This window comes from Ricinus communis, chromosome 5, assembly GCF_019578655.1.
Source record: "Ricinus communis isolate WT05 ecotype wild-type chromosome 5, ASM1957865v1, whole genome shotgun sequence".
Lineage (NCBI taxonomy): Eukaryota > Viridiplantae > Streptophyta > Magnoliopsida > Malpighiales > Euphorbiaceae > Ricinus > Ricinus communis.
The window spans coordinates 4139400-4209537 of record NC_063260.1 but is presented as its reverse complement, the minus strand read 5'-3'; the positions used below and the strand labels follow the sequence as shown (position 1 = coordinate 4209537).

Here is a 70138-nt window from a genome sequence, read left to right as displayed (position 1 = left end):
TGTTGAGTTTCTTATTGGTTTAAGTTATATAAGTTTTTTTCTTATTTATGTTTGGTTTCTATTTTGTTTCAATTGAGTTTCTATTTGGTTTCTGTTAAGTCTATAGTTAGGTTCTATTGAGTTTTGAGTTTGTCTTTAGTTTCATTTTGCTTTCACCTAAGTTTCTAATTGGTTTCTTATTTTTCTACATTTAAAATATTCTAATATATCATATAGTTTTTTTTTCTTCTAAAATATGGATAAAAAACTAGTTTTGGTTCCTTACAGTAGAGAATGGAATAAAGTTCAAATTATATCTACTATGAAATAGTTGATATAGTGTTTCAAAAGGATTGCAACTTTTTTAACTATATTTGATATATTGTCTAAACAACTCAAAATGGACGAAGAAGAAAGTATAATAAACAGTAAATATCAAGTCAAAAACAGATTATCTAGCATTAAAAGTTGAAGATGATACAAGTCTTTTATTTTATTTGGAGCTGAAGAATAATGATAAAGGTTTCGCAAAGTATCCAGCTTGCATAGCATAATAGTTCAAATAAAACATTAATCTAGCTCATTCTTTGCACTTTCATGGACAACAAGAATTCAAGGCAATATACATTAAGTGCAATGCCTGAATGATATACAATAACAATATATAAACATAATGAAGATCCAAATATACTGCAATACTCAAATATAATAAGCAAAATTATAATGAAAGGAACAAATAAAGAAAAGTAAGAAGAAGAAAGTGAATATAATACAATATAAGACATTTAGAAATTCAAGGACATATATAAAAAGACAATAAAATCTTGATAACAGCATTGAGATATTAAAATTTATTTTTAGTATAAGATATTAAATCATGCACAAAGCAGTATGCGCTGAAATGTTTAATAAAAAATGTGAATGGAATTTGTGTACACTAAGAAAGAAAATAAAAATCTTCAGCATTGGAAGATTAAATAAAACTCACACATGCCCTTTTGAGAATAAAAATGAGTGATGAACGAAAAGTAACTAGAAAATAATTAAAAATTTTATAAAGTCTAAATATTTAGACAACAAGACAATATACCCAATAGCATATACAATAAGGGATATAAAAAATGATTATGATATCAACAAGTAAACTATTCAAAAGTATACAAATGTAAGGATAAAGCATTACAGCTCATAATGGAGAAACTAGACGAATCGTATACACTGTCGCCCAGTTAATTTTATATGCTAAAAATAACAAATCCAAGTTTGATTGGAAACTTGAAAACAAATGAAGACTCAACATTCCTTTTTTTATGTATTTATGGCGCTTGATGTATTAATAAACTTTTTGTATTTATGGTGCTTAATGCATCAATAAAAAGCTGGAACCACTATACCAGTTATGATAGTTGATAAGACTTTTTATAAAATAAACATATGGAGAGATATTGCTTAGCAACAAAATAATATGCAACTCTTAAGATTTCTCTCCTTATATTTATTGTTATTGATTCTAAAGATGATGCTTGTCACGACCCATTCCGTGGATCCGTTACCGGCACTAGGGAATGGGTAGGCGTAAGGCCACCGAATCCAGTAGCAAGCCTAACACTCACAACTCAAACAAATCTCAACTCAAATTTTACTATTATTAATATCACAATTTACAGTTACATTAAATTTTACACAATTAAATCGGTCTGCCCGAAGAATTAGGCGAGACCCGAAACTATAGAAAATTACCACTGATATTCCTACTATTACTACTACGGAGAATCTAAGATTTTTACAATTTGACATACCAAATCAAACACCACCCGATAATGAAGAAGTCGGGTTACTGAGTAAGAGTCGCGGGAAGACTAACAGTTACGAATATGAAAAACAGTAAATGGAGACTGTCAGTCTCGAGAGTGAGCTAAAATCATATATCTAAAACAGTTTCAAACATCTTAATAATTAATTTTTAAAATAATTAATAAATCATACTAACCATACGTGTCATGCCATGCTTACCCAAAAATAATTCCACATGCAACAGGACGGAGTACTTCAGTAGAACCCTAATCCCAACTCTAACATCTCGATTTATTTCAACATTTATGTCTCGACTAACCTCAACTCTAACATCTCAATCTCTCATTCCAACAGGACTGGCCCCAGAGAGCAAGCTCGATCAAGGACCTTACCTCCAGTCCGGTCACTTAACTCTCAGCCTTAGCCTTTCGGCTCTCTTATCCAATAAGACTGGCTCCCAGAGAGCAAGCTCGATCAGGGACCTTACCTCCAGTCTAATCACTTAAATTTCCAAATAAGCCGACGCCCAGAGAGCATTGCTCGATCAAGGACCTTTACTCCGGCAACCACACTCAACTAAGCCCGGAGAGCGATGCTCGACCAGGGCAGGTCTTAATTTTTCTTTCTTAAAATTTTACCTATTTGTATCTTATCTCTCTCATATTTATACTGGAACACTCATCCAACTCCTATGTTCTACTGTCGTCCCATCCCGAGTCATCATGCGTTATTAAAATTGGTAATAAAGGAAAAACATATTTAAATGGTAATTAAAAACATCATGCAAATAATAATAATAATAATTAAATGAATAATTGAAATTGCAAATGAACAGTCACAGTAGCAAATCAAATTTTATGCATGACACGTGCATAAGCGATATATGACTTTAACTCACATGTTTGGCGACCTCCCAACTCTGCTCCGGTGCCTCGGTTGGAGCGAGCCGAACAAACAGACTATCTAGTCACGGAAAACAATTTATCAAAACGCTGAAACAATCGATCATTAATCCTAGGTCTAGACTCCTAGGACTGATTGTCTAAGAATCTCGACTCGGGAGAATTTTACGAAAATCCGGCAGAACCTCCCCTACAACACGAACATTACCCCCCGTAAAAACGGGTCTAGGACTTGCCAGAAAAACACTTCAAATATTCAACAATTCAAACAATGGGAGTCGGGTCCCCAAACTTCACTATTTCCCGACTCCGCCACACAACACAAAATACAAGGCAGACAAACTAACCGACAATCATTTTGACTCACAAATATCATCCAATACTCAACATAAACCAATAGACACAATTTAAAATCAAAGGATTTCCAAGATTACAAGCCAAAGAAAATTACCGAGACGCTCGGTCGACTCGCCTCCGGCCGCCGGAGTCCGATCGACAATCCGAACACACCATCGGACTCACAACGAAGCGCTGATGACGATCCCCGCTTTCGATTTTCCGATCTGACACCCGATCATCCGGAGAGATTTGCGGACGATCTCAGCCGTCGATTTGCAAACGAAGTCCGATCGCCACGAAACCGGTGCCATTTCGAAGCTTGAGCTGAGGAGAGTCAGGATATGTCCTCCGATCATCCATAGCTCGCCGGAGCTCGCCGAAAATGCCCAAAAACCTCGGCTGCCTCTATTTTCTCTCTCCACCGTGAACCTCCGTTTCTGGCCACCATTGTCGACACCGCCGCCGCCAAAACAAAGCTGAGGCCGAGAGGAGTCGATCGGCACCAAGATCGTACGACCACCGATTCGGAGAAGCTTGCCATCTTCCTCCTCGCACGAGTCGCCCATTGGCTTGTCATTGGTTTATGTATATATATACATTTGGGAAAAATTTGAATAACTAAAAATATAATTTATTTCTCAAATAATTTACTTGAATAATTTCTTAAAATTTCAAACTAATTGGGTATAGAAAAATAATTCATTTAATTGACTAATATTAAAATTTCCATTAAATCATTTCAAAATAAACCAAATAAAAATAAAATAAAATTAATTTAAATAAAAACTCATTTATTAATCATTATTAATATTATCTTTATTAAAAAAAAAATTCGGGTATTACAATGCTTCTTGGGGGTAGTTTGTAAAAAATATGAAGAAAACATATGGTATTAGAAAAAAGACACGCATAATATCAAATATACATAAAAGCATCCAAAATTGAATACAAGAAGTTTTTCAAGAGGAGGTTAAATATGGTTTATGCATATTTCATTTGTTGAAAACAAACTTCAACAAAGATATAAAGAAGATTAGAAAGTCATTTTTAGTAGCTATTAAAGCCTAGATATTAAATATTTTAATTATCACGTGGCAAAGCTAAATAAAATGAATGAACTATTGCACCATATCTTGAAAATATAGGTAATAGAAAATGGGAAAAATCACAAACTCAGACAACAATAAGTACAAAACTATGACATCTAAAATGGTTGAATCATTGAATTTGAAGAATAAAGTAACTAGACATCTTACAGTTATGATTTTATCGGAATACTTGCATGTTTTGGTATAAGAATGAAACTGTGCAAACAAAAACTTGGTAATTGCAACTTTCACAAAACTAATAAAAACAACTAAGATATGCTCAATGAGAAGGACTATATTGACTGCTTATACAAAAGGTTTGTTTTCAAAATTAATTTCATATTTTTGATATATATTGTAACAATCTTTTTTTATTTATTTTGTTGTGTTTCTTTTTGGTTTATGTTTGGTTTATACTGAGTTTTTGTTTGATTTATATTAAATTTTAGTTTAGTTTCAGTTGGGTGTATGTTTTGTTTATATTGAATTTCTGTTTGTTTATGTTAAGTTATTGTTTTTGCAGGTAAAACAATCAAATGATGATTTATTTACTATATTGAAAAATAACAAACTATATACAATAATATCAAAAAAAGAACATGTACATGCTACAAACTTTAAATGGATCAGCTACTATACCCGCACGCTTTGGCAATATTTAAAGAAAAGCATCAATAACCATATGAATATTGCTCTGAATATTATACTAAAGAAACAATAGTAGCTATTTTCCCATTCTCAAGGAAAGAATTCAAAAAAGAAGACTAAACTATGAGAAAGGCCTACCACCCTGTACAAGGCAGTCGAAGTTCTCACCACCCCCGCAGCATAGATTTCAATGACGCAATGGCTTAGAGAATAGAATTAGAAATTAATTTTGCATCTTCTTGCAATTAGGCATTAATTGATACCAACTCCTCAAACTTTGGTAACTTTAACTCCATTAACAATCACTTATGAATCTATTTTTGGATTACATCCATTATGTCAAGTTTTGGATCCAACTAATCCAATGATACAAATAGTTCATGGGAAAAAATTAAGTTATTTGGAGAATAACTTTCATCGTTCTATCCAAGGATGGAGCTAATAGTTGAATTTGATCTGTGTGTGGGAGTCTCAATTCATTCCCTATATATTAAATTGCCAAATTAAGTACATGATATGTTCTAACTAAATAAAGTCAAAGATATACTTGTATTACCGCCATAAGGTATAATATATTCTAGAAAACTATAAAAAAAAAAAGAAAAAAAAAGAAAATCAAGACAAGATGTAGATTAAATATAAAAATAAGTGTGAAAATGATGGACTACATATACATAATCAAAAGATATGCAAAAATTTATTAGAAAAGATGATAATAACTCTTTTTAGAATAAGAACTCAATAATGCAACTCTTTCATTTTTTTTTTTTCATTGTTTTAGACTCAAATTTTAATTTATGAAAATATTGTATGATAATATATTGGTTTTTAATAGGTTTTTGTTAAGCAACATATTGGTTTTCACTAAGTTAATATATGGCTTCTGTTAAATTTATACTTAATTTGTATTAGAGTTTATTTTATGTTAAAAATAGCATATATTATTTAAAAAGCATAAAATGTAAAAATAAGAAAAATAACACATAAATAAAAAATTAGATAAATGAAAAACACTAAGGTAAAATGAAAAGAAAAAGATAATATATTTTATAAGAAAAGAACCGCGTATATTGAATAATTATTTTAGATAAATATAAATATATTCTTACACGTAAATATCATATAAAAATAAAATAAAATATTTTTATATATTTATATATTTAATTTTTATAAAATAAAATTAAAAAATATATAACTAAACTTTAGTAAATCTAGACTCGACTTTTAGCACATTATAGTCTCGATATAGTCCTAGATATTTACTACTTATTTAATATTTGAATTCTTAAGTAGATATTGAATATTTTTATTCATAACTTATTTAATATTTAAATTTTATATATAATTTAAATTTAATTATTATTTCCATTATTATAATTTCTTAATAATTTATTTTATATTTATTATAAAACAGTGTTGGTAAATGATACTGATTCTCTTTATATAAATCCATTCAGATAAATATAAATGTTTAATCGCTATTGCCGTGTACAGGGGAAGGAAAAATATATTTTGGACGAATTTAAATATAAATATCTCTTAATGGATAAATACCCTAGCAAACCGTTATCACCGCTCAGCAGGGCCATCTCAAGACCCGACCCTACCCGTCCTCAATTCTATTTGTATTTAAAAAAATGGTCTGAATTCTGCGGGTCGGTTTGTACCAGATCTCTAAAAAATCTACCCGTTTCTAAAAAAACCCTAATTGTGCAGCTATAAAGGTTTCGCCAGCCTCCAGTCTAAATCTTGCCCATTTAACTTTCCATCCTCTTCTCCATCATCATCTCTCTGCTTTTGCGTTTAATCTTCTTATTTAATTGTCCTGATTTAATTATTCATGAATTTGGTTATTTTCTTAATTAATATTTTTTAATCGAGAAAATCAGTGAGCATCTGCCTATGATTCTTTGTAGCTGTTGTTGCCATAGCTCAAAGAATACGAAGCGATGCAAAATCAGAAAAGGGTACTTCTGGACAAGCAGATTTCAATAATGAATTCTTGCTTTTTCTCGTAAGTTCCACAATTTCTTTCTTTTATTTGATTATATTATATGATTTTAATTGGGGTAATTGCTCAGTGATGATTGAATTTGCTTTAACCACACTGAAAATAGAGACTTTGAAGGTAACAGTGCCTCTGTTCAATCCAAAGAGTATTATTATTATTATTGCTTGCCTGTTCTTGATGAATGCTTGATGACTCTTCTGTCTAATGGAGTGAGTGTTAAGGTTGATCAGATCTTTCCTTTCGCTCTTTTAGAGATTAGAAGAAAGCTTTTTTCAAGCACTTGCAAAGCTTAATTCTTTGGCTTGAACAGAGAGCTCTTCTTTCAAGGTTCTCTCATGTGGACAAATTTTGGCCTTTCAACTGAGAGCAATCAATCAATCAACTCTTGTTCTACATTTAATTAGATTTGACTGATTTGGATTATAAGAGGACTTCAATCTCACTATATAATTTGATTGATTTATTTATTAATAAGCATTGATCATGTTCTTTATTACAATCATGGTTCTATAGATGTTAGGGTTCCAACTTTTTAGCTCTATAGATTTATATGATAATATTAAACTGATTCTTGAGACAAAGTGTATAATTCAGTTAGAAGGGTTTGGTGCAATAGAAGGAGGAGGAGAGTTGTTTGGGGCAGAGGCATTCGAGAATAGGAGTTTGAAGAATTTTTGAGCAAGCACTTGATTTGCTGCATCAGATGGGTGAAATGCATCCCAGAAAACATATTCTTTACGATTCTTGCATAGTTTTGAATTGGGCAAGCATAATCCTCCTATTGATGTGTCCACATTGCAACATGATGTGTTTGACACCTTGAAACCTGGCAGAATTAAAAATAATCCTTAAAAGTCAGTTTTTTTTTTTTGTTCCACTAGAACTTGACTTTGAGGTTTAATTGTCATCAAATTCCTGGAGCATGAATTTACCATAAGCGGTAGGGTTGTCTATCAGATCCAGAACATCTCCATAAGTGTCTGCAAATAAGAATCTGGCATTACGAAGTTGGTGGTTTAGAGTGGCAAGTTGGTTTTGTACTCTGGAGTTGAATTCCAACACCCATTCGTTCACTCTTTTCAAGCACTCCCCCTTCTTTGATTTCACTCTCTGAGAAGGGATGCAGCCTAGAGGACCTAATCCGTGGAATACTATCTTTCTTGCACCCAGTTGGTATAGTCTCTGCAATAAGCAAAATTAATGAATGTTGTGCTGGCAAAAAGATTAAAAAAAAAAAAAAGTGTTTTGACGGAGAACTTTTAACTGTAAGTTGTTGTTTTAGTGTGGATATTAAGAGCTCCACAAATTCATCGTGTGTGTATTGTTGGCCATCTGCTAAAAAGGGCTGCAAGTAGTTGTTTACATAGTCATTGCTGCCTGTAAATAGAAGACACCCAAAAATAAAATGGTTATGGAGCTGAATATGATAAAAATACTTGAGAAGAGTAATTTCATGGTAGCCCACCAATTCCAATGAAGTACATGGCCTCATTGCTATGCCTGTTTGCAGCTTCTTCTCCTATTCTAGCCTTGATTGCTTCTTTGGTCTTCTTAAAGCAATCTATCTGATCATCAAAAGATAACCTCTGAATCTGCAAGAACTCACGAGGGGAAGAAAAAAAATCACATTCTAGTAAAGTATGCAATTTGAGCAAGTTCTTAACAATGTAATGCCAAAAAGAATGTTCTGCAAAGAAAAAAACATTACAAAATAAAGTCCAGTGTCATTAAGAATCCCAGCTCCACCAGACGCATAATTAACCCCATTTAGCAATGCATCATCATTGCTTGACAAGGAAAGGTAAGGCGGTGGTGATGAAATTCCAAGCTTTGCAGCTTCAAGTTCCATACAAATAAGAAATTCAGAAGGCAAAAAAATAGGTTAGCCAAAGTAAAAGTTAACTAAGCATATTCATGACAAACTAAAGAAATAAAGATCAATTAAATGTTTAGCATACATATTATATCACCAATAGTTCTGCCGTTAGTGAATCTTCCAGTCGCTTGGCCGCCGGAAAAATCAATCCCATACCAAGGATAATCAGACCTTGCAAGGGAATATTGAAGGAACTTATTGTTTCCAACTTCTGTCAAAGAATCACCAAACACAAACGTCACAACTGATGCAGCATAAGCTAAAGTTGTTGCTTTTCCTGCTACAAAAACTAATGCAGAAGCTAAAGCTACAAGCCTTTGAAGTACTACAGCCATGTTCTAACTTCCCTGATAAAATTATGGTTTTGTTTTAATGGGAAGCAATTAGTGGAATTGAATTTTATAGCATGATTAGAGGTCCTGTATGGCAATTTTAGTCATGCCCAGTTGCTCAAGTTTGTATATATTAGGTGATTAATTTCTAAACCATAGATGGTAGTAACTCTATAGAGGACTCTTAACTTTGGTTAGCTTAAATTAATAAGTTTTGGTGGTTTAGGCTTTATAGCTACTGACTCTCCAGCAGTTGGCCAACTCACCTTATTAGGTCAGCATAGTTAGTCACTCTACACTTGACTATAACACTTCAAGAAACATTATGGAATGATTCTGTCTTAATTCTTCTGCTTTAAATTAATTTCAGTTGGCTGTTAATATCAATATTTTTTTTATGCAATCCAATAAAGAAAATTATTTTCTAAAAAAAAGACTGAGCTTAAGCACTCTAGAAATATTAGTTCATATTTTTTTCATTAGTACATATGAACAAATGAAATTGTCTAAGAAAATCTAAAATTAAGCCATTTTATGGCATTTATAAGAGAGCCAGTAAAGAAACTTTAGCTTTAGACATTTGAGAGAGGTGATAAATCTTTTCTTTTCTTTTCTTTTTTTTTTTTTTTTGCCTTTTTTCCTGCTTTTAAACATTAGAAGGGAGAGGACTTAAAGTTGAATTTCACAGCCAACAATTCCAATTGAGTGATCTATTTCTAATAGATTATAAGTTTTAATTGCATGAATGTAGCATATACATTCAGTCAGTTCAACCACCTTAATTTTCATAAGCAGAATCTTTAACCTTAATTAACCTTGGTGTCATATAAGCTTGCCTTTCTCATCCATAGGTACCATTCTTTCATTTTAACTCTCTCTTATCCTGCACATAAAATGAAATATGTGAATTAAACATGTCCTCACACTTTCAGAATCTTGACAATTTCCAGCTTCATACCCCATATATACTAACAGAGATTGTTCAGTTTAAATGAGCATTATTCAGTTTAATAAATAAAACAAACAAATATTAATTCAAAATTTCATACCAATATTGATATTATATTAAGGTTATGCTAAAGTGAGAGATACCCATTAGTATTAAACATATATATATATATTTCAATCATCACATCAATTATAAAACACTTAAAAATAAGTGCAAAATCAACTTTTACTAAAATATATACGTCCGATTTAGATAAGTATTTCTATACATCTCTAATTCTCGACTTCAGGAAATCATACCTGCTATCAAATTGTTTCACTTTTGCTGGCTAATAATTGAATTTAGATGCAATTTTTACTCTTCCATGTGAAGTATGCTTAGTTTGGTGCGTATAGTTGTATTTTTGCTTATTAAGGAGATGGAAGAACAGTGTTTCCAATTTTGGACTTTAAATGTTAACAATGATACCATCCTGTGTTGTATTATTATTCTTGTGGACAATACATTGTTAGTTGTAAATTAAGCAACATTAACTCATTCTAACTTTTGGGTCTGGAGAATATATAGAATTGCTTCTGATTTGCATCTGTATGCTTAAAGGATTTATTGCTTCTCTGCAATGATATTGGATTTTTTCAATGCCATTCCATTTGTTAGGTTCAGTATCTAAAAACACAAGGGGGCTAAAGAGGTAAATCAACGAATTTAAGGCAGACAAGAAATTTTCCTTTGAAAGAAAAACAAGGAGTTGGTGAGATGAGAGGCAGCTTTGAGGGGTGATCATATATATGAAATTGAGGACCTACTCCACTTTTTATTATTCTTTTTACGACGAAAAGATTATGCATCGCTAAATTTAGCTAGGGATTAGCTATGATAGAAATCCGTAGCTAAATTTAGCAACAGATGTCAATCCGTCATTAATTAGCAAAATCTTATTAATTTTATTTTCTAAAATCTATTAATAATCCATCAGTAAAATTTAATTTATTCTTAAGAAAATATTTTTAATTTATTTTTATTGTATAAATTTTATTTTAATGTCTCGTTCTTTTTATAAATTAATTGTTTATATTTTTTAAAATTTTAATGTCTAATTAATTTTCAATAATAACACTAGTAATAATAAGAAAGAATAAGAAAAAAAGAGAAAAATAAATAATTAAATAAGAGGAGAAGAAATAATTAAATTAGAGTAAGATAAAAAATGGTGAAAGAAAAATAAAATATAGAAATAAATGGAGAGAGAAATGTAATACAAAGAATAGAGAAAAATAATAAACAGAGATAAAGATAGTAAAATAAAAATTGATTAAAAAAACAAAGAAGAAAAGAAAATAAAAGAAATTGAAGGAGAAATACGAGAAAAAAAATTAGAAGAAAAATCGAACACAAATAATAATGGAAAAATCTATCGCTAAATTTCATAAAATTAGTAGAGACTAAAAAAATGTTAAAAATTCTTTATTAATATGTCATTAAAATTAAGAAACTTGGACAAAAAACGATAAAAGTGCAGAAAATTAAAAAAAAAAAAATCCATTACTAAATCTGTCATAAAAAAAATGAGCAAATAAAAGTAGATTCGAAAATTTGTCGCTAGTCCATGCTAAATGGTTGCAAAATCTTTGTTAAATCTATTATTAAATTCGTTTTTGAATAGCAAAAAATGGACAACATATTCTCTCCTCAACACCATCGACCTAGCTTATCTGTTCTTCAACCATTCTCAATTTTGATATGCTACTATCAAGTGTGTGTGGACTATGGATTTAACTTCTCTTGAGCAAAAGAAAATCTCAATGGCTCTAAATTGTCAATTTAGAACATGATTTTTCTTCTTTTCTTAATTAATTTTAATGATTTAGTGTTGGTTTCATTATTATTTGCAGGGGTTTAAAGATTTCAATTGATGGGTACTTGAACATAATCAATTAATGAAGAATTGTGAATGAAGAAAATTAAAATATAAATTATATTATCATTCTTACAATCTAAAATTAAGATAATAATTTTTAAAGAATAAATGTCGATAAAATAAAATTATAGGGGTCTAATGTTATGCAAATAAAAGTATAGGAATTCAATCTCACAAAATAAAAGTACAAAAAATCTAAAAATTATTTCTACATGTATTAATAGTGCATGCAATACACGTTTTTAACTACCGTTGTAAAAGAGCTTAAATTTCATAAAAATAAAAATACAAAAACTTAATGTCATTTTTCTGAAAATGCAAGAACCTAATCCGAAAAAAGTACAAGAGACCAAATATGGGTTCTTCCCTGTTACTTCAACAAAAAAAAAGTATAGGCTGTATTTTTTAACCCCTCAACCTTTTAGTTTTTTGTAATGAGTCCTTTAATTTTAATTTTTATCATTTAACCCTGTAATTTTTATTTTTACTTTCATTGAGGACCTAATAGTCCTTAATAAAAGCAAATATAAAAAAAAACAATGGCTCAATAGAACAAACATAAGTTTCATGAAATATGTGTTGTAAATTTTTAATAAAATTAAAAATAAAAATATGAGAGTTCAATAAATTAAAATAATACTAAAGACCTGAATATAATAAAATTAGAAAATTTAAGGACTTAATAATAAACTTTGTCAAAGATATATTGATGATGATGGAGAGTTAGAGGGCGATAGTGATAATAAGTAAGTCAGAGTTAGATGGTGATAGTGATGATAAGTAAAAGGATGAAAGAAAGATGACTGAGTAAAGAAAATGTTAATCATAAATGTGTTTGGGAGAAATTGAAAGAAAGAGAGAGAGAGAAAGAGACATTCTGAAAACTATTAGGTTTACTGTTGTGTAGTATAAAGTGTATGATATGACCCTAAGATAGGAATTTGGGAACTTATTTAATCTAAAAAGGTCAGAAGAATCAAATTGGAATTTCACTCAAACTTGAGTGGCCACATTAGTCCTTATTCCTTCCCTAAAAGAAGAAGAAGAAGAAGTTTCAGCTGGACAAATGGGAATTCTTCAAAGGGAGGCATCTGGCATCTTTTCTCTGTAGCCAGCCTTTATCCTCCTCATGTTTCTTGTTGATTTCATTGTTGAGCCATCTTTAGAGCCAACTCATATCAATGAGACTCAAGATAGAACCTTTTGTTTTTATAGTTGAGTGGTGCAATATAATATAGTTAGACAAATATCTTTCACAAATTAACTAAATAGGAAAAGTACTAATTGCTTCCTAATAGTAAGGATATAATCTAAAAACTTGCATATATATGTTTCAAATAAATTGAATTGATTGGTCTAATTCATTTTATAATAGTTCCTAACAATTAAGAAATTATTAAAACATAATTGTTAAATCATTAAATTATTTAAATTACTTATTTTTAATCTTAACTATTAGATTAAGTAATTTATAACCTGCTATACGAACATGGTCCTTTTATATTCCTTTATTAAGAAGAAATGATTTCATAATTGGAAGTTGAAATTTCTTTTTTCTTAATCTAATAATGTAAGTCTTCAATACAAAATCAAATTCCTATTTTGTTTCATATACAGTCAATACACTGTTCAAGTTGATCAAACAAGCAATAGAAGCATCAGTCAAATTTTTTTTTTTTTTTTTAAAAGCAATAGAAGCAAACAGAAAGTAGTTTATTCTCCAATTTTACTGCCATATACAAATAGAGCCAATATCTCTTAAAGGAAAGAGAAAAGATTTTAAAAAAAATTAAAAGAAAGGACTTGTAAATGCATCTCATATCATATCTATGGTTTTGCTGTCCTAAACCTCAAGACAAGCACCTAGAATCTCCAGACCAGATCATACCAGACCACGCCACTTGTAAATTCACATTCTTCACCATGTCCCCACATGCAAGCTTTCTTCCAAATTCCATCATTTTCCACCAACACCAGTTCACCTTCCATCTGAACTTCCATTGTCATATCTTTCTCCTTGATCTTTTACTCTTAGTCCCCCTTAGTTTCTCTTCTCAGTTCAGCTTCTTCCCATTTAGTTTCTCTTCTGAATTGAGTTTCCTTCCATAAATAAAAAGAACCTCAACTTTTTGTTTTTTTAATTTCAAATCCAAGAATTTTCCTTTACCTTTCTCTTTTTCTCTTCAAAACAAAACAGAGCAGACCTGGCTTCTAGAACACAAGAACCCATTTCAAAAACCATCTCATCAATCATTTGAACAGCCATTGACACTTCTTCTCTACAATTTTATTGACCCTTTTTGCATTCTTAATCCTCTTAAGTTTCTCTTTAAAACCCGTCTAATCATTACATTAAATCAAGATTTTATCTCTTTCTCTTCAAAACTCACTTTGCCCTCAAAAGAAAACAATAACCCACTTTACTATTACTCTAAATTTCAACAAGAACTTGCTCTAGCATCCGCCAAAACAGTTAAAGATCCAATATTTATTCACCAGGAACGGACCTTTATATACAAAAATGTCAGTAACATGTGGAGTAGAATGTGTAGTGGTTATAGGATGCATGAGATGGGCATGGAAACGCTGCACTTATGTGGGTTCTGATGATAGTGCATCATGGCCATTAGCTACACCGGAAGAATTTGAACCAGTTCCAAGAATCTGCAGTTTAATTCTTGCAGTTTATGAAACCGATGTTGAACATCCTCAATACTCACCAAATATTGATCCCAAATGTTTCATCAAGCGGGTTACTTACCAGAAAACCAACGGTCTTGCTCCTCCTTATGTAATCTATATCGACCATGAGCATAAAGAAATAGTTCTTGCAATTCGTGGATTGAATTTGATCAAAGAAAGTGACTACAAATTGTTGTTGGATAACAAATTGGGTATGCAAATGTTTGATGGGGGTTATGTGCATCATGGTTTGTTGAAATCTGCTGTATGGTTGTTGAATGAAGAGAGTGAGACACTGAAGAAGCTATGGATTGAAAACGGAAAAGAGTATAATATGATTTTTGCTGGGCATTCCTTAGGATCGGGAGTGGCTTCTTTGTTGACTGTTATTGTTGTGAATCATAGAAATAGGTTAGGTGGTATCCCTAGGGAGAAAATTAGGTGTTATGCTGTGGCTCCTGCAAGGTGTATGTCACTTAACTTGGCTGTTAAGTATGCAGATGTTATTAACTCCATTATATTGCAGGTAAGAATTTTGATCTTAACATTTTGTTGGATAATTTTCATTTGGTTTGTGGTTCCAATTGAGCTGTTATGAATTCTGAATGTGGAAGAAATTTATGGGGTTCAGTATTTAAGGTCAAAACTTATGTGGTAGTTTTGCTAAAAGATTTTATATTTTTGTTTTTTTGACTATTCGCCAGTTCTTGATGTTACACTATCAAAAAGCATTTATTAATTCACAGTTGATCTTGGAGATTGATGATCAAGCTTAGAACATATACTGAGGTTTAGTGAGAATTTGTCTTGCAGCCAAAACTAATAAAAGAGAATAGGGATGCGAATTCTAAGATGTATGGTTTCACAAATTTAGTCTTTTTCTATGGTCTATTGAATCCCTCTAGGTTCTTTTACCCAAGTTTATCTATCATTTGTCTGATAGCATCTCATCTCTTAGCTATATTCATGTCATTGTAAATACAGATAGTTCTTATTTCTGTATCATATGTTCAACTTCATGCTCGAATTGTACTTAAGTTAGTAAAATTACTTTGTTTGGTATTCTTAGAGTGCTGCCTTGACATGATCTTATTCTTATCCAGGATGATTTCTTACCAAGAACACCTACTCCATTGGAGGACATATTTAAGTCAGTCTTCTGGTTTGTACTCTTCTCTCACTAACTTAAGACAACCTACCTGTGCATTTCAGTTTATCATGTGAATTCTCTCCCTTGTAAACTTAGTGGAGTGAATTATCATTACTATCTCTTAAACCAGGCATTGATGATTTGGACAGCTTGCCCTGCTTGTTATTTTTGGTTTGCTTGAGGGACACATTTATACCAGAAGGAAGGAAGCTTAGAGATCCGAGAAGACTTTATGCACCTGGACGAATGTATCACATTGTAGAGAGAAAGTTTTGCAGGTAACATGTTTACTTTATTGGCAACGCCAATTAAATGCCTAAAGCCTAAGCTTTGATCAGAATGTTTTTTTAGCATGTGGACTCTATTTGGGTATCGCTTTATACAGCTATTAATAAACTTGCCACCTTCAGATTTAGCTGAAAAGTTGTTCTTGTGCCCTTTTACAAGGTTAAGTTCATGAGGTCCTAACAGTTGACTAGTAAACTTTCAGTATGTCTCATTATAAATGAGCTCCTTCTTTAGTTTTTGGTATCCAATAAAAGAAAAACCCTTTTTCAGCACTAAAAGGTTATTGTGCTTGAGCCATTTTACTTTTTATCTTTTTATTAACACAATTAGCCGGGAGAGACATGTTCTCCTACCATTTAAATGACAAGTCATGTTCTAGGTAAGATCTATTCTTTTATTTTTATTTTTTCCTCTCTGGATATGGAGTTATACTCGAAGTCAGTGTTAATAACAGAACTAGAGTATAGTCTGTACATATTCTATAGTTAGCTTAACAGATAGTTTCCTCTCCATGGTCTCCTGAATCCACTTTAGTTCATTTCACTACTGCTATATGGTCACCTTATGAGATTATGATATATAAATTTAACTGAATAAGGTGTTTTTCTTCACCTCATTTTCTTCACATATTTACTTAAAACATATGTAGGCAAGAAAATTATGGCCTGAGAACTGCTCTATCCAAGAATCACTGCCTTATGATGTGACTTTATAGTAGCCTTAGGTGAACTAAACAAGTATTTTGTATTAATTTCATGCAATAAAATGTTTCTTTTACTTCTAAAATAATTAAAAAATTTATTAAAAAAATCTCCTAAAGCTTCATATTGGTGCGTGCTCTTCTTGCATGAACTATAGATGCTAAAAGCACTACTATTCAAAAGTCTGAGCACTAACATGATGCTTCATCTTTCCCCCTAGACACAGCCGTTTTTGTGTTCTGTCTGCTTGCGGAACATGCCAATTGGCAGTAAATATGGTACAGTCTTTGTTCTTTTAGTGGATTAGAGGGGGTTCTCTGGAGTTGATTGGTTTAGTTGTGAACAAATTTTCTCCCATAGATGGGCACATATTATCTGTCACTCTCTTATTCTCATATAGCTTCTCGTGCTATAAGGAAAGTGTAATATATGGTGCTTCCAACTCCCTTCCCATTTTATTCCTCTCTGAACCCTCCACTCACACGAACCATGTAACTGTCCATAATGCAGTGCATAGTGTATTCTTTCTTTCAATGACTAGTCTGATTGGAGATCTGATTTCTGAATGGAGATCTGACTTGTAATAAATTCTGTTGAAGTTCTCTCATCAGTTCTTTGCATTACTTAGTGTCCCAATATTATCTATTCTTGTTGGCATAGTTCATATAGTTGTTATTCAAGTGCTTGTTTTAAAAGTAGAGACCTGAGATGATGGGTGGTGAACTAATGGAGAAGAATTTTAAAAAGCTAGACCTTCTTCTACAGATGTAGCCTTAAATCAAGTGGATGAACCATACAGTCCACCTAACAAGACTGGGTTTAGGGCTTTAATTGAGTTGAGTGCTTGTCTTGAAACTCTGTTCCTTGTTTATTATTTTGTCAGATGTGGGAGATTCCCTCCAGAGGTTAGAACTGCCATTCCCGTAGATGGAAGATTTGAACACATTGTCTTATCATGTAATACCACATCTGATCATGCAATCCTTTGGATAAAAAGAGAGGCAGAGAAGGCCGTTCAGGTATACCGTGCTTTTGGAGTAAATTTTTATGTTCTAATATTAATTCATCATATAAGAGGGCAGTTAACTTCGATCCTTATCTTTTTAAACTGCAGTGCTACGTATCTCTGGCATCTCATTTTAGAAGCTTCTTAGCTTTAGCTTTTCAGTTAGACATATACATGCAATTTTTTTCTCTTCTCAGCAAGAGTTACTTGATTAAAGTATTTGACACTTGTGAACCATCAGGGTTACCTTCCAGCTTTTCACTATGGTGATATACTGGTTTTCACTTTTCAGTTTAATGATACATTTTTATCGACTTAAAAGTATGGCCTACAAGTATAAGAGAAACTATGCTCTCTCTCACAGATATAAGCAAAATCAAACAATTTTGTGCATGTCAACTTCATGGCTTAATATAGTTGGCACTGGAGGTCAATTCAGTGTTACAAAATGGAGACAATAGGTCTAGAGATATTATAGATGGCGCTTCTTCTTGTGCAAGTGATATAGAATACCTTGTATAAATGGGAACACAGGATTGCACAAATAAAAGGGCAAGAGCAGCTGCTCTCAATTAAAGAAAAAAAAAAAAAAAAACGAAAAGAAAATTTATGAATAAAGAAAGATCGCAGTTGAATTTCACATCATGAAGCAAACAAAAAGATATTTAGAATTGCACTGGATATTGATTTTATTGTTTGACGGTTCTTTCTGTAAAGAACTGTGGTTTTGCAATTTCCAACTGTATATTTACTGAAACTTAACATTATTAAGTCGTTGACCTTTTGCAGACAATGAAAGAAAATAATGGTGAGACCATTACAACTCCTCCGAAAGTGCAGAGATTAGAGAGGAAGGAGACACTTGAAAAAGAACACAAAGATGCACTAGAAAGAGCTGTCAGTTTGAACATACCCCACGCTGTAAGCAACCCAGAGGCGCAATCCCACTCAGAACCCTCCCACATTGAGGGGGAAGGTGAACATACATCGGAAACTAGATCACAGTCCAGTTCTGCAGGAACAAATTGGAATCAACTGGTTAACCAACTATTAAACGAGTCCAGGAACATTAGGACTGTGTCAAAGGTAGCGAGAGAGGACAAAGATGCATCGCAAAGTGGAACTAGTTTGAACATACACCATGCAGAGGTACAATCCGAAAAGGGAAAAGAGATGGAGCCTTCCCACAGCAAAGGGTAAATGTGAAAACGTACAAACCAGAATGAACTAAATTAAACATCTAAAGAACTCCAAAAAACCAATTTTTTTGCATTTTAACTGTGACCATGTACATTAGAAGGTGTTCTTTTCATATTTTTCTTTTCATTACCTACCTTTTTTTATGCCCGAGTTTGTGCATTTTCTTGTATAAATCAAGATTGCTTACAGAGCTAAAGTTTGCTCTTAAGAAACAGTAAAGAGAGAAGAAAAGATGGTTCCAGGCATCGCCGTTGCTTCATTTCTTGCACTCTGAATATCATCTGTCCGTCGAGGTTTTTCTTTTTTTCCTTAACTGTCGCTCAGAAACTTGTACATTCTAGTTTGGAGTCCAGATGGTAAACCTATTTCGAAACTTACTAGGCATAAAAAGTTGCGAATTATCCAGGATCAGCACAATTTATTATTTGCTAGGCTGCAACTTAATTCATTTATCCACTAGGTCTGCCATGCGGGGAGCATGTGCATTGAAAATTCTGCTACGATATGAAGGATTTTCTAACAAAAACACGATACGCGTTAACCAGGGCATACCACCAGCAGCAGCAATCCAGAATCATAGCAAGAGATTGCAGAGATGGCTACCTGCCTGAAACACAATGAAATGGGATTTTTCTTTTTCTTTTAGCTTCTCAAATTAACAATGGAAGGATGTAATTAGTTTTTCAGATGATAATGGTCAGGTCAGGCAAACAGGCACTTTAGTTCAGAGAAGGATTCAAACCAATCCATCCGCCAAATGACAAACTTCTTTCTTGTTATGGGAATGCCAATACCAATTGGCCTGCAAAGGATCAAACTTACAAACCGACAATAATGGCTTGCAACAGCCATATAATTTTTTATTAATGATGAAGTCGGAGGTGGAGGTGTTATGGGAAGATCTTTCCTGAAATTGCTGTCAAATGTCAATGCAGGAGCTACCTTGTATTGGATTTTGGGGGACAGACATCAATCATTCTGGCAATTGTTCCTGACAAGGCTGAACCCTTATCAGAATCCAGAAAATCCTTGCGTCTCATGGGGCAAAACTTTGCTTAGAAAATCCTTAAGTTTGCACAAATAATCATCAATGTCCAAGGGCATAACCAGGGCTGATCGCACATGGAAAAACCAAAAAAAAGAACCCCTCCATAAAAGAAAAGGACAAATGGACGAAATGAGCAGACATAAGATATTCGATTGTGCCTTCAGTATTTAGGTTCTGAACGTTATGGAATCCATCTGACATTTAAAGTTTTGGACGTCCGTACAAGACATTTTTATTATAACGCCTGTACGAAGAAAACAGTATTCAGACACTCAAATTTGGGAGACTTGTCGTGTTAGCCTCCCCATGTTTTGTAGTACAGCTCCGCTAACAGCCAAGATGTCAAAAGCATGAAAGTAATTTATAAAGATGAGAAAGCCCATATCAGAAACCACTCGGCCTCTTCATTTACAATAGATCTGAAGTTAAAGAACTAAGCAAAACCAAAACAAGCTAGCACTGTCAGAACATACTAACATCAACTCATACTAAAATGCTATAATTTCCAAGCTTAGGAAGTCCTCTAACTTTGCATGGCTTCAGCATGATAAGTATCCAATTCTTTGTCGAGCTCATCTGCAGACTTTTCCAAAGGTTGCTTCTTTCCACGGCCACCATGGCCTCCACGTCCTCGGCCACGACCTCGACCTCGTCCAAGATTTCTCAAACCCCCACGACTTCTCTGACTGCACAAAACGTCCAGCAACACTCATATCAGATCATATTTATATTTAACAATAGCTAAGAAGATATGCATGCAACTTAACAGAAGGAAAAAAAAAAAAATAAAGAATTCATGAGGAGACCTAAACAATATCAGCAAAATAATGTTAGCCTGGAACAGCTAAGTCTCACTGCGATGCTTGAATGAGCAAATAAGCAATGGCCCTTCATTACAATCTATGCAACAATGCCTTATGACAGTCTTGAAAATAGGAAATTGGGTTCGGTTGCAAGAGAAACAAACCAAGACAAAGAAGTAAAAAAAATTACATAAAACTACAAAATGTGTTCAATAAAAGTCTTACCCAGCACCACGATTACTTGGAGCGAAGCCTCTTCCACGACCTGGACCAGGCCTGCATAAATTGCAAAGTGTCAATTTTCTATCTAAAATTTAAATGAGAATATAAGGCATTTTTTAGGTTTAAGCTCTTCATTGTCAACAAAGAACATCCCACAAAAGGTGTCTTACAGAAATTTTCATGAGATTTCTACAAGTTCAGTCGATCAAACTAGCAGAGCATATTTGATCATAGATAAACCAAATCGGTTCACTATACAATCTAAATCAACTGCCACACAAATTTTATAGCTTAATAGATGATAAAACTGTTATATCAATGCTACTTCCAACTGTAAACCCCAGGACTGATAGTGATAACAGAACATATCCGGTCACTCATTTATATTACTAAAATTGATGCAGCAATAGCAGCCAACTTCATAAAATCAAGTTTCTTTGAATTTACGTTCAGCTTGAGAAAATGATGACACGACATTTGCATTAGAAGTCCCAACATTCCATGAAGTACCAGCCACAATAACATTACCAATTGTTTAAATAAATCATGTATCAACGAAAATAAAGTTAAATATTGAAAACAAGGTTACATACGTCATAACAACTGTACGCTTCCTCCTCCCATTTATTCCAGTTACATTAACTCGGGCTGAGATGGGTGCTTCTCCAGTAACACCCACAATCTCAATCTTCATGGGCTTTCCATCTAACAGTACATTGTTGTACTTCTTGAGAGCTGCAAATGCTTCACTCCTCCTTGTATAAACTACTTCAGCAGAACCCTGTAAATAAGCTTCAAACCTTAAATTGATTTCCACAAAAGTGAGCACTGATCATCAGCGATTAAACCATATATAGTATAATTAAGACAGGAACCAGATAAATATATGAAGCCAATAGCTTTATCAGATTTGAGTTGAAACATGATTACAACAAGCACCATAAATCAACCAAAACTAACCACTTTACTGATGCAAAAGCATATACTAGTGACCAAAGTTCTGCAAAAATCTAGAAGTACAAAACCAGTTGAGCAATCTTATACAACTCAAAAGTAAGTACAACAAACACCAAAGAACTCTCTAAATATGTAAACCAACAGAAGAATAAATCTATAAAAGGGCAATCGCACTCTTTTACCAAAAGAAGGAGCACCGCATGACATAAGAAGCAATGTCAAATATTTTAGATGAACATAAGAATAAGACTCAAACAAAGAAGATTAATTTCGTGAATTTTTATATGCATAAATGTGTTGGGGCAATTTGCAGCCAGCAATAAACCTAAAACTACGGGTGTAAAACGATCTAAATGGTTCGAGCTTCACTCGGATTCGGCTCGTTTTTTAACTCGTTTAAGAAGTATAACGATTCAAACTTAATCTTAGTTTTAAGCTTGTTAAGATTTTGAACCGAGCTTGAAAAGACAGAAATTCATCTCGGTATGTCGATGAGCTTTTACGCTGGATAAATTATCTATAATAATAAAATAGAATGTATATATATAAAATAGAATGTATATATATATATATATATATATATATATATATAGAGAGAGAGAGAGAGAGAGACGCACACATACACACACAAATATATATAACATTAATTCTATTTATATGATAATAAAGATAAAGTCGAGCAAATCTCTTATAAATCAAAATGGAGATTTTGTACTTAATTGATGAAACATCTTTTATACACTCACATTCACATGTAAATTTATAAGCTTCTTTTATGAGCTAAAACTTGAAAATAATGGACGGTTGTAACAATTTTTTTACGAGATACATTTTTTTATTTTATTTTCAGTAAAACAAAATACTCTAATTTAGTTTTTAAGTGAGTTTTTTTAATCACTTTGAGCTTATAATTTTTATGATTTTTTTCTATTATTTTGATTATTAATACAATTTTGTTTTCTTTTTATTATTTCCATTTATATAATAGAAACAAGCAAAATGTTAAAAAATATGAATATTATGAATAGTTCAATCTTGACTCAAGCTCGATTCGTTATTTAACTCATTCGAGCTCGTACAAAATATCTCTAACTCGAGATAACCTTGATTAGTAATATAATTTCATAGAGCAGAGCTTGAACAATGACGTGTTCAAATCAGCCCGGCTCTTTTACATCCCTACCTAAAACTGGGGTATTCGGGCTTCTCAATCATAAAAAAAAGTGTCAAAAGAAGTATTTTAACAACACAAGTCATTTCAGCAAAGTCTTACAATTATAATCAGAATGAATTCCAATGACACACATTTAACTATTCTATTGATTAGACAACCAAGTAAGTAAATATTATAACCAGCAAGCATGCTACATGGAGCTGATAAGAACATTAAACTTTATAGATAAACCCAATGAAAAAGTAGAATACCCGGCATTTACAACTATTATATAGATGCTTCTTAAAATGCTTAGAACTTACAGTAGAGCGACCATTTTTGTCATAGTGAACAGCATATCGCTTCAGATCCCCAATCTCAGCAAAAAGCTCCTGAATTGCAAGAATACATATTTTAGAAACCCACTGCACATAGCATCTAAGATGAAAGCATTTAGCTTAAGTTGTACCCATACCCTTATATCTTCATTGGACACTCCATACTCCAAGTTTGAAACATATAATTTGGTACCAACTTCTACTCCAGTTATCCCTGCAGCTCTAATGCTATCTTCAAGCAAATCATGCTGCCAAGGCAGGTTCCTGATTCTGCGATTAGGCTGATGAAAGCAAATAGAACACGTCAGCTCATAACCGCATAACAAGATCACCATTCTTCAATATCAATCTCAGTAAATTCGGAAAAGAAAGAGAAACTGCAGTATAGTAAAAAGCTCAAGCAACCATCTGGCCAAACTTCAGGATATTGAGCTATTAGACGATAGACGGGAGTAGAGAATTCGATCCACTGCATATGCAAACTGGTGTTATGGTATATGTGTGAACTCCAGTTCTGAAGTTAAGCGAAGGAAGCTCCTTTGCAAAAACACCATGAACTAGGAGAATAACTGAGATCTTGCAACGAAGAAATTTCACATAGAAAGAGGATCCGTCACAAGCTTCCCGTCTAAATAAGCAGCACATCAAACACTAGTACTAATGAAAAGTGATTATATGTGTCCTGATGGGATGGTACCGGTGAAACCTCCATTCCAGAATACTCAGATAATGAAGCCGCTTGGTATAAAATGCTAATAATTAGCTTAATGCGAACCTCAAAAAGCTACCACATATACTTTATGAGAAAATTTCTGTGGCAAATCCCCAATATATAGCCCAAATCCCCCACAACTATTAGGAATCCTGGAAGATAATGGTAAAAATGCAACAGCCCACAATGCTTAAAAAAGGCGGATGTCAAATGGAACTTCTCCATGAACGAGAACAAAATACATTACAGATCCACTGTAATTTGAGTTTCTAAATCATAATTTAATACCCTCTTGCAGATGGAATGTTGGATATCTTAAGCATATCAGGTACTCAATCATTATGCATATACCATCCACAGTTTGATTTTCAGATCCACCGTAATTTGAGTTTCTAAATCATAATTTAATATCCTCTTGCAGATGGAATGTTGGATATCTTAAGAATATCAGGTTCTCAATCATTATGCATATACCGTCCACAGTTTTGAGCTTGCCTTGGCAATTGAAAATTGTGATGGCCGAGCATTCACCGAAAGGGGACCTTTGCGACCTGCTCCTGTCATTCTTCCACCACTAAACGACCCACCTCGGCCACGGCCACGTCGGGCCCTGCCACGTCCTCCTCTACCTCTCTCTCTGTTCTTCTTTATAATGTCATCAAGAGACATATCCACAGAAGTAGACATTGAATCCGCAAATACAATCTTCTCAAAAGAGAAATTTATCTACACCTGCAGATTAATATGGAAAGAGACCATGCAAATTATTAGCAACAGTATCAAAAATAAGTACAAGCACAGTATCACTACAAAATCACTGAACTAATAAACTAAATATTTCAATTCAAAACCCTTCCAAATTATTTACACAACTCTTTAAGTAACCAAAAATCTTCTTTGAAAATAAGGAACAGAACATTCAGGCAAGATATTTTCAAACTGCTAATCAAACAACTCAGTTAACTACAAAACAATAATAATAATAACAACATAAACCAAAAAAAAAAAAAGCTATGTGAACATGCGTGTTTAACTTATAAGATTGCTTAGACATACTGTTCTGTTTTCGTAAAAAGATCTTATATTAGAATCAAACAAAAAATAAAACCTCCAATGAACAGCCACCAAAAACAAAACTCGAATTCAGATAACGATAAACAACCTTCTAAAATTAAAAAATTAAGCCGAAAAAAAAAATCTACCAAACACCGTTAATGTCAATATTTGATATTCTACATATAAAATCAGAACCGTAAACAACACATATAAGCAGATATTCGCTATATTTTAAAAAAAAAAAATACCTGGAGAGAATCGAAAGATCTGGCTGTGAGAACCAGAGAACAAAGCGATCTATAGAATGAAGTAGTGAATAAGATATTACAGAGAAGCGAGAAAGAGAGGTAGAAATTAGGGTTCGAGGAGAGATATAATTGGGGATTTTAGAGAGAAAAAAGATTAGGGCTCTTGAGGAAAGCTTTTTTTTTTTTTGTTTGGCGAACGCGTAAAGATGGAGAAGGTGTGGCCTTTATATAAAATGCGTGTTGAGTTGGAGTTAGGGCTTCTGTCTACCTTCAAACGATACAAGGTTTTGATTGATGTTCTGTCGCTCCCAATCAGTTTCGTACACGTAAGTAACTATTTGGAGTCTCTTTTAACTATTTACAGTCTTTTCTTTTTTTCTTTTTTCTTTTTTTAGATGTTGAAAGATGGGAATTGTTAATTAGTAAATTGCTTAAAGATTTTAATTAGTAAATTGTTAGAAAATCTGCAAATCACCCTTTTTATATATTATCTGTTATTTTTTATTATAAAAAGTCATTTTATTAATTAGTAAACTGTTAGTAGAAAAAGGGATGTTTGAACATATTGAATTATTTGTACACTTTGTCTAGAAAATCCAATGAGCCATTTTTATACTTAAGTAAGAGGCCTAATAGGGTCCTATTTTGTGGGCTTCCAAAATCTATCAAGGGATTTAAGGTGGTTTATTTTGTAGTACCCACGCATTTGGTTGGAAGATATAAGTAATATTCAAACAGTTGGGGAGTCCTTGCACAAATTAGTAACTAACCATCTACAAAAATATATTTACCTTTATATTTGGAGAACCCTGGCAGGTCTTGCCGAACTGAACCATCTCTAGGTGGTTCGGATTCTAGGATGGATTTTATCAATGGCTTAGATGATGAGGAGGAGGTGCTTATTGTTCCTCGGAGTAAGTTGAAGCATCTAGCAAAGGTAAGAGGCTTTGAAGAGCTTTAGAAGGATCTTAAATTTGCTTAAAACTATGATAAAGAGACCCGGGAATGTGAAATCTCTTTTCGAATCGACAGAACTGATAATTTGAACAACAGTGAGACTCATCCCAATGAGAAGCTAAAGGGAGTTCAAGAGAAAACTGTGGATCTGAGCACTATATTTCTGAATGAAAATTCTTAGATGGACCGTGTATGGTTTTGTCGTAGTGAAGAAAATTATTGAGGTCACCCAACTCCCACAAGACTTGAAAGAGCGAGGAAATTATGAACCGCAAGAATTTACGAACTTCATTATGGGGCACAATCTAGTTGCATACTAGTGTGTTAAGCTTTTGGACACTTTTAGGCATCAACTAAAGGAGAGTTGCACTTGTTATGAGATAATTTCTGCCAATGCTCGTTAATTAATTTATAGAAGAAGAGATCTGCTGAAACTATAGCTAAAAACTCGAGACTTCTCAAATCGAGCTTCTGTTACTCCATAAATAGTTTGATTATGATTATGAAGCTCCGGAGGCTTTCCAAAAGAGATATGCTAATTTAGAAGAAGAAAAAAAAATAAAGATTGTGCTCAAGTGTTGTCAAGAAGTATCAATGGTTATTATTTATTAACACAAAGGTTGATTAACATTGAGTAAAATTTGAAATAACTTATTGTTTTCTCAAAGATTATATGTCATTTCGACAAGTGTAAAATTTAATTGACCAGAAACTCTATATATATTAAGGGAGGCCATTCGGTTAACCAAAATGAACTAAAAATAAATTTTATTGATAATTAAGATTTTTAGAACCTTTTAGACATTAATTAAATTGAACCAATTAGTTTATAAAATCAAATACAGCCGAGCTAAATATGTAAGTTTAGTTATGATAAAAAGAATTCAATAACTAAATATTTATATAGTTTTTATCAATTTAACTTTTTAATTATTAAAAAGAAAAATAATTGTCTTGGATTTTGGGAATTATATCAAATTGACAAATAAAATTGGAGCAATAACATAAGAACCATATTTGAGAAATTTTTTTCCTTTATATGTGATTAGAAAAATGAAAATTGTTAATAAAAAATAGGTAGAAAAGATAATGAGAAAATAAAAAAATATATAAAAAAATTAATACTTTAGAGAGATGATTTTGCACACTAATAAGAGCACAATCTTTTTACCGAGATAAACAATACAAAAGACAGACTTTCAAGAGGAATTATAAATACCTTTCAATTAATTTTTTTTTTTGTATTTTTGTACTAACATAATTGAAAATCAATAATTATATATTTTTTTAAATAATAACTTAACTGAACTAAAGAAAAATTATTATTAAAAATAATCAAATTTTATTCAATTTGGTTAGATTATTCAATTAAAATTAAATACTGCTCAACCTTACCATATATCTATCCGATTTGATAACCTTAGAAGGTGCCCAAAGTGTAATAACATCTAATGAACTTAGTTGAGTCCTATTATTGTTATAGTTATTGCTTGTTTGAGGGCATGTTTGGTTGAGTTGATTAATGCAGCTGATAGCTGGTGGTTGATAGCGGATAGCTGATGACTGATAAATTAAACTGTTTGGTAGAATTTTATTAGCGATTTTTATTAGTATTTTAAATAACCATTAAAGGTATAATACATCATTAAATATATTTTATTATATTATATTTAATGATATAAATTAATAAAAATAATTTTTAATAATTAAGAATTTTATAATTAATTTTTTAGCTTAATTATATTTACTATTAAAAATATTTATAAGGATTATTTTAAAAGTAGAAATTTAAATTTAAATTCTACTAATAAAAATTTCTAATTTCAAGTACCATAATTTTATATATTATAATTATTTAACTATTAAGAATAATTTTAAAATAATAATTATTCATTTTAAAATATAAAAAATTAATTATATGATATCAATTTAAATTAAATTTATTGTTAATAAATTTTAATAAGGATAATAATGTCTAAATAAATAAAAAATCAAATAAACTATCAGCTGATAAGAAAAAAGCTATAAAATAGAGCTGATATAATTAACAGTTGATTGAGACTAAATCAGCTAGCAGCTGCTGTTTTTTTAAGTCTTTACCAAAAATTTTAATATAGCTGTTCAGTGAGAAACAGTTCTCAGCTGTATCAAACCTTCGAACCAAACACCCTATTATCTGTCTATTGTCTTTTAAATATTATATTCAACAATAAATAAAACTATGATTTATTTATAATAACTATTTATTCTATATTTTTTTATATCATCCCAGTTACTTTTTAATAATTAAAAGTGACATTTTTTCATTCTTTTATTTTATAATTTTATACTTAAAATCCATTATGTTAAAATTTTAATTAAACTATAGTTAACTAGGTTTAGTTTTATATTATAATACTTCTAATTTTTGTTATCATATATAAATTGCCCTTTATAGTTTGTTTATTGTACTAAAATCCTCTTGTTTTCTAATAAAACTAATAACTATCTCTTTCACAAAAAATTAAGACAATTAAAAGACTAAATTGATAAAAAAAAATCAATTTAATCACTAAATTTATTATTGAATATTAGACTCTTCTAAATCTATTTTTAAACAAATTAAGATAAAATTATATTTTTAGCAAAAATTAATTTTAGTATCTATATAAAAATAATTAACTAATAATTCTTTTATTTTTTTCTAATTGCTAGTATAATTAAATTATAGTAAAATATAAACATTTTAAAAATATTTGTATTTTTTAAAATATTAAAAATTCATATAATTTAATTTTAAATTGTCAAAATAAAATAAATATTATTTCATTATTATTTTTTTTATACCAGAATTGTAATTTTGATAAAAAGTTTAAGATTAAATTATATTTTTTTAACAATTTAGTTCTTTAATTACATAGACTTTAAAAATATAAAAAAATTTAGTACAATAAATAAAATATATGAGACAATTTATATGTTACCAAAAGTCAAGAGATAAATAATATAAAAATAAAACTTAGTTAACATTTATTTAATTAAAATACTAGTGAAGGAAGTTTTTAATATAAAATTATAAAATAAATATGAATTTTAAATATTAAAAAATAAGGAATGTAATATACAAGAATACAGGGCGTTTATAGTAATTACCCCTTATTTATCCAATATAACTAATTTAGGCTGGTTTGTAATTGGGTACGGGCTGGATATACAGCAGCGACCCGGTCCATAGTGACATAGGCACTAGGTAACCCATTATAGTGCAAGTGGTATTCTCTCTCTCTCTCTCTCTCTCTCTCTAGTCATCTTCTTCTTTGCTGAAATCACAGAGACTAGAGAAGGACACTTGTTTACTTGGAATAGTTTAGTGTGATTGATTCTCTAGTCTTCTTATTAGGAGAAAAATGGAAAACCTGAATATGGGGCTACTCTCATCTTTTTATGCTTCTCCAAAATTAGTTATGGGCTGTTGCTATCCTAATTCTCTCAAAAACCCTACTGTCACTACTAATAAACAATTCTCAAGAACTTCTACTTCTACTAGAGCTCTTCCTTTTTCTCTCCGCAATTATAAGATTGTCACTCGCAGTTCCAGATTTTCCATCTCTGCCCTTGCTCACTCTCACTCTTCTCCAAGAATTTCCGGAAGTAGTAAGTTTGAATCATCTCTACTTTCGATTTTGAAATATTTTTAGCTTGTTCTTGTGTTATAGTGTTTGAAATGTGTAAAATCTGCAAAACTGAATGGTATTTAGCTTAAATTTTACTATTTCAATTTAAAAAAATTTAACTTTTTGAAACATGATTTTGCAAGAATTTAATTCAATTCAATTTTTGCAAACGAGGTCTATTGGAGTTTGATTCTCTCGACTCTTTTGGAAAGCAATTCGATAAAAATTCAATTTCAATTGAATTGTTGCACATCATTTATTCCAAGTTTTTTATTTTGTTGCTGTTTATTATTTGAATTAGGCAGATTAGGTGCTGAACATTTTGCAAGCATTTCGAGCAGACAGCAAACTTCTTCTGTCGGGGTTAATCCACAACCATTGCCACCCCCTTCTTCTTCTTCGCAATTGTAAGTTTTTATATGTTTTCCTTTCTTTTCAAGATTTTCCTTTTTCTTTTCTTTTCTTTTCTTTTTTTCAAAAAAAAAAAAAACAGCCAAGGTTCTTGGTGCTTTGCAGAGTTAAGCTGTAATTAACCACGTGTACATGATGGATTTGAGTTTTAATAATAATTATTAAGCTTTTGCTTTTAACAATGTGCACATGATGGAGATTGTATGCCCCTTTGTTTTTCTTTTTAAAGAGATAATTTTGACTCTTCCCTACTCTGTTTGTAGTGGGTCACCTCTGTTTTGGATTGGAGTTGGTGTTGGGCTATCAGCGATTTTTTCATTGGTGAGAACAACTTCTCAGTTCACACTGTTTTATGTATTTAATTGGTTAATTTTCCTTTTCTAGCTGTATTACATCATTATGTTTGATCTACTTGCAGGTAGCTACAAGGGTAAAGGTGAGTCTTGTTCTTCTGTAAGGTACAAATATCTGCACCTTGAATTTAATTTTTCAGTATAACTGGGGTTAACTGATGAACAATTTTATTGATGAGAAGAAATTTTTTTACCGAATATTGGCTCCTGTTTTACTGATAATGGGACTCTCTTTATCATATGAAAGTGGGAGCAGCCAAATATGTTAAGGGTAACACATAACTTCTTCTTACGGATTTGTGGTACTTTCATATGGTCATGTGTTGATATATTTGTTGCAATTCATATGAAAGTAGGAGCAGCCAGAAACCTACCAAATAAGTTTGGAGTTCATATGCTTATTTGGTTCCCTCCCTTTCTTTTCACCAATTAAATAAGAGAACGAGAAAGTTATGTTGATACCAAATAAATAAGACACAAGTTTATTTATTACAATTCATATGAAAGTAGGAGCAGCCAAAAACCATTTGGTAAGGAGAGAAACTCTTGAAAGGTCTAGCAAATAGAAAACTAAGCTGAATTACAAAAAATTGAGGTTAAGCCAGCAGCTGGAGATAATGTAGACATAAAGCATTACTTGAATCAATCTCTTATTTATGCAGTTAAGGGGTTTAGGGTAATTAGATTTCAACTGCTAGGCTAGAATAGGAATTGATTGTGGCTGGACCAAGAGTATAGATACTGAGGTGTAAAGAAGACCTCTTTAAGATAATTTATAATCGAAATGCAATGACTAACCTCTTTAATATAATTCATACTCAAAATGCAATGGCTCACTTGTCTACTAGCGAGCCAATTTATATTAGGAAAGGTAAGCTAGCCTTAGTTAAAGGCTTTATGAGAAGTAACCTAAATAAAGCTTAACAAAATTTTAAATAAAATTTTAAGGATATTAAATAAAAAATACTAAAAAAGGAACCTAAAGTAAATAAACTGAATAACATATTATTTTGGATCACTCATGGACCAAAAGTTAAAGAAAAAAGGGCCTTTTAGAAGAAATAATCTAAAAATGGAAATTCAAATTCGAAGAGGAGAAGACTTCATTAGAAAAAAAGGTTGAGTGAAGTAAGCAAACCAGGACTCATGAGCAAAATTTATTAAAGCAACATATTCATGGATGATACTCTAGTCTCCTGAACGGTTGTCGTAGATTAAGTCAAGGTTTATTATGTAAAAGGTGGAGAACTTTATTTCAGTAATGTTGTCAACTTAAGATTGCTATTTCATGTGCAGCCTTTGCATTTTAAGACTACTAACTGAATGCATGTGATAACGGGTGTTTCATTGTTTCTTCATTTTAAAAGTTGAAGCAGGTTTTTTAAATCCAGGAGATTCCTGGATGTCAAGTGTATACTTCAAAAGTTAAGGATCTTTTAGAGTCTTATTCAATTAAAATGTGGCCCTATTTTAACTTTTATTTAGGTCTGGATAAAGGTGGCTCTATTTTACCTGGCCTTTGTGATGGTTTATGAGTTCTGTTAGTTTTCAGTATGAATAGTATGGGCGAATATTTCTCATGGAGGCTTAATTTTTGTCCTAATTAGTGTAGGAGCCAAACATTGTAATATTAGCAGTGAACTCCAAATGGGGTTAGGATAATGTAAGAATTAGATATGTTGAAGTTTTTGTAACTTAGAGACTTCTTTTATGTGATGCATTTCTTATGTCAAGTGTATGCTTGAGGACTTTTACTTGTGATCCCTAGAATTATTATCTTTTGAATGATTTTGCAAGCAAATGTTTGGGATCAGACTTTATTTTATTTTATTCTATCAAGTCCCGGAAAACCTTTCATGTTGAATGTATTGCATGTTTATTTCAAACATCTACATTTTGGAGATAAAGCATAGAGCTCCTAACACGGGGCTGATAAAAAATGCATTTAGGTTGTAAGAAAAATGCTCTAGGTGGTTGTTTAATTTAGTTTGGTTTTATTTAGGTTTGTTTTAATCCGTTTTTTTTATCATCTAGTATTTTGAATTAAATTTGATTTGTGCTGTTCAAATATTGTGCAATCATTCTCTTCCTTTTCATAATATGGCAATTAGAAGCAGGCCTTGTTGCTAAAGGTTACAACCCAGAATATGGTATTGAATTTTCCCCTTTCGCAAGTCCTATTTTTTAAAAAAAACCATTTAGGTCTGTAAACTCCTTAGGTACATTTTTTCCCTCCAATTGCTATTAAAGACCATCTAAAAATTTCCAAGTTCTGTTACTGTCAAATAAAATCACCATTTTGGTTTCTTGTTATTCCTTGTGTGTTGATGCGACAAAAAAACCCTCCATATCCCCAGTACTTGGCTTTGATTTCCATGGTTATTGTTCAAACTCTTCTGACTCTTAAATCTTTGATGTAAAGAATCTAAAATATATTAATGATTTTTGCTGCGGGGAAATTCTTGCAACCAGGCTATGTCATTCCTGCCCCTGAACTATCTGTAAACGTGATAGAATAGATCCCATTGCTTTATGGACCTACTTCCCTCATTCTCCTATGAACTGCTGACATTTTTATAACCTTAAATAATTGCTTCAAGCTAATGACTTCTTAACACTATGTTTGAGAAACAGAAATTAGCGAGGATACAAAATGGGAGGAAGAGAATTGGAAATTGATTTTCCCATGTTTGGGTGAGGAAGGAAATAATGAAGGAAAGAAAATACTCATAAATTTTCCTTCAGGACTGATTTCTCCAATTTGGGAAGGTATTATAAAATGAGGGCAAGGAAAAATTTACTAATATGAGATGAACTTACTTTTTTGACCTTCTATAAGTTGAGATTTCATTTACACTGCAAAAGTTAAAAGGGAAAAAAGATTAATTTATTACATGTACAGTTTATTAAATTCAATGTTTTGTTGTTTCCTACAAAGAAAAGAAAATGTGTTTTTCTCCTGTCATCTAAACAAGAAGTGAAAAAGTAGATGCAAATTTCCCATATATTTTCTATCCTTAATTTTCTTTCCTCTCTAGCTTTGCTCCTGAATACAGATGCTAAGTATTGAAGATGACATTATTGGACACACCAAAATTGACTCTTAAAATTTTAGTTTTATGCACTTGAAAAGGTTATTAGAAAAACCTTCCATCTCAGGTGTCCAGAACTTTTCTCCTGTGCAAGCTATGTCTAGCAATTTTTTACAAACCAGTGCCTGGATTTACTTGTAAGTTGTACATATGGATTAAGTGAAACAGTTAACAGGAGTTATTGAGTTACCATATTTAACATGAATGTTAGGCAAGAATGATAAGCCATATATACCATTTCATTCTACTTCTTTCTGCTGTTTCTTTTACTCTTTCTCCTAGTATTTATCAATTTCTTTGTTTAAAGAGAGTACTGCAGTATCATATAAGTTTCCTGTAGGTGAGATTCATTGCTACTGAATTTGGTCGTAAACAGCACTGGAGTTTCTGTGGTGGCTAGGGAAGAATCTTCAACCTTCAGGATGCATTACATGTAATAATGTGGCACAATAGTAATAACATTGCATGATATTTGTCCTGTGACCTCTATCAGTGATTAGTATACAGGTGATTTGATGATGGCAAATTACCTTCTCGGGGTTTCTTAAGTAAATTATTAGCAATTTCCTTATTATTTAGATTACCTATAGTTGAGGCAATCGATCACCTGCTATTGTAAGTCTTTCTGGAAGTCTATCTGTGTGTGTTGCTGATTATTTGGGGCAGTAATTTTTAAGAGAACAATGTGCCTGGTTATAGGGACAGAGTTTGTAACAGAATAATATTTCTGGTTATAGGAACCAGTGGTGTTGATTTTCTAGTGTGGTCTCCTTCTCTTGTCTTTTCTGCACCAGATATTCTTTCAAAGAGCATAAAGAAATCCTATTTCTCTGTGCTCCGTCCTCCATGAATTTACTTTACCTTATTTCTCTATTCATGTTGTCAATAAAATTACCATTTTTAATCTTAACACAAGAAATGGTCCTGTTTCTTAACTTTCACACCTGTTTAGGTTTGATCTGTCTTGCACCTTTGTTTTCATTTGAATTACTATAAAGTAGTCCTGGTTTGCTTTTGATTTGGTTATTTTTAGGATGAATCATCATTTTGGAAATTTATCATCGTTTCATTTGTGGGAATATATTATTAGTTGGTGTCAGTAGAACTTAAAAACATATGGTATTGTTTTTGCGCAATTCAGTTATTCTGGCATCTAATTTCAAGATTTTATAATTTTGTGCAGTCGGTACATGCCTTGCACGAATGGAACTTTATTGAACGTCATATTTTTAACATTAGTTATTTGTCATCTAATTTCATGATTTTGCAATCTTGATGCACTTGTTGTATGCCTTCTTTTTGGGATGGAAATTTATTGAACATAATGTTTGTTCTCATTTTTCTCCCTTCCAATTTTTAAAGTTATTATACTGGATCCAGTTTGGTTTCATGATTGAGTTGGTCCTCTGCCAAGCTAGGTTGTTCTGTAAGCTGGTCTTGAGCTCATTTAATTTTATTCTTTAGGGAAAAATGTGATAATCATAACTGCACCTTGTAGAGTCAACTTTCCGTATTCAAAAGATTTCTGACCTTGACGTGTTCATTTCTAATAGAAATAGTGTACGTTGTGTTCCCTTTTATTGTATGTGTCCCTCCTTATACTTTATCAACTTTTCTTTGACTGTTTATTTTGGCCCTCTAATGTGTACAATTTTTTCGATTTTATTTATTTATATTGTTAGATAAAACATATAATCTTTGTTATTCATCCAAAAACTTATCAAATAATACGACAATAGTGTTTCCTTCTACTACTGTTATTATCCTGGTTCAGGCTTTTGTATCTCCATCTTTGTAAAGTAGCTACAACTGAAATGCTCATCTTTCTCTCAGAATTATGCAATGCAACAAGCTTTCAAAAGTATGATGAATCAGATGAATACGCAAAATGACCAATTCAACAACCCGGCTTTTTCTCCGGGCTCTGCCTTTCCGTTTCCAACACCTCCAGCGTCAGTGCCTGCAAGCTCACCACCATTTCCAACATCATCAACATCTAGGCCTGCTACTTCTCCTTCATATCCCACGTCATCAGCATCTACCTCCCCTTCAGTTGCTTCTCAACCTGCAGTTACAGTAGATGTTTCTGCTACAAAAGTAGAAGCAGCTTCAGTGACTGATGCCAAAGATGAAGCAGAGATAACAAAGGAACCTAAGAAATATGGTAAAAAAACTCTGCCTCATTTATATGTTCGTAAGCATCTCTGATTTTCACTGCCGTGGCCCTTGTATTATTTTTGATTTATGATGTATGTAATATGGATGTGGGGTCAACCTCAAACACAAGTTCTTAGGTTACTTTATCAACTGCAGAAGCTTGCACAAAATCGAGCTTAAATGTGAAAATTATTTCCTGATATTGATGTAAGGCGCCTTGGAAACTAGTGTTATGGAATTTTGTGGAATTACGCTGGGAAGAAGTTATTCTTGTTTGTTTTCTTAAATATCAAATAGCTGGGATTTGGATATTCTTTTACTAAGAATAATGTTGATGGGTTCCTAGCTGCAGAAGTGCTTTATAGCATGCCTGATGTGCATTGATATGGACTCAAGGTCACTCTATTTTACACAAAAGTGCTTGGGAATGTTGGCTTGAAGATGGACTGCATCTTGTAATTACTTGAATAGTAATTTTTCTTGATATCTTATGATATACTGCCATTTAAAAGATGAGAATATTGCAATCAGTTAATATCTGATCCTTTGATCAATTGGAATTTAGAGGTTATTGTTTCTAGGATTTTATGGAAGTGTTTTCTGTAAGAAGGTCTAATGCAACTCATACTTGCAGCTTTTGTAGATGTCTCTCCTGAGGAAACCTTTCCAAAGAGTCCTTTCAAGAGCAATGAGGATATTTTGGAGACAAGCACATCCAAAGATACTCAGTTTAACCCAGAAGTACTCCTCTCTCTCTCTCTCTCTCTCTCTTAGGGGCACACTTTTTTATTTTATTAGCTCTAGAATATAGTAATTTGAGTTTGTGATGTCTGGATTGAAATTTGTTTGAAGGTTTTACAAAATGGAGCTGCTTCTAACCAGGGTGCTGCTGATTTTACGGGTTCTCAGTCTACCAGTAAGTAAAATTGTAATTACTACTTCTCGACATAGTTCATGCTCTGTGGTTCTATTTGTCAATGAAGACCTACGAATGTGAGACTTCTTGGACAGATATAATGCTCATATGCAAAATCTAGGTTGATCTATTTCTCATGTGGATATTTATTTTTATGACTATTATGGAATGGAAGGCTGTGGGCAAGAGACATGTGGTTGGATTAGAGAATGGACAACAAAGAGAAGGAAAAGGGGGAGGGGAGAGAGAGAGAGAGAGAGAGAGAGAGAGAGAGGGGGGTGTGTGTGTGTGTGGGGTGTGATGTATGTGGTGGGTGTGGTGTGTTAGAATAAAATAGACTGAAAATTTTCCAGTTGAATGCCCCAATACTCTTCAATTCATTCAAGGAGTTGGTGTAGCTTGTTAAAATATGATTGGCTAACACTTCTATAAATAGTTGAAACTTGAAAGCCATAGATGATAGTAAATATCTACTGTGTTCCCGTATTAATTGATTACATGAGGGCTTCATATGATTTGCATGAGTTTGAAGCTTGATGTTTTTTGAGCATTGCCTCTTTTCACTAAACTCCTACATGCTGCAATGAAAGAGAAAATGTGGAAAAATGTATGTGTTTGGTCAAATAACCTACATCTAGAGGGCAATATGTCAAAATATTTCACTATATAGGTAGAAGTTATAGATTATTTATCCTCAAAAACCTTAGCTCTTACAATCTGAATTTTCAAAAGCAGATGCATGTGTACCCTGTCCGCGTGTCTGCCTGTAGGTGAACTTTATATATATATATATACACACACAGAATATAAAAGTCACAATGTTTTATTGAGTAATGTCCAGGCTTAATACTGTGAAATAGGGCAACACTCGACAATAACTACATGTGGCTGTCTTTTGTTATCTTAGCTATAGTTATTGCATGAAATACAATGCATAACATGATGATTAACGAACATTATCAAGTTCACATTCTTAATGCAAGTGGAATACATTATTAATTGTGTGATTTGTTCTTTAGATCACCGGTATACTAAACATGGTAAATGTTGTTGTCTCTTATTTGTTGGTTGATTTGTTAGCTAGGCACCATACTGATCCTTTTTTTTTTTCAGAATGATTGCTGTTTGTATACTTTTAATATTATTGACATGTTTTCTTACCCAAGAACTAATGATCATGTTCAAAACAATTACATTTCTGCAACTGTAATTCACCATGGAAATATATGTTAATGTTCTGAAACTGAAAAAGAATACCTGACTACTTGTATGCTATCACCAAGACACAGAACTCTTTCTCTTTACAAAAATAGCTATCCCATGAAAAGAGATCAAGACCTTACCTCTAACTTCATGCTGATTATTCATTTTCATAATGCTTTGCTCTCTTTTTTGCCTTTTCCTGGACGGATCCTGTCGGTTTTCTTCTTCCAAAATGAAATGTAACTATGATATTGTTATGTAGAAGGAAATTTGCTCTTTAGCTTGTTATTTGGAGAAGATGCATGAGGGACAAAAAAAAAGAATTGTTTTTACTTTCTGATGCTAAATACCACCCACAGAGAGAATATTGCTGCTCTGTAATTTAAAGTCATTCATGAAATATTATAGCTTTTGATGTGGGTACTTGCAGATGTAAGAAAAAATATTGTTTTATGTGCATAAGAATTTATTTCACCCACTTAGGGTGAACGAAATAAATTCTATTCAATTGAGTGAATAATCTAGATAAATTGTTACTGGCTCTAGACTAAACATTACAATTCTCATAAAATAATGGGAAATAATTTGCTTTCATATATCTCTGAAGTTATATCTCAGTTTCAGTGTAGTTGGAAGTCTGTATTTAATTTGAACTCCTTTAGCTTCCCACGGTAAAGCCTGTTGGCACTGTTATTCTTACTTTCTGTTTGTTTTCTTAACTTCTGGTTACTCTGTTCATATGTAACTTCTGGTTACTCTGTTCATATGTGAAAGAGAACTAAATGAATTCACTCATGGACAGGAAAAGCAGGGTCTGGCTTATCTGTGGAAGCTTTGGAGAAAATGATGGAAGACCCAACAGTGCAGAAGATGGTTTATCCGTAATGCAGCTTCCTTATTTTGAAACTTTTGTGCTGTTCTAGTGTGATAATCCTTTATGACACTTCTCCATTTTTCTTATGTTCCCCTGTTTGGTAATGGGTCGTGTTGGTTCAATTAGCTCTCTTCTTTGTTTTTGTGGCCTATACTGTGAATTCTCTTTTGATTCCTTATAAGTTGGCCTTATGTTTATTGTTTTCTTTACTTTATTCTGTTGATGGCCCTGCAGATATTTACCTGAGGAGATGAGGAATCCTTCTACTTTCAAATGTGAGTTGAAACATTCATTAATGTATTTCTCTTAAGAAGGCTGAAGTGAACTTGGTTATAATCATAAGAAATTCTAAGGAATATTATCTTGTCTGCTATATTTCTTTTGTTGTTTAGCACAGTTTTAATGTCAGATCTGGGAGTTTAGTGAAAATTTGAACAAGCTTATTTGATTGATATTCATGTCTCACAAAAAAAAAAAGAAATTTTTTCTTGGGTCACTAATAAGGAATTTCTGCCATTTTTATGTGTTCTCCATGGTCTCTAGTTTTCTTGTCTTCTTCTTCTTCTTCTTCAAATTGTAACAAGTTTTATATCACATATGGTATGTTACATGTGTTAAGTTGCCATCAGTTTTGCTTTGCTTAGCCGATAGCTCTTCCATGCAAGTGAACCAGTCTCAGTTACCATGTTATTGAACATAATGTAATCTCAACTTGATGTGCATTTTAACAGGGATGCTGCAAAATCCACAATACCGTCAACAGCTAGAAGAAATGCTGTAAGCTCTGGTTCCACCTCTATTTTGTTTGCACTTGTGATTTTGTTTGAGGTTGCTTGATATTCTTGTGTTTGAGGTAGCATATCTGACCTTTGCCTTCTAGTATACAATTTATTATGTTATTTTCTTGATGCTAATGTGCAGTAGTTCTAAACTGTTCTGTACTTCAGATTGTTAACTACTAAATTGCATGCCAATCTCTATATCTCCCTTATGTTTTCAATGTTAGATTGAGAGTCTGAGCGTGATTACTATCACTAGTTGAATTCACATTTCTGTGTGTAGCTTTTACAAATAATTTTGTCATAAGAGGCTTCAATTCTTGTGCTGGCTCTGCTCAAGGTTTTAGTTGGTTTACTCAAATTAATTTTGTTTGATGCGGCGCCAATCATTTGGGTGGGGGATGCAATTCTCCTCCCTTACCACTATCCCACTGTGGGATTGCTTCTACCTGTCTGAGCCTGAGCTGAGGTTGGAGCCGATGCATTATCTTCTTCCTCTGGCTTGCGGTGACAATGTCAACCTATCCTGGTCTGCCCATCGAGTCACAGATTTCACTGACGATACTTGTTTTGATGATTAGACTAGATGGCTTTGCGCTTTTATGTTCTCATGCTAGGTGAACATGCTGCTGCGTTCCCTGTTTTATCCCACTCTGACACATGTCTAAGTTCAGCATTCTGAGCAAGTATCAGTGTAACATCCTCCTTGGTTACTGTTTAATATCGGTCTTACCTCTGACTCTCTCAAATTGCCATTGTCGATATATGTTTCTCAAGACCACAAAGCATCAACTAAAAACTGTGGGCTGAATTCAAAAGTAAGCATCCCATCCTTAGTGGTTCTTAGTGGGGACAAAGCATAGGGAATAAAAAGGAAGGAGGGTGTGGGTATTTTCATGAGGATGTTCTTTTCATGCTACAAACCAAACTTTAAATTTTTGGTCCTATCTCAAATCTTCACTCCTGCCTCTTCCCATGTAAATCAGCTCCCTTTACTGGTTGGATACTCCTTCGATCCGATTTTCCCATTACTGTTTCTTAAAATTTTTGCTTTTCTTTCTAGAATAGGAGAAAAAGGGTCAATTAGTTATCATAGAGTTTTGTGAGCATAATCTATGTTATATATTATATTAGACAGGCAACAGACTATGTTTCTATTATATTGATTGCACAGATCATGAAAATGGCGTTATGGGAGAGCAATCACAGCTACACATCTTGCATGGTAATAAGCTATCATGCAGACACTTGCACTAAACGATCCTCTGTTCCAATTTTCAGTATGAAACATATTTCATGTTCTTTCCCCTATTTTGTAGTGTCCAGCCCTTGCAAACTGTAGTATAAGGTTTAAGTAACTGATCTAGGTATTATAGGCATGCAGAATAACTTTTTGGGTTTATCTGTTAGTTTGGTTTAGAATCTTTTGGGTTTGTAAGTCTGCTATATGCAGAAACTTCTGCACCGATATTTCCTTGCACCATAATTCAGATAGCTTTTGGTTCTCATATAAAATATGCAGAGATGTTAGGGACCTTATGGAAAATAGCCACTTTTAGTAGTCGTAGAGAACTTTAGTTTTCATTTTCTTAGAAGATGAGACATTTCTCAATGTTTCTCGTTTTCTTTTTAAATTATGTAAATTTCTTTCTTTATGTAGTTTTAATTCACATGTCGTCTATACACTATCTTCCAATTAATAATTCCTGTTAAAAGATAGTCTTATGTTTCTTTTCACTATATTCACATTAAATTATATATTTAGTGTGATAAAATGTTAATGTTAAACTGAAGAGAATGTGTCCTTAATTTCCTAAACTTTATTTACTATACCCTTTTATAATTTAAATGCCTTTTGTTATGATTTATTTCTCTTAAATAAGTTTATAGTGGAATAGATAATGACAAAAAGACTTTAAACTTCACTTGTAGTTTGTGATTTGAAATTTTTTGATTCGAAATTTTTAAGTAAGAAGATATTTGATTATTAAAAATATTTTCCATAATTAATCTCATATTCTTAACAAATGAAAAAATTTTCCAGTTTTCCAAGAAAATAAAAAACTGAAAATGGAAACAGTTTTCTGTTTTCTACAATTGGAGATGCTCTTTGTTTTTCAGTTTTCTTGGAAAATTTTCCAGAAAACAACCAAAAGACAGTCTTTTGTAAGTATACAGGCCCTAATTTAGAAACTTCGTTACTGTATGTGGTCAGTTGTCTTTTCCGTTGCTCTTGTTGGGTTTCTATGATACTTTTGACCCAGCCTCAGATAAATGGACTTACGTTTTTTGTTTACTTTGTTTCAGAAATAATATGAGTGGAACTGGTGAATGGGATAATCGGATGATGGATTCCTTGAAAAATTTTGATCTCAGCAGTCCTGAGGTTAAGCAGCAATTTGGTGAGTACAACACTGGTCATCTTTTTATCATGGTTTTAAATCAATGACCAATATGTTATGTAGCACCCATTTAATTTGTTCAGCCTCTTATTCTTGTCAGCATCTTATTGCTGTAAGGTGGCATTAGGTTGGGGGGGATTTGGAATGGAAAAATTTAAATTTGAATTTGTTTATGGGTTCCAAAAGAACTTAAATGATGTTTAAACTATGCATGTTTTCTCTTCCCCTTTTAAGTAAAGTTCATTAGACTTGTCATTGCAGATCAATTCATGATGGTGATAAGAATTTGGTAAAGGATACATTAGAAATACCTATGTATCTGATGTAATTTCATTTATACTCAGTTTTATTTACCCTGCTAGAAATCTAAATACAACTTGAACTAAAAGCTTGGATTCAATTATTTGGATTTCAAATTCAAAGTTTAAATGCCTGGTTTTTAGGTATGGATCAGTATTTTGTCTTCTTACTCTTGGTATTTATATTTTGCAGATCAAATCGGTCTTACACCTGAAGAAGTAATCTCAAAAATCATGGCCAACCCCGAAATTGCCATGGCATTTCAAAATCCAAGAGTTCAACAAGCCATCATGGATGTATGTCTGAGCTGATTATAAAGAATTTAGTTTGATTTTAAGAATCAAGTTGTTAAACATTTTGTTAATTTTGCAGTGTTCACAGAACCCACTTAGCATAGCCAAATATCAGAATGACAAGGAGGTATAGCCAACTCTTACCTGGTCTATCAAACAAATATTGCGCCATTGCTTGATCAGTCCTTTTCCTTTTAGTCATTATCTTGCATTTCCTGTCTCCTGGATTACTGTTCTGTTTTTCAGCAAGTACCCAATATTCAGAATGTCATTAGATGCTTTCAGGGTTAATTTACTTGAAATAAGTCTGACGGATTTTCTGTTTTCAAGAGATTGCACATGAGAAATTCTAATTTCATTTCAGGTTATGGATGTCTTCAACAAAATATCAGAACTCTTCCCTGGAGTGAGACCCTGATAGCTTCATCTTAGTTTCATGCACTATTGCTGTTCCTAGAGCTAAACACACTGGTGGATTTGTACCGGGTGAGCAACTGGGGTATCAATGCCTATTTCTGATCTGGAAAGTGCTAAAGAATTTTGGATATTACCTGCAGTTGACTTTTCGTGAAGATAGAGCTTAGTTTTTCAGCTTAAATTGGAGAAGATTTTGGGATATTCTTGTAAAAAAAATAAAAGAAATGATTCATTTGCATTTTTCTTGTGCTAGAAAGATCTCTCCCTTATTTATGTCCCCTCAATCTTGATCTTTTGCTTCATTTGGTTCATGGAATTATATGAAATAGCATTAGAATTATATGGTCAGTCCATGTTGTATAACTATTTCTAGTGATGTTATAAAAAAAGATTCATATGAATCAATTTGCATATAAGAGAGTGAGAATGGTGATTCTTATTCCCATGTCATTCTCTTCTGTGCACCAAATAAAATCTTTATGTCATTATTTAGAAGTTCTCAATGGAAAAGGAATCACTCTTCCTGCAAAAACGTTCAAGTGCAACAGGATATGAATAGAAGTTCTTTGTGATTGCACCTGCCAAAATGGTAGAAAAGTACAAGCAAAATTTGGTCATTATATTCTTCCCAAAATATCATCAAGGGCTGCAACAATGTTTCCATAGCATTGCCAAACACGCTGGGCATCTTTGTTCCTTGCTGCATAATCAAGCTGCAAATTCCATTGTAGCGTAATTGTCACCATAAAGAAAAAGAAAAAAAAAAAGAAATCTATAAAGAGATGTGAAGACGTAAAAGATGATATTTTAGGTAGCAAGACTTACTTTGGTAACATTATTGAAGAGATCAAAATAGAGCATCCTCAACTGGGGCCTTTCATTTCCTGGTTTACTTTGGATTATGGTATAGATGTCAATTTTCAAGTTCGATGAGCTCTTTCTCAGCTCCTTTTGAGCTTCAGGCCAAGATTCAGACTCCAGCAAAGCTTTAATACCTAACAAAGACTCTGCATGGCCTCTGATTCCACTCTCTGCCATTTCAAGTGTTGGTTCAGGAGCTACCAATCTCAGGTCGAATCCAAATGCAGCTTCTGGTCTCAATGATATTGCTTCCCTTGCAATTACAGCAGAAGCCACTGCTGCTAGTACTGTTCCTATTCTTCTTCTGCTTGTTATATTGGGTTGAGGCAGCATCTCCTTGGGTTCAAAGTAGGGCTTTTGGCAGCAGATCAAAGTTGGAGTATTTGAAACTAATGGTCTTACTGCCATCTCTCTCTCTCTCTCTCTCTCTCTCTCTCTCTCTTTATAATTAACTGCAAAAGATAGCAAATATTTCAAGTCATGGGCATGAGGTGACTCAAAATACACAACATGGATTAATCTATTTGAAAGAGATTATACTAAATCAAAAACAAGAAAATAGGCAGTCTAACACATCTGGGATTTTAGAATTTAATACAGGAAATCACTCATTTTCAAGAGAATTAAAAGATAGTGCGGAGTGCGGATGTTTCAGTGCTTAACTGAATATAATACCAAGAACAAGAACTCAGGTAATATGATCCCCTTTTGATTCAACAATAAGGGTGAACAGATTTATAAATTTTCAATTGGGATACAGTAAAGAAGGAAGAAAGAAAGAAATAGGGAGAGATAGAGAGAGGTATGCGCTGAATATCATTGCCTTGCTAGTTAGCAATACCGGGTCCAGACTTCCAGCTTTTCCCTAGCCATTAAACGTTATCCATTAGATATTTTTGGTGTAGGAAGCAGACCAAGTGCTTTTTCATTTATTTACTTTTGGGTTTAAATAACATTTAATCTTACATTAAACTTTTTTTAAATTTTAATTAGTTTAATTTATTTATTAATTAATAAATAATCTATTAATTTAATGATTAATAATATTAATTATTTTAATTGATTTATTAACTTAAAGTTTAGTAAAATTAAAATATAAATTCAATAATATTTCCAATTAATTTATATATAAAAATTTAATAAAATAAAAAATAAATCTTATAAAATTTATTATAACTATAATTATTATTTAATATCTATTTACTCTTAATCTTCTACTTTTTTTTTAAACTCTTTATAGCAATTAAACAAAATTATAATATGAAAAATGTAAAGAACTTGTTTTTCAATATGATTTATTGTTTGATTATCTATTAATTTTTTTTATTCATATATATACTCAGACTATTATTTAATTTAATAATTTAAATCCAAAAAATATATATTTTAAAAGATTAGATTCTTGGAGATGAAAGTAAAAAATCCATTAAAAACTTAATTTTCTTTGAGAAGAAGGATGTGGACAATTTCAAAATATTGTTAAAGGATTGGAAATCCGATGTCCTTTCAAAGTTTTAAGTAAAATTTATTGTCTAATCTACATATATTGTAATCTATACACCAAGCCAAATAAATAATTAACATTTAATTATAAAATGGTATCATTCTATTGCTCGTTGCAATATATACACATAGTGTAGGTAAAAATTAAACAAACATATAACTCTTTTATGGTAGATTCATGATGAAAATAAATTATGTGCAGCTTAGAGAAAAAAAAGGGTTCTCTTCAAAATATTATCGTAAAATATATCTTAATTGTTCTAAAAATTCTTTATATTTTATTTCAATTTGTTCATACGCATTTTAGATATATGGTAAATTTTATTCCTTTAATAAAAATTCATCTCTAAAATTATTTGAAACTCTATGAGTAGATTTTAATCGAGCTTATTTTCGGATGTCAAGATGAATTATAGAGGTTCCATGATATTTTATTTCTCATTATATCAATCTGGTGGCTTTGATAATGGCATAATGAATTTGTTTTCCAGGATGTGATAAAGGATAGTAATTAATTATAAATTAATCTGATTCAAAACCTATAAGGGACATATTACTCATTGATGGATTGCTCAAAAGAAATATTTTACGAGTATTAACCGGGTAACATATTTCTTATATGCTAAAAATCTTTTTATATAAATAAATTTAAGTAATAAATGAGTACTCACTTAATAAAGTTATTTAATGTGTAAATATTAATGAAATCAGAAAAAAAAAATTAATAAACTAATATATTAGAATAAAATAAAAATATCAATAAAGACAAAAAAACTATAAAATTTAAATTAATTAAATAAAAAATTAAGAATGTAAGTAAACTTTTAATATTAAATAGTTATATGCTATCCGAATATAAAATTTAAATCCTATTCGTGCCAATTACAGCTATTAAAAATTGAATCTGAATCCATCCAAATCCGGTTATTATATATTTTCTAAATCCATTCTATTGGGTCGAATCAGAGACTCGAAAATACACCTCTTGCCATCCTTTTATCTTAATGTTAGGGACGTTTTAAAACGACAACAAACCATAAGGACCTAATACTAAAACAAGGAAATATTCAGGGACCTAAAAAATGGATTTATTTTGCCATATAAATTTACAAGTCCATAACAGTTTTGCGCGCGACTCCTCTTGCTCTTGCGCAAAACAAATAAAACATAGAATGCGAAAATGCGCAGTAGAGACGATAAAAGAGGTCCTTCCTTTAAACCCTAATTTTCCATATTCACCATTTTTTTTCATATATGTTCTTGTTCATTTACTGCAGTTTTTATTTTTTAAAATAATTATACTTAGTTTAATTAATTTATTAACACCATTATATGTGTTCTGATGCTGAGAATTTGCAGCGAAATTGGGTAAAGAGAGAGAAAATTTGGATGATATTTCAAAGGAAGGAGTAGATAAACTTGTAAGGCGTGTTAATAATAAAAGTAATGCAAGAACCAAAGAAAATAAAAAGGAAGATACAAAAATAACATGGAATGAAGTTGATGATGATTCAAGAAAAGAAATTTACAGTGAAAGTTTTAATATTTCAAAGAGGAATAACAGTGATGATGATGATAATGTTGATTGGGAAGATGGTTCTGCTTCAATGCTGGACTTTGCAAAGAATAGTTTAGGCGGTGGCTTGACTATTGAGTTTAGCGAGTCTCCTGATTCTGTTAAGAAGAAGCCTATTCGTCGAGCTACGGCTCAAGAAAAGGTGAAAATGTACTTTCTTTTCATTGAATTGATGAACAAGGTTGATTCTTTTTATTTTTTATCTTCTAAATTTTACTTCTTTCTCTTGCAGGAATTGGCAGAGCTTGTACACAAGGTTCATTTACTTTGTTTACTTGCTAGGGGAAGAATAATTGATAGTGCTTGTGATGATCCTCTCATTCAGGTTGGCTGGCTTTTGTTTTGTTGTTGTGGAAGTTATTTTATTGCACACTGGTGTCTTTACATTTCAAGCTTGTTTGTTCGTTTGCTCGTTTGCTATTTCGAGCTTGTTGTGAGCCACCGCTCTATAATCACCTTCATAAACTATGGCTGTCTGGCAGTCCATGTTCTTATACAATATTGATGAGACTACTCTTTTTTCTTTTTTTTGTGGAAAGTAAATAGCATTATAAGATTCAGATAGATAGTAGAAAAGTTTCGATCATACCTTTTTTAAAAGATTTCCCAACCCCTATGTTAACTTTGACAGCGTGCTGCATTGTTAGTCCTCATAACTGCTGTTAGTTTCCCTAATCACTTTCCTATTTGTGTGATTGCATGCTTACTTGCCTTGCTTTGCTACTGCTTACCTTTCTATAGCTAATATATTACATGTCATATTTGCTAAATTTTCTCTCCCTTTCTATCTCACACACACACAAACAAACACGCACTTAATCTATGGTTTCCTTCAGGCCTTATTATATACTTTAATCAGCAGATAGAGACTCACAGTACTTTCTTACTTCTGTAACAATTTATTAGTGATTCCAGGCCTCTTTACTTTCTCTGCTGCCAGCACATTTGTTGAAAATATCAGGAGTGTCAAAACTCAGTGCTAATGCTTTATCTCCTCTTGTCAGTTGGGTAGGTTGTTTCTGTTCTTGCACAGGACTAGCTTTTTTCCGCTTCTATTTCTTTATTTATCACAAGCTCTGTTTTGCTTATCAAACTCATGTAAAATTTTCAGTTTCATAATAACTTTCATGTTAGAAGCTCTTTCGGCGAGAAAAGACCATTTCAATCAGCTTTGGCCTTTGCACTTGAAACTCATGAAGGAACTCCAGAAGAGGTAGTTTCCTGATGTCTTATTCTGGAATTTGTTTCAAGGTTGTACATATTGGATTCTGTATTGGATTTCACATAAAATCTTGTCCTTTGAGAAACATGTTGTATATATAGAGGATTAGTTGGTGCATGAGTGTGCTATGTGAAAACATGGAAGCTGATTGGTTTGATTAATTTAATCTAAACCAAGAGTACTTTGACTCCTTACTTTATTCTGATTCCAACCTATCCATGTTAAATGGATACTTGGATAAGGGTATATGATACATTGGCACTTCGATTCAATTTCAGTGGGAAATTTTCTGAAAACTTCATGGAACATTCAAGTCTGAATTGGATGCATTCCTGTACTTGATACATGCTCAAGTCCTAGTAACATAGAGTAAAACGCAATTTGTATTTGCAGAACCAAATGCTATCGTTCACTAGTTAGCTTCTTGTATCTACTATACTAAACACTCCTAGTTTCCAGTCTAACATGTTGGTGAAGGGCCCAACACTACATAAGACTATGTTTGGCAGTACATGATTAAAATTGTAATAAAACCAGCAGTCTAATTATTTTATTTGCCTACCTAAAAAGTATCTTATGTAATATAATGCTCATTGGATTATGCAATTAACACTACTTAAAGATGCCACCTCCATGCCATACCTACTGCTGCTTCCGCCAGCTGCCACTTTCATCAATCACCATCTCCTTATCTAAATTACATATGAGAATACAAATTGTCCTTACATTACATATCTTCACTCTTGCAGCCATAGGAATAGGAAAGCCATTCCATTAAATAAAAACCCATTCCATGAAACTTCTTATTGCGGCAAGTTTGTAATTGTATTCAATCCCATTCCGTTCTACCAAATTTAATCTAGGAGAAGAAGAAGAGAATGAAGAAGTAGTTATGCAGCATCCCCAAATTTACTTCACCAACCAGGAAAGATTGATTTATGTTTCTGCGAGGGAGAATGTCAGATCCCAACAAGTGCTAATGAGGTAGATTTAGTCCCTGATATGCTCCAGCTGCTTTCTTTGAACTCATAATCAATGTGGGAACTTGCATGTAACAAACTGGTGGTCATGCAACTTAGTAAAGTCTCCATTGCTCTTTACCTAATATTTACATCTGTGCTGAAATAAAATAGTGTCTTTGAGGAAAAGTTATCCTAAATCATGAAATATTTAAAGCAGCATATTCTGAGTATTGGTTGCTATTTCTTTTGATAGCCATCTCTAGGTTATGCATGATTGTTTTTGGTCATTTTTCTCTAAGCTTTTGTTGTTAATTACGATATACATGCATTTGCATTTAATACACATATTGTTCCAGTGTAATTATGCTGTCTATGTCATGTTACCATGTTATACACTTCTCAGCTTCATTTGGTTCATGGTTTTGATGAGTATAGGATAGCTATTCTTAAATTTGGTTCAGATTTTAAATCTGGAATAGTTGGTCCATGTAGGAGCCGTTTGCTGACCTCCAATGAATATTTACATGCACTATAATCATTAGATATAACAGATTTTTCCAAAGTACTTGGCATAAAAATTCTACATGTAGGTGATGAAAAATTATTCCATGGATATGGAATAGCTTTTCTTTTCCTGCTCTATTTCATTTTGTAACCAAATTCATGCATAATCTGGAAAAAAATTACTGTTCAAAATCTGTGGTTTTCAGAAAGTGGGATCAAAGAGATATGAGTATATTAGTTGAGTTCTAATTGGGGAAAACATTAATGGGTCAATGTTTTTTTTTTTTTTTTTTTTTTGCAGATTGCAGCATTGTCTGTGGCACTATTCAGAGCTTTGAATCTTACAACCCGGTAAGGTGTTATAGTGGCTAATTGGTGGTATATAGTGTTCTAGTTATCACAGTTACTAATTCTGACATGTCAATTTAGGCATTCTTTAGTGCAAATTTGTCACTCAGAAGAAAGAAAAAGATATCTTTGTTATCAAAACTTTTCTCTAAGATTTCAAAATTATTACCGACTTCTTTATTTGTTTCTGGTTCCATCACTTATCTGCCATGGAAATTTCTTCTCTGACCAACTCAAGTGAGAGGTGATTGTATTCTTTATCTCAGCTTCGTAATTCTACATCTGATTTCTGGTGGATACCTAGGGGAAATTTAGTTAGTGAATTTAGTCTTTCTTTTAAGAGCCTCATAAGCCTAAGAAATGAAAGCACTGTATTCTTACTAATCTTTCTGTGAATCGCACACACCATGCTTTTAACAATTACAATTTTAAGTACTCCATAGGACAATTCATTTTTTTTCTTCTTCCATGCAGATTTTATGTCCTTTTCTCCTTATTTCTTTTTCTGTTCCTAGGTCTCGATGTATTATGTACTAGATTTATTATTTGTCACATTTATCCATGGCCTTGTAGACTCACACAGGGCCCACTCATTTGCTTGGAGTGGCAATTCAGACTGAAATCGTGTTTGTCTTGATAGTCATCTAATTTCAGCTTAATAGAATAATGTCTTGAAATTGATTTAAAATGCCTATTGATTAGTTTATCTTTAGATAGCAAATCATTGTGGCAAAAGCGCCAACCTGATGCACCTAAGAGCATAGGCCAGGTGCTAAAAAAGCCCATCAGTATAACTTTTTATTGTGCTTCTTAAATGAAGCAATCAATTTTGTGATTTTCTTTTTATTTTTAAAGTTTAAATAAGCAATTTTGTTTGTATTAGGTAACCAGGGCAGTTTAAACTAGCAGGTCTGGTTGTATTAGGTAATCATGGCCGGTTAAACTAAGCGGCAGGTTTTATTTGTTAGGTACTTAAGGCACCACCTAACTTAGAGTAAAATAGGTTTAAATTTAATAACTTAATATAAAATAGGAAAAGTCTTAAAAGCCAGCTACTGCTCCTTTTTTATTCTTTTCGTCTCTTTGCTCTCTTTTTTAATGTTATAGGTTAGAGTTTTATTTTTCCATGTAAAGTGACTATTCACAAGCTTTGATTATCACTGGATTTATGTTTGCTAAATTTATGTTTTTTGGTGTATTTTTTTAAATTAATTTGTCTTAGGATTTTGCGCCTTGCCATGTTCAGGTGAGCATTTTTTTGCATTTTGCACTTCAAGGAGATAGGAAGGCATATCGCCTTTTAACTACACTGGTTTTGGTTAAATGGACTGATGCGATATTCGAGTTTCCATTATGATGCAGACAAGGAAAACATCAAGAAAAAAAAAAAAAATAAAGTTCAAAGAATCAAGAGATTTTTGCAATTCTGGTCCAATATTTACAATTTCAATACCCAAAAGGTATTTCCATAATTTCCAGCTTTTCTGGAACAATAGTTTTATTATATAATTATTTTAAGTCTGATTTAGGAGTTGTGGTTGATTTAGTATTTGGTAGTTAATATTAGTTTGTTATTCCCCTAATTTAGGATTCCTAATCCAAGTAGTGTTAAGATTAATTTAGTCTAAACAATAGACTCCCTTATAATTAATGTATTAATCTATTAAGTTTATGAGAACGAAAAAGTCTATAAAATAATGTAAGGCTAATGTATTTAAAGTAAATCACATATATTAATTTAAAATCAATAAATTACTCTATGAAATAGAAAGCTTATTGCAAAAATACAAGTGAAATACTTAGTTTTCAATTCAACAAGTGATTACCATGGAAAAGATCACATTCTCAAATGATTCCATGATGATTACACTTTCTTTTTAATTCATAATATAATTTTCACTTCACTTTCTTCTGTTGGTGGTACGCCTAAAAGAAAGAATTTTTGTATTTGATAATTTCTAAAGTTTTAAATTTATTCCCAATTATAAGCATTAATAAACAAACACTAGCATTATATTTGGTTGAAATTAATTTAGAAATTTATTTCATTTGTAAATAAATTTGGTATATTTTATGTGTAAAATAATACCTATAGAATTCACTTCAATAAAATGAATATTGTGCTTGAAGTAAATTATAATTAAAAAAGAATTACAGAGATAAAAGGCATGAGAGAAAAATGAGAGAGAAAAAAAATGATATAGTGAAGTTGAAAGTGCTATTTTAGTTTTACGAAATTAATGTTGGATTCATTTTGAGAAACTCTAGCTATTCTGCTACAATTCATTTAGTTAGATTTTCATTGATTTAATGAATTAGAATTCTAAGCTGAATATCATTTCAATCAAATATAAAAACTTTAAATTTGCAAATAAATTCTAAAATTATATAGAATTCACTTCAACCAAACATAATGTAAAAGAAAAGATGATATGTAAATAATTAGAATTTTTCTTCTAAACATTCTCTCTAATATTAATAATTACAAAGAATTTGTTCCAATTTTTGTTAATTATTGAATAATAGAATTATTAGTTATCCAGTAAAAAGAAAGTTGGGTTCTTGAAAAATTTATTAATTAATAAAACTATTAATTTATTAAATATTAAATATAAGAGGGTCGAACTTTATATATCTAGGCTTCTAGTAGTTCAGAGTTCAGCTTTATAGATTTCAGTTTAACAAAAATTACACCAATGTTATTTTGAATTGTGTGATTCAGTTCTTCCTTAGGCGTGATTCCAAAGGAACCTTTTCTTGGTGTGATTCTCAAGAGCTTCTAAGTGATGCTTAGGTGTCATTTGGATTGGGGTTGGAGAATGCTTTTCTAACCTCAATTTTTATTTTATTTTATTTTTGAGTTCTGATAATTGCTTTTGAAAAAAGCAGGTAAATTGTTGCTTTTTCAAAAACAGATTTGAGAAAAGCAGTTTATAAAAAACTTAAAAATCAATATTCAAAATAAAAAAATCTTAAATTTGCTTCTTTAACATCCAACAACAATCTCAAACACATCCTTAGAAATTTTTCTATCTTTTCTTTGTTCATTAAAGTATCAAATCTAAATATCTGATCATAAATATCAGATTTTAACTTATAACTTCTCTATTTTCCGTGAAAATCAATATAGAGCAGGTTATCTAATTCTACCCTACATCAATTTTGCTAGTAGAGCTTCAAGATCCTCATAGTTTGATGATTTGATCTTCATCAACAATGGGAATATCCAATTTATTTTTTTGAGGAGGTGATCCTACAAAATTTTGTGATTGGATTGATTCTCTCGAATCTTACTTTGATTGCTACAACAATGAGGAACTACGTAGGGTAGGATCTTCAAAGTGCAATTTGATTGGATCTGCAAAATTATGGTGATATAGTGTTGAATATGGTAAACAAATAGGGAGGCAATCCTAATGGCAAGAAATGAAAACAGAGCTTCAGAGAAATCCTTGCCACCGCATTGTCGCCAAAGAATGCATGAAAATATATATAATTCTACATAAAGTTGCATGTCAATGGCTAATTACTTGAACCAATTTGAAAAGCAGAATTTTTTCCATTAAGAGCGTGAATGGAATTTTGATCAATTGACTGATGAGATGAGTTCAAGATTTGGTCATTTGAATGCTTGGAGGAATCAGTTGTTTGGAAGGTTCCCTTCAAATCCTATCAATGAAACTTCCAAAACTATTAGTAGTCAAGTCTTGTTATGAAATTCAGCCCTAACTCTATAAGTTGCTTCCAAGATTATTCGAGAACAATTTCCAGAAGTTGATAAAAGTCTACAAGCTGCACCAAGCCAAACCTAAGACCTAATCTGCAAACTATGAAGTGTTGATTTACAATTTCTTTTAGGAGCAAGAAATCTAATAATAGGAAAGCCAAAAGTGTAGAACCAGCAACAAGCAATTTCTTTTAAATTTACAATTCAATGAGGAAAAATTGCAAAACATTCAGTCAGAAGTTCCAAAGCTAGAATCACATGCAGGGATTTTAAGACAGCAAGTGGTCAAGACTAGTAAACAACTAGACACTTTTCCAACAAGCAAAAGGGATGGAATAACGATTACAACTATTAAAAGAACCTATGCAACTCCATGAATGACATAGGAAAGGGACACAAAATCAAATCCTGCAACCACAACCCCTCAATTCTTGAAACCCGCTTCAAAATTTGCATGTCCAAAAATTAAACATGAAGAACCAATTCAAGCAAAGAAGAATTAGAAAGGTAGCAACAAGTAGAGCCTTTGCGAGATGATTTTCAACATTTGTAAGAGAAAGAGGAGGTCAAATTCGTTCAAGTTACGAAAGACACTCAAGATGGTGTATTTTGTTCTATTGCTAGTGTTCAAAAGGTGGACTTCATTCCTAATGAATTCGTATATGAGTCTAAAAGGAGGTTTCCAATATCTCGGTTGATACCAATAGTTAAGAAGGCCAAATTCAAGTCCAACAAAATCCAAAGGAAGAATGATATGGACAAGGAAAATATCAAGAAAGACAAAATTCAAAGAATTAAGAGATGTAGAATTTTTATTTAATATTTACAATTTCAATACCCAAATGGTATTTTTGTAATTTTCAGCTTGCTGGAACAATAGTTAGAATTTATTTTAGGAGTCTTTATTTATTTTGGGCCTAATTTAAGAGTTTCAGTTGGTTTAGTATTTCCTAGTTAGTATTAGTTTGTAATTCTCCTAGGTTAGAATTCCTAATCCAGGTAGTGTTAGGATTAGTTTAATCTATATAAATCTAAGCTTGTAGTGATTTGAAGAAACCTTTTCTTGGGTGTGATTCTCAAGAGTTTCAAACTGTGATTCTTAGAAGTTTTTCTATCTTTTCTTTGCTCATTAAAGTATCAGATCTCAGATCCTGTCATAAACATCAGGTTTCAACCTGTATCTTCTTTATTTTCTGCAAAAATGAATGTAGAACAGGTTATCTAAATCTATCCTACATCACACAAGTATTTTACTGTCATTTTTAAATCATGCATTCATGTTGTGTCCAAAATTACCATCCTCTTTGCACACAGATGCAAGTAGCAGTAAGGTTTAAATACACTTCTGGGTCTCGTAAACTTCTGTACGAAAAGTATTTTGTGACTTTCTTGGGAAAAGCTTATTTCCTCTGATTCTGTGTATACATGTTTTCAGGTTTGTGTCCATTCTAGATGTTGCCTCAATAAAACCTGATGCTGACAAATGTGAATCTGCTACTCAAGATATGAGCAGAGATTACAGGGGGGTTTTCAATACTTCAACATTGATGGTAGATAGACCAAAAGAGGTTTCTATGTCTCCTAAGTTATTTTCATGCAATGAGAAAAGCAATGTGTGTGAAACTTCTGCGAAGGCTTCTTGCATAAGTAACTACCCAAGGAGCAAGAAAACTCACTGTGAAAGTCCCCTTGCTGCAGCTGAATTGGAAAATCAAACAACAGCTTCTGAATCATGTAGTAGCTCAAAATCTCAGGGTTCAAAGAGGAAAGGTGATCTTGAATTTGAGATGCAGTTACAAATGGCTCTCTCTGCAACGGCAATTGAAGCTCCTCAAATTAGCATGGGATCAGATGTGATAAGCTTGATTAATGATACATCAAATATCTCTTCTTCACTTAAAAGAATTAAGATGGTTGGAAGTGAGGAATCTCCCATCCATGGAATCTCAACTGCACTTGGATCAAGAAAAATAGGATCTCCTCTGTATTGGGCAGAAGTATACTGTAGTGGAGAAAACTTGACAGGGAAATGGGTTCATATAGATGCTGTAAATGCAATTGTAGATGGAGAGCAAAAGGTTGAAGCCTCAGCTGCTGCATGTAAAACTTCTTTGAGATACGTGGTTGCTTTTGCTGGGCATGGTGCTAAAGATGTGACCCGCAGGTTATAAAATTCTCTGATTTTACATTTCTCCTGTACATTTCTAATTTCATTGTCACATTTCTAATCATGCATACATGACAGTAAATAAAATGAAGAACATATAAATTCTTTCTTTGTTCATTAGCTTTTTAGATTTGTAAGATGCATGAGACCTACTGCCACCTTCACCTGATTCCGTCCTTTGTTGCTCAAGCTTAAGTTCCTGAGAGGATTTGCATATAAATGCACTTGTTTATCTTTCTTATGAAATATTGAACTACGAATCCTCCATCTTGTGAAAAGGGGCTTCCGGAAGAGGAATGGCTTGTGAAAATGATAGATTTCTCTTCCTTTTTCTTTTAATGATTGTTTAAAATTTTTCTTAATCTTCTAGTTATATATGCCCCAAACCCTGATGGTAGAGTTGTATGATTCTGGATCTGAATCTTACAATTCTATTTGAGTCTACAGTATTTGGAATGGACTTGAACTGTGGCTGAATCAAGAAATTTGCAAGTCAATCGGGCTAATCGCTATAATTCAGTCATTTAAGTCGATTCTTTCTTTTTCATGCTCATAGGGCTCAATAGAATTAAAAATCAAAATTTATTTCAAATTTCATTTCTATGCGATTATTGTTAAAAAGGCAAAAAGAAAAATTATGCATAAAAGAATATTAAACATAAGTGTTAAAAGTTATATTTATCCCACATCGCTTGGTTACTAGGCTCTTATAATGTATAGAAGTGGATTGGGCACCCTCTTCCTTTGAGCTAGCTTTTGGAATGAGTTCTATCCAAGCCTATTTATTATGGTATCAGAGTCGACTTTTTTGTCTGCTTTGATGGGTTTGAATCCGACCCGTTTGCCCGCTTCGCTGCTCTTGTCTCTGTCACCAGCTTTTCAGATCTTTATTGCCATGAAGGAACATCTCTACAGCACGAGAGCGGCATATCGCGGGTCAAAAACCTTTGTCCCTGTCTGTTGACGGAAAAGAGAAAGGAAGATTGGGCTTGTGAAAGGATTGCTGTCAAGCTCGACTCTGTCACGCTAAGCATGAGGGAGGGTGTTAGAAGTTGTATTTATCTCACATCGCTTGGTTTCTGGGCTGTTATAGTGTATATAAGTGGATTGGACACCTTCTTCCTATGAGCTAGCTTTTGGAAATGAGTTCTACGCAAGCCTATTTATCAAGAACAAAACAACTCTTCCTATTGCATGAAGTTATATCTTCTACTCCTATTCTAATATTTTACCTACTGAATAAATTTATAATTGTTTTGCATATTCCTAGATGATATGGAATATATATTATATGATTTTATATTAAAATAATATCATCTAACAATATATAACATATTTAAAATAATATGATAGATGCTTTTCAATGTTTATTTGATTTATAGAAGCATTTTTATCTTAGAAGAATTGATCATAGTGAGGTCTTTAACCTGCTTTCTGCCCTTATATGCAAGCACGATTCTAATTGGGTAAATGATACACTATAATTATCTAAATATTTCATATTTTGCGTTATTTTGTTTCTTTCGCATGGATGTACATTAAATTTAATTCATTTTAAAAGTCTCCATTGAATCTTACATTCGATTCAATTCTTGATTCCTGATTCACAAAATAAGGATTTTGATCCTCGATTTGACAACTACGATTGCAAGGCATTTCTTTCTTTCTTCTCTTTTCTGTCTTTCTCTTTGCTTTTTTTCCCCTTAAAAAATCTATAGTTACATATCCTAAAATGTGGTTTGTAAATTGTGTAATTTTGGATTAGTCAATTAAAGATATGCCAAAACCATTTATTCATTCATACACTTCAATCTATATATATTATAATACAATCTCTAATGCAGGTATTGTATGAAGTGGTACAAGATAGCATCACAAAGAATTAACTCAATTTGGTGGGATGCAGTGTTGGCCCCGTTAAGGGAGTTGGAATCAGGAGCTACAGGGGGTATGGTTCCTCTGGAAAAGCACCAAGCCAATGCCTCAAATAGACATAAAATTGTGAATGTATCAGGAGTGTCTGATTGTTTAATACAGGATAATTTTCCAATGCATGCCAACTTGTCTGAGAAGTTAGGGTCCTTTAAAGGGCCTGAAGTTCCTGAGAGGAAGACTGATATAGAATCTTCTGGGAGGAACTCTTTTGTTTCAACTAGGACCTCTCTTGAGGATATGGAGTTGGAAACTAGGGCACTAACTGAGCCTCTCCCCACTAATCAGCAGGTATAGTGATCAATGCATAGCTTAACATGAAATTCTAAATTGCTCCGCCAATTTTATAGAGCTCCATTTTCTATATGCAGGCCTACAAAAATCATCAACTATATGCTATTGAAAGATGGCTTACAAAGTATCAGATACTTCATCCCAGGGGTCCTGTTCTGGGATTCTGTTCTGGTCATCCAGTTTATCCTCGTGCTTGTGTGCAAACACTCAAAACAGAACATAGATGGTTGCGTGAAGGACTGCAGATTAAAGCCAATGAATGTCCAACAAAGGTTCTGTCTGGCAAATTTTTAATCCCTATTTTTTGTTTATTGTTTTACTAGGTATTTGAGTTTTCTATTTATGTTTATTATTTTACTAGGTATTTGAGTTTCCTATTGTAACTTGTTCATAGAAATAGTTTCTTTTTATTTTTGTATTTCTACAGGTATTGAAACAATCTGCAAACCTTAAGAAAGTAAAATCTTCAGAAGATGATGACTACAGCGAAGTGGATCCTAAAGGAAATATTGAACTTTATGGGAAGTGGCAGCTGGAACCCCTGCAGTTGCCTCATGCTGTAAATGGCATTGTGCCAAAGGTGAATTTCTATTTTATTCTTTGTAGCAATGCATCTTTCCTCATTTCCTTTAGTTCTTTTACTTACTCTTTTAGTTCTTTCTGTACCCTAAGCAGTCATGAGCTTTCCTTGTGTTAGCACATTCATACATGTAATCCTCATGAGCTTACTTAACTAAACATCCTCTGCATTACTATTTGCGACTTATCTTCTTTAAGTATATTGTCTAACTTAATGAATTATTTATCATAATACTGTAGTTGAGTAGGACCATGAGATTGATAAAATTTTCACAAATAAATGGATTGATTAATCTTAAAGGGTGTTATGGAGCTTGCTTTAGTATAAATAACTTAAGGTATCAAGCAATCATTAAGCCTTTTATCTTATAGACATTTTACAGCCAAAGCCACATTTTTATATACATTATAAGTTTTGTTAAATACTATTTACCCCCTGATATTTTGTCTAATGCGCAAGTCAGTTTGTATGTTTTTTTTTTTTAATCTAAACCCCTTTGAGTTTTAATAAAACTAACTATCACCCCCTCCGTGTTAGTTGAAGGACTAAACTGATAATTTAAAATTCTAATTTGATTCTTGAACTTATTATCAAGTATCAAATTCGTTCAAAATTAATTTTATTCTCAAACTAGTGTAAAATTTTACTTTTAGCACAAGTTAATTTTAGTGCCTAATAAAAATAATTTATTTAATATTCTTTTATTTGTATCTTTTATTTTTTAGCATAACTTAATCCTAGAAAAAATTAAACATATCAAAGACATTTATTTCTTGAACAGTATTATTAAATTACTATATAATTTAATTTTAAATTTTTTTAAATAAAATAAATAGTTAAAAGTTATTTTCTTTGCCAGTCATTAAAGTTAAACTATACTAAAAATAAAAATTTTACTCGTATTATTCTCATTTGAATGATTGATACAAAGCTCTATGTTTAACCTACAAGATTATCATGATCTTTTGTTATTGATAGTGACTTGTCAACTTCAACCTTTCTTCTGTGAAACTAATTGGTATCTAAGTTATTTTACTAGATTAAGACATGACTATTTATTTTAATTTTTTACTTTTAATATAGTTAACCCTAGTATATAATAAAAAAATAGAACGATATTTTTAAATTAGAAATGTTTATTTTATAGTTATAACTAAAATTAATGTATATAGTAATTTAATAATGTTACTGTAAATATAAGTAGTTTTAAAATATTTAAATTTTGCTCGGGTTAAATTGTGTTAAAAGAAAGTAAAAGAATATTAATTAATTTTTTTTAATTAGACACTAAAACTAACTTATGCCTACAATAAGATTTTACTCTAATTTGATAATAAAATTAATTTTAGACGAATTTGATACTTGATAATAAATTTAATGATCAAATTATAATTCTAGATGACTAGTTTAGTCCTTCGACTAACACAAAGGTTTTATTAAAACTCAAGAGGGGTTTAGTGAAATTAAAAATAAAAATGCAGAAGCTAGCTTTTGTATCAGACTAAATCTCAGGGGTTAAATAGTAGTTAACCCTTATAAATTATAACTTTGGTTTGGTGAAAAAGAATTGTATGCAGAGGTGCAAGGAATGTATCACCAATGGCTTACAAACATTTTTATCTTAATTTATCTGATTACCTGCTAATATGACTTCTAGGTGTAATGTGTGTCTGCAGCCTTTTGAGAATGTGCACTACACTTCCAAGTTAAATTTTCATAATAATATATGAATTATATGCACATTCTTTTTTCTTAAAGTTTAAATGAAACTATATTGTCATTGATGATCAATATGCATTCAATTCTAGAATGAGCGTGGTCAAGTTGATGTGTGGTCTGAAAAGTGCCTGCCACCAGGGACCGTGCACTTGAGGCTGCCAAGGGTATTTCATGTTGCCAAGAGACTGGAAATTGATTATGCACCTGCCATGGTTGGATTTGAATTCAAAAATGGTCGATCTGTCCCTATCTTTGAGGGTATTGTGGTGTGTGCGGAATTTAAAGATGCAATCTTAGAGGTAAATGTTTTTGCTATTTGTGGACGATTTTGCATTCTTGAATTGAGAAGCATCAAATTGAATTATGTTGCTCCTTCAATGATTCTTCTTTTTCATAGTACAGATTTTTAATTTCTGCACCTTTGAAGGTGTATTTATGTACCTCAGACTTAAATAAGACGAAATAAGTTAAGATGATGTGTGAACTTATTCTATAAACATTTTTTGAATTGCTTTTGTATTTCTATGATGTTAAATCTATTGCAGTCTATGTGCAACTCTTTAGTTTCCGTAATCAAGATGATATGCACGGTTGTCTTTAGTTCCTCAGCAAAAAAGTGTTTTTGTGTCTGAAATTAGTTGTTTGTTTTCCAGGCATATGCTGAAGAAAAAGAGATCAGAGAAGCTGAAGAGAAGAAAAGAAATGAAGCACAGGCTATATCTAGGTGGTATCAACTTCTTTCATCAATCATAACTCGACAAAGGTTGAATGACCGTTATGGGAACAGTTCGTCATTGCAGATGTCAAGTGGTATCCAAGATAGAAATAATAAATTAGTACATGTTCATAATGAACCTAAGAAGAAATCTCAGAGATGCCAGGAAGAAGGCAATCAGAAGCCCAAATCAGATGCTCCTTCAGTGGTTATAACAGAAGATCACGAGCATGTATTTTTGGCTGAAGATCAGAGTTTTGATGAGGAGAGTTCAATGAGGATGAAGCGATGTCATTGTGGACTTTTAATCCAAGTGGAGGAATTATAGCACCAAGATATGGAAATCCACCGTAAGGTGGTTCTTGAAGAAGCTAGATTCAAGATCTAATCAAGATAGGCTCCAATCTGGTAATGTAATTTGTGCAACTCAATATCTCACTTCTCTCTCTCTGTTTTTTCTTCCCTATCCATTATTTGCACCTATAGTCATGCCTGAATCTTTTCTAAATTAGAGAAGCTGCAGCATCCTTTCTCCTCCTTCCTGTATTTCCTTTAGAACAGTAATATATGGATCGATATGAAATGGGGTGTACTCAAATGCATTGTAACTTGCTAGTGTTTGTGCCCTATACAGAAATAGAACGTCCAATGCCATTATATTCAGATACAGTTCAGGTGTTGAATTTGTAAATATAGGATTGAAGTGGTGGCCCCAGGAGCTCTTATCTAAATACTGTTAGAGTCTGAACGCTATTTCTAGCACTTGAGGGTAAAAGAAAAGAAAACATAGAGTAAAGAATTACAGCTTGAATCTACTAGTTTTGTGGTCAGAATCTAACCCTTGTTGCTACTTATGCCTAGATGCAAGTGTGTAGCTATTTCTTTCATTTTCAATTAAGCAGAAAACGAAGGCATGAAAATAAAACTGTTTAGATGAAATGGTAAGAGTCTCTTTTAACTTAATTAAAAATTTAAGTTCGAGTTCTAGAAGCTTTAAATTAACTCTAAATGCATGTATTTAAAGGAAAAAAATTACGGCAATAAAAGATTCATCATTTCTTCGTGTTAAAGGATTTCTCTCTCTATTAAGACAATTCATTATCTCAGGAATAACAAATGTTGGCGCCAAGAAAAAGTTGGAAAGAGAACTTTTATTACCCTCTCAATTGTGCTTTCAAATTTCGCAGCACGTGGCCTCATGTTCATGAAAATTTATTTTATGAGCTTTTATAGAAATTTGCAGTTTGCACCATGTTTTTTGGGAATAAATAGATAGTACTGTGGAGGGAAACGATATTGAGGAAAAATTTGGAGGGGAAATTATTATTTTTGTTCACTATCTTGTTTGGATTGGGGGAAAAGAACAGGGAAAGGAAATGGGACAAGTTTGTTTCATTAATTATAACTATTTATTCTTCTTATAAATATTAGCTTGATTCCATTTCTGTTTGCCTTTTTCTTCTTTTGAGGAATTTATTTCCACTTCCATCCCATATTGTGAGAGAAAAGTGTTGGTGGACCCTAATTCTCTCCTTACAGTTACTTTCCATTTCCTTAACTAACAAACAAAACCTCATAAATATAATAATAATTTTTTTAAAAAAATAAAAAGTAAAGAACTAAAATCAGAGAGCGATGGATTGTACCACTTCTTTTTTTACTTTTGATATCTATATTTTCTAAAATTAATTTCTGAAAACTAATAAAAGAAATCCCAGTTTCCTTTAAGATCAATTTCAAAATGAAAAATAAAAAATTATAAATGTTTACTCCGGAAAACTATGGCCAATGGGACTTGTAGTTGGGACCAAAATATTTCTCATCAGCAATCAATATTTAATAGCTAATTTGGGGATGACAGTTTACTCCCTACCTAACAAAAGCCCTACTCAAATCAAATCAGACAATATATGCACTGATTGAGTAATAGATATTACTAAACTCGTCCCATAAAAATTACACAAGATATAAATATGATGTGAATATTATAATATCAAGAAATTACACTAAATATGAATATGATGCAAATAGTATAATATATGAATATAATAAGAAAAGTCTATTCTATCCATTTTCTATTCAAATGATATAATATAAATACTTACCCATTACCGTTTATATCTTAAAACCCAAATAAATTTATCATATCACATTATTTGTAGATAAAATTAATTTCATATTAATATATGGCATTATGTATTAATTTATCATATTTGTATTAGTTAATTTTGATTATGAGCAGTTAATGATAATAAATAAATCTGTCAATACAAATACAATAATTAAGAGATAATGCCATATGTACGCGATCAACTAAATCAAATATAGTTGTGGGTTTCTCGGTCAAAGAACGTACACCATAGTAGAACATAACAAAGTAAACAAACTCAAAATATACTTAGCTCCTTACTCGCAAATTATCATCTATAAACTAAACTTGAGAGCCTCAACAACAACAACAATCCTCTAACTCTACAGGCTCGAGTACACACTTTAAAACACACAAGTCACTGAATTCTACAAGGTCAGTCCAGAAATCACTACCATCAGTCTAAAAGGTGGCCTAATTTTGAGCACTCACTTCAGTTACAGAATCAGGCTTTAGCTTTCTGCCATTGCCACAGTTCTAGTCGTAGTAGTCCCATTCATATCCTCCATCGAGTGTGCAATCTTGCGTGGCCTCCCTCTTGGCCTTCCACTTCCTGTAGCAGCAGGCTTGGGCTTCACTGGCTTTGGGGGTGCATCTGGGTCGTTTGGCGGACGACCTCTAGGCTTGGCAGGGATAGGAACGCTGCCTGGTGGCAGTGGAACCTTGGGCTTAGGTGGCCTGCCTCGGCCCCGCCGTGGTGGTGCATTTGGATCTGGTATCATGTAGTTGTTTTTCCAAAAGACTAGCTCTCCAGTGTCCTTCATCCTGGCTAGATGGTGTGTGAGTAGCGCTGTGTGACCGGCTGGCAAGTCACCGTATTTTGATTCAATGTACTTCGATATAGATGTCTTGTTGGAGCCATTCTTGTCATCCAGTGCTGCAATTGCTGCCAAAATCATCTATATACAACAAAAGAACACAAACAGAACTAAGAAAAAAGAAAAGCTGTGATCCATTCTAACAATAAGAATTAAATTTTTTTACATATGCAAGATATTATGCATTACTACTATTGAAACTCAATTATTTGCAAGAAATACTTGCCATGGTTGGAAGGGAAATGGTTTCAGTTGGATCTGCCAAGAAAATCAATTTAGTGAAATTGTAAAACAAGGGTATGTAGGAAAATGAGTTCTCATTACATTTCCAAGAACCCCCATTTTTTACTTTCTAGGAAAGGACTGATTCTGATCACAGTCAGCCAAAGTTAAATGGAATGAAGCACAGCTGTAAAAAGAAAAGATCATTCAAAATAAGGATTGCATAAATTAAAAGAGAGGCAAAAAAAAAAAGTTGCTCCTTTTTCTTGGAATAACTAATGAAAGTAACCAAAAACCTCAAACAGAAATAAAATCTTGCATTCCATACAAAGATTCCTACAAAATAATACCCCTTATGCAATGTAATCAAATTCAATTATGTTTCCATTTAGAACTTACGTATTGTGGGTTGTAGACAAATCCCAATTTTCCGTTAAATTCATACCAAGAAAATGTGAAACTCTAAAAAAAAAAAATAATAATAACCAAGAAAACCAACAGTCTGGTTTCTTTTCACATATACCAGACATCCTCTTCCCCATAAATTATGACCCAAATTCTCCTTTTCCAAATTTTTATCAAGAAGAGTACCATATGACACATGATGAAAAAATTCAAAGAGCATATTAAAAAAAAAAAAACCTTTGCAGTAATGGGAATGTACCTGAGGGTAAGGAGGGAGTGTTGGAGGCTTATAAACCTCTCCAGCTGCTGCCATTGAGAGAGAGAGAGAGAGAGAGAGAAGGTGAAATCTCCTTGCAGAAATTCTTTCGAGAATCTTACAGAGGAACTGTTATTGTTATTGATCTATAAAATTGTCAAACAAATTAGAATGGGACAGCTACTAACCAATATTGTTTATAGGTCCGATGATGATCCAACGGCTTAGGCTTGTGTCAAGATGGTGACCCCCAGATCGATGACGTGGCATTTGCTTAACTTTTAAAAATTATATAATAAGTAACTATACAATTACAATTTCATCCCTTTCTTTCCTTTTATGGCTTTTTTTTCTCAAAATCCATTTTTAGAAAGAATCTCTTGAATTGCACAAAATCTTTTCTATTTTTATCTTTTACTTTTTAAGAAAATAAGAATTTTTGTTTTCATAGAATATCTATTAAATATGCTTACTTACTATTATATAAAAAATTTATTTTTTGGATAATATCTTAAGTATAAAAAGTAAACTTAGAATAAATAAAGTGAAAACTCCTTATTTTTAACAAAAATAAGTGACTTTTATATAAAGAAAAATAATAAAAAATGTTAAATTTATTTTTCAAAGTTTAGTTATTATTTTGAAAACTTTAAAAGCTGTTTTTTATATTTTATTTTAAAAAATAATATAAATAAATATAAAATTCTATTTTTATTTTTATTTAAACTTTTTTTTAAAAAACTCACATAGTTTTCTATGAGTAAGTAAAAAAAAAGATAATTTTTATAGAAAATTTGTAAGATTTATAAAACATGTTTATTTGCTATTATATAAAAAAAAACTATTTTCTATTTAAATAGTATTTTTAGTTTAAAGAGTAAATTTGGAATAAACTTCTTTTTTTCATTTGAAAAAAAATGACTTTATAAATAAAGAAAGACGTAGAAAATATATTAGATTTATTTTTTAAAATTTAGTTATAAATTTAAAAATATAAAAATTATTTTCTATTTTTATTTTAAAAAAATAGTACAAATAAATAAAAAAATTCTATTTTCTGCTTTCATTTAACTTTTTTTTTTTTTTAGAAAACTAACATAATTTTTTTATAAATAGATAATCCCTAAAGTTTTGAGTTTTGTTTAATTTTAATTGTGGTGCATTACAATTTTCTATATCTCTTTTTTAAATCAAAACATCTTCATTATATCAAACTATCAATAAGAATAATAGAAGACATAAAATTAAGAGGGTTAAGAAACTACTCTTGAGGACCCGACAAAAAATAAGCAGCCTTGGCAACATAATAGGCTGCATTATTTGCAAATCTATGAAAAAAATAAAAATACATTTACTTAGCTAAGTCTTTACAATCCTTAACTATCAAATGAAAACAAGAGTATTTTGTGAACTTCTAATGCTTTCATCAGCTATAAAGAATCTAACCCAATCACAAGCTTGTTCACCTATTTCTCCTTCAGTGATAGGTCCTAATCGAAGCTTATTAAGAAAATGACAGAGATTTAAGAAAGAGAATAATATTCTTTTTTGGGTGAGAATGTGTCACAAGTGTTTAGTTTAGAATAAACTTATTTCATTATTGACTTATGAATAGCTTAAATACAAAGAAAATTAACAACTATTTCTATTTTTTGGATAATATCCAAAAACAACAAGCTACTATCGATGATTGACACTAGTATTTTATTAAAATATTCCAATTTCTAAGCAAGCAATCTTGAAGCCATTATCCACGTGCATAAAAAGTCTCATGCATAGCAGCTCTTTAGTCAAACATACTTGGGATTCTTTATAGACATCCTGTGAGATCTTTGTAGCTTATAACACTTCCTTCTTTTACAGGAACCTTGTCCTCAAGGTCTAAGCTGAAATATCTTTCCCATAATTCTTGAGTTGTTTCCCATGTAGTATTTTCCACTGGAAGTTTTTTCCATTTAACCAAGTTTTCCTCGACAAACTTAGACCCCTTTTTTTATCTAGCGAGTGTCGATTATCTTCTCTAGTTCCATGAGGATGTCTCCATTATTACTAATGAATGGTATTTCTGTACTAGCAGCAATCGTGTCACCAACGATCTTTTTAAATTAAAAGATATGAAAAACAGGGCGAATGCTGGACCCTTGAGGCATTGCAAACCTGTAAGATACCTTTTCCAATTTCTCTTCAATTTGATAAGGCCTGTAGAACTTAGTACCAGTTTTTGTTAAGCTCGTTTGAACATTGTATGCTGATGTTAAAGTTGAAGCTTTAAAAATACAAAATCCCTCGCATGGTATTTAATGTCTAGTCGTTTAGAGTTTGTTAGTTATTTCATTCAATTGTTTGATGCATGAAGATTATTCTTAAATTTTTGTAGTAGTTCATCTCATGTGGCTAAGTTTTTATCAATTTCATTTACTGGACTAGTACCTTCGTGATAGCGTGGAATTATGGGCAACAACCTTCCATATAAAGCTTGGAAGGCAGTCATTCATGTAGATGCATGATATGTAGTATTGTATCAGAACTCAACCCATGGAAGAAAGGAATGCCACTTACAAGGCTATTGATAAGTGAAAAATAAAGCACCAAAGATATTGTTCAAGACAATAATTTACGACTTCCACATGTCCATCCATTTGAGGATGGTAGGCGCTGCTCATTTTCAACTATGTGCCTAATAATTTGAAAAATTCTCTTAAAAATAACTAATGAAGACCAAGTCTCTATCACTTATGATTGACTGAGGTATGCCATAAAGCTTTACAAAGCCTTCAATAAATTTTTCTGCTACTACTTTTGTTGTGCACGGACAAGACAAAGCTAAAAAGGTGTTGATTTGCTTCATTTGTCAACCACAACAAGAATTAAACTTTTACCATTGTAAAGTGGTAGACCATCAATGAATTCCATTATTACATCATCCTATATTTGGCAAGGGATTGAAAGTGGTTGAAAAAGTCTGATGACGTATCACTATTTGTATGTTGGCATACTTCACAGACAACAACATAATTTTTTATTGTCCAATACATAGATGACCAGTAAAATTGTTGTGCTAGCCTCTTGAAGGTTCTTAAGACACCAGAATGCCCATCAATTGAAGAGTCGTGGAATCCTTATAAAAGTTATTGGATGATGTTGAAATAAGGAGGCACCAATACTTTATTTTTTTAACAAGTCAACCCATTATGCCATATATATGATTCACCTAGATTCATAGTTGTTTGAGTGCTAATTTTTTCATGTAAGGATCATCACTCATTGCAGACTTGATTGCATCTCATATTTGAGTTTGAGGTACAAATATGGTATTAAGTCTAGAATTGCCCTATACTCTTGATGGTGCATCTACTGCATTGTCTTCTCTTCTTGGTTTATACATAATCTCATAATCATACCCAAGAAGTTTGGCCACCCATTTTTGTTGCTTTAGTCTAGTGACTCTTTACTCCAACAAGTGTTTGAGACTTCTTTAATCAGTTTGAATATAAAACTTTTGACCCATCAAATATGGTCTCCATGTCTGAATTACCTAGATGATTGCTATCATTTTTCTTACATAAACAGACCATAAGCGTTTGGTGGTTCCCAAAGCCTGACTCATAAATGCAATTAGTCTCCCTTATTGAGTAAAGACAACCCCTATACAATCTTTTGAAGCCTCTAATTCAATGATGAATGGCTTATTGAAATTCGGCATAGCTAGAATTAGAGTAGTTATTATGGCTTATTTGAGTTCTTGAAAGATATGTTCAACTTCATCAGTCCATCTAAATTGTCCCTTCTTAAGAAGGTTAGTGAGAGGTCATGCTATGACACCATAGTTGCAAACAAATTTCCTATATATTAACTTGTAATACCTAAGCTACGCAACTCATTGATGTTGGTAGGCCTAAGCCAATTTAACATGATTTAAATTTTTTTTTGTCCACCTTAACTCCTTGAGAAGTAACAATATGCCCTTAAATGTTCCAATTCTTGTAATCCAAAAGCACATACTGCTAATTGTGATAAAAAAAAAGTTGATGTTGTTGTAATATTTCAAAAGCCTTTTTAACATTTTCAAGGTGCATGTTCCAATTGGGGCTATAGAATAAAATGTCGTCAAAGAAAACTAGCACAAAGTTTCAGAGACAAGGGTGAAATATTGGGTTCATGATTGCTTGGAAGGTAGATGATTCATTACAAAGACCAAAAGGCATAACTAAGTATCCATAGTGACTATTGTGGGTTCGAAAAAATAGTTTTATGGATGTCTTTATGATGTACTCTAACTTGATGATATTCCGCCCGTAAATCAAGTTTAGTCAAATAATTAGCTCTATGGAGTTCATCAAGCATATCATCAAAGATAGAAATTGAAAACTTATCTTAAATGGTGATTGAGTTAAGTGCCTATAATCAGTATAAAAATGCCAAGACCCATCTTTTCTCTTTACTAATAAAATACAAGATGAAAAAGGACTAATACTAGCTCAAATAAGGCCCAATCTTAACATGTCATGAACTTATTTTTTAATTTTAGCTTTTTGAAAATATGCATACCTATAGGGTCTCATATTAACAAGATTGATTCCTTCTTTTAAGTTGATGCGATGGTCTATTTCTCTAGTCGGAGAAAGATATGCATGTCCTTGAAACAGATCTTTAAAACTCTCCAATAATTGCTTCATCTCAAAATTCACCTATTATAATGTGGAAGTATTCTAAAGATAAATAACAAATATGGAATGTTTTTGCCGCATATCTCTATAGAGCTCTGATGCAACCTGAATTACTCGTGAACCAATTTTTTACAATTTGTGAGTTTGGTTGATCCATTGAAATTCCACTGTCAATTACTTGTAATTACATATTATTGTTCCTATTTCTTCCAGACAATGAACATCTAAAACCAAGTCTAGCCCAATTAATAGTAATGTATATAAAGTGAGAGCAAAAGGAATATCTTGCAATATCACTTGAATA

General features: G+C 32.0%; 7 protein-coding genes and 1 long non-coding RNA gene across 13 annotated transcripts; 4 read left to right on the top strand and 4 right to left on the bottom strand.

Annotated features, from left to right (window-relative positions):
• Positions 1 to 6344: 6344 nt before the first annotated feature.
• LOC112536727 lies at positions 6345 to 8239 on the top strand. Of its 2 annotated transcripts, none has more exons than XR_007216148.1 (2): positions 6345 to 6764; positions 7356 to 8239. It is a non-coding gene; the product is annotated as an uncharacterized LOC112536727 (long non-coding RNA). The 2 variants fall into 2 exon arrangements; XR_003080689.2 differs by having other exon boundaries at positions 7344 to 8239.
• LOC8272184 (GDSL esterase/lipase At5g37690) lies at positions 7116 to 9017 on the bottom strand. The gene is made up of 6 exons (XM_002531875.4): positions 8720 to 9017; positions 8470 to 8597; positions 8227 to 8353; positions 8026 to 8138; positions 7694 to 7943; positions 7116 to 7587 (listed from the first exon to the last, which is right to left on the bottom strand). The coding sequence occupies exons 1-6, from the start codon at positions 8970 to 8972 to the stop codon at positions 7352 to 7354; spliced, it is 1107 nt and encodes a 368-aa protein (XP_002531921.1). The 5' UTR covers positions 8973 to 9017; the 3' UTR covers positions 7116 to 7351.
• A 4611-nt stretch (positions 9018 to 13628) lies between these two features.
• On the top strand, positions 13629 to 19122 carry LOC8272183. The gene is made up of 5 exons (XM_015727061.3): positions 13629 to 15044; positions 15622 to 15680; positions 15818 to 15946; positions 17541 to 17676; positions 18453 to 19122. The coding sequence occupies exons 1-5, from the start codon at positions 14358 to 14360 to the stop codon at positions 18861 to 18863; spliced, it is 1422 nt and encodes a 473-aa protein (XP_015582547.1). The 5' UTR covers positions 13629 to 14357; the 3' UTR covers positions 18864 to 19122.
• A 1129-nt stretch (positions 19123 to 20251) lies between these two features.
• Positions 20252 to 25619, bottom strand: LOC8272182 (THO complex subunit 4C). 3 transcript variants are annotated; one of them, XM_048373645.1, is made up of 7 exons: positions 25401 to 25619; positions 24571 to 24828; positions 23522 to 23665; positions 23370 to 23438; positions 21530 to 21717; positions 20940 to 20990; positions 20252 to 20597 (listed from the first exon to the last, which is right to left on the bottom strand). In XM_048373645.1, exons 2-7 carry the CDS (start codon positions 24781 to 24783, stop codon positions 20435 to 20437), a joined length of 828 nt encoding a protein of 275 aa, XP_048229602.1. In that variant the 5' UTR covers positions 24784 to 24828; positions 25401 to 25619; the 3' UTR covers positions 20252 to 20434. The 3 variants fall into 3 exon arrangements, with proteins under 3 accessions (XP_048229602.1, XP_048229603.1, XP_048229604.1); XM_048373646.1 differs by having other exon boundaries at positions 24592 to 24828; XM_048373647.1 differs by having other exon boundaries at positions 23790 to 24828; positions 25401 to 25614.
• Positions 25620 to 29745: 4126 nt separating this feature from the next.
• On the top strand, positions 29746 to 43579 carry LOC8272180 (protein TIC 40, chloroplastic). Its single transcript, NM_001323732.2, has 14 exons — positions 29746 to 29990; positions 30312 to 30417; positions 30685 to 30742; positions 30840 to 30857; positions 35700 to 36030; positions 36658 to 36764; positions 36876 to 36939; positions 38945 to 39023; positions 39251 to 39291; positions 39748 to 39793; positions 42103 to 42197; positions 42690 to 42793; positions 42870 to 42917; positions 43155 to 43579. The coding sequence occupies exons 1-14, from the start codon at positions 29759 to 29761 to the stop codon at positions 43206 to 43208; spliced, it is 1383 nt and encodes a 460-aa protein (NP_001310661.1). The 5' UTR covers positions 29746 to 29758; the 3' UTR covers positions 43209 to 43579.
• A 180-nt stretch (positions 43580 to 43759) lies between these two features.
• On the bottom strand, positions 43760 to 44995 carry LOC8272179 (psbQ-like protein 3, chloroplastic). 2 transcript variants are annotated; one of them, XM_048373882.1, is made up of 3 exons: positions 44892 to 44995; positions 44033 to 44520; positions 43760 to 43920 (listed from the first exon to the last, which is right to left on the bottom strand). In XM_048373882.1, exons 2-3 carry the CDS (start codon positions 44474 to 44476, stop codon positions 43825 to 43827), a joined length of 540 nt encoding a protein of 179 aa, XP_048229839.1. In that variant the 5' UTR covers positions 44477 to 44520; positions 44892 to 44995; the 3' UTR covers positions 43760 to 43824. The 2 variants fall into 2 exon arrangements, with proteins under 2 accessions (XP_048229839.1, XP_002531916.1); XM_002531870.4 differs by having other exon boundaries at positions 44732 to 44967.
• A 1700-nt stretch (positions 44996 to 46695) lies between these two features.
• On the top strand, positions 46696 to 62742 carry LOC8272178 (DNA repair protein RAD4). Of its 2 annotated transcripts, XR_007216028.1 has the most exons (13): positions 46696 to 46776; positions 46931 to 47289; positions 47380 to 47472; positions 48063 to 48155; positions 48259 to 48360; positions 50137 to 50186; positions 55346 to 56074; positions 57922 to 58300; positions 58381 to 58575; positions 58731 to 58883; positions 60692 to 60901; positions 61256 to 61725; positions 62425 to 62742. XR_007216028.1 is itself a non-coding variant. In XM_048374678.1 (12 exons), exons 1-12 carry the CDS (start codon positions 46752 to 46754, stop codon positions 61643 to 61645), a joined length of 2778 nt encoding a protein of 925 aa, XP_048230635.1. In that variant the 5' UTR covers positions 46696 to 46751; the 3' UTR covers positions 61646 to 61980. The 2 variants fall into 2 exon arrangements, 1 of the variants encoding a protein (XP_048230635.1); XM_048374678.1 differs by lacking the exon at positions 62425 to 62742 and having other exon boundaries at positions 61256 to 61980.
• Positions 62743 to 63619: 877 nt separating this feature from the next.
• LOC8272176 (HMG-Y-related protein A) lies at positions 63620 to 65186 on the bottom strand. The gene is made up of 3 exons (XM_048373518.1): positions 65171 to 65186; positions 64511 to 64542; positions 63620 to 64365 (listed from the first exon to the last, which is right to left on the bottom strand). Exons 2-3 carry the CDS (start codon positions 64511 to 64513, stop codon positions 63919 to 63921), a joined length of 450 nt encoding a protein of 149 aa, XP_048229475.1. The 5' UTR covers positions 64514 to 64542; positions 65171 to 65186; the 3' UTR covers positions 63620 to 63918.
• Between the last annotated feature and the right edge of the window lie 4952 nt (positions 65187 to 70138).

What these genes read in the sequence shown, in the direction of transcription:
- LOC8272184 (XM_002531875.4), bottom strand. Translation starts at nt 8,972, where the DNA reads ATGGCTGTAGTACTTCAAAGGCTTGTAGCTTTAGCTTCTGCATTAGTT. An exon ending in ATGACACTGGACTTTATTTT is followed by an intron (nt 8,354 to 8,469) that starts GTAATGTTTTTT and finishes GAGTTCTTGCAG; the next exon opens with ATTCAGAGGTTATCTTTTGA. An exon ending in AGACAACCCTACCGCTTATG is followed by an intron (nt 7,588 to 7,693) that starts GTAAATTCATGC and finishes TAATTCTGCCAG; the next exon opens with GTTTCAAGGTGTCAAACACA.
- LOC8272183 (XM_015727061.3), top strand. Translation starts at nt 14,358, where the DNA reads ATGTCAGTAACATGTGGAGTAGAATGTGTAGTGGTTATAGGATGCATG. An exon ending in TTAACTCCATTATATTGCAG is followed by an intron (nt 15,045 to 15,621) that starts GTAAGAATTTTG and finishes ATTCTTATCCAG; the next exon opens with GATGATTTCTTACCAAGAAC. An exon ending in ATATTTAAGTCAGTCTTCTG is followed by an intron (nt 15,681 to 15,817) that starts GTTTGTACTCTT and finishes TGATTTGGACAG; the next exon opens with CTTGCCCTGCTTGTTATTTT.
- LOC8272182 (XM_048373645.1), bottom strand. Translation starts at nt 24,783, where the DNA reads ATGTCTACTTCTGTGGATATGTCTCTTGATGACATTATAAAGAAGAAC. An exon ending in CAAGCTCAAAACTGTGGACG is followed by an intron (nt 23,666 to 24,570) that starts GTATATGCATAA and finishes TGCTTTCATCAG; the next exon opens with CCTAATCGCAGAATCAGGAA. An exon ending in AAGCGTACAGTTGTTATGAC is followed by an intron (nt 20,991 to 21,529) that starts GTATGTAACCTT and finishes CAATTTATGCAG; the next exon opens with GCCTGGTCCAGGTCGTGGAA.
- LOC8272180 (NM_001323732.2), top strand. Translation starts at nt 29,759, where the DNA reads ATGGGGCTACTCTCATCTTTTTATGCTTCTCCAAAATTAGTTATGGGC. An exon ending in ATACTCAGTTTAACCCAGAA is followed by an intron (nt 36,765 to 36,875) that starts GTACTCCTCTCT and finishes ATTTGTTTGAAG; the next exon opens with GTTTTACAAAATGGAGCTGC. An exon ending in TACGGGTTCTCAGTCTACCA is followed by an intron (nt 36,940 to 38,944) that starts GTAAGTAAAATT and finishes ACTCATGGACAG; the next exon opens with GAAAAGCAGGGTCTGGCTTA.
- LOC8272179 (XM_048373882.1), bottom strand. Translation starts at nt 44,476, where the DNA reads ATGGCAGTAAGACCATTAGTTTCAAATACTCCAACTTTGATCTGCTGC. An exon ending in TCTTCAATAATGTTACCAAA is followed by an intron (nt 43,921 to 44,032) that starts GTAAGTCTTGCT and finishes TGGAATTTGCAG; the next exon opens with CTTGATTATGCAGCAAGGAA.
- LOC8272178 (XM_048374678.1), top strand. Translation starts at nt 46,752, where the DNA reads ATGCGCAGTAGAGACGATAAAAGAG. An exon ending in CAGTAGAGACGATAAAAGAG is followed by an intron (nt 46,777 to 46,930) that starts GTCCTTCCTTTA and finishes GAGAATTTGCAG; the next exon opens with CGAAATTGGGTAAAGAGAGA. An exon ending in ATGAAGGAACTCCAGAAGAG is followed by an intron (nt 48,361 to 50,136) that starts GTAGTTTCCTGA and finishes TTTTTTTTGCAG; the next exon opens with ATTGCAGCATTGTCTGTGGC.